This window comes from Helianthus annuus, chromosome 3 (assembly GCF_002127325.2).
Source record: "Helianthus annuus cultivar XRQ/B chromosome 3, HanXRQr2.0-SUNRISE, whole genome shotgun sequence".
NCBI classification, from domain to species: domain Eukaryota; kingdom Viridiplantae; phylum Streptophyta; class Magnoliopsida; order Asterales; family Asteraceae; genus Helianthus; species Helianthus annuus.
The window spans coordinates 77,825,980-77,898,068 of NC_035435.2; the positions used below are offsets into that span (position 1 = coordinate 77,825,980).

General features: G+C 36.8%; 2 protein-coding genes and 1 long non-coding RNA gene across 9 annotated transcripts; 2 read left to right on the plus strand and 1 right to left on the minus strand.

Moving 5' to 3' along the window:
• Nucleotides 1-4,636: 4,636 nt before the first annotated feature.
• Nucleotides 4,637-7,206, plus strand: LOC110928981 (F-box/kelch-repeat protein At1g22040). Of its 2 annotated transcripts, none has more exons than XM_022172058.2 (2): nucleotides 4,637-4,822; nucleotides 5,510-7,206. In XM_022172058.2, exon 2 carries the CDS (start codon nucleotides 5,585-5,587, stop codon nucleotides 6,989-6,991), a length of 1,407 nt encoding a protein of 468 aa, XP_022027750.1. In that variant the 5' UTR covers nucleotides 4,637-4,822; nucleotides 5,510-5,584; the 3' UTR covers nucleotides 6,992-7,206. The 2 variants fall into 2 exon arrangements, with proteins under 2 accessions (XP_022027750.1, XP_035844197.1); XM_035988304.1 differs by having other exon boundaries at nucleotides 4,645-4,822; nucleotides 5,375-7,206.
• Nucleotides 7,207-22,257: 15,051 nt separating this feature from the next.
• Nucleotides 22,258-24,277, minus strand: LOC110927671. Of its 2 annotated transcripts, XR_002585812.2 has the most exons (4): nucleotides 24,090-24,277; nucleotides 23,906-24,005; nucleotides 22,806-22,859; nucleotides 22,258-22,499 (listed from the first exon to the last, which is right to left on the minus strand). It is a non-coding gene; the product is annotated as an uncharacterized LOC110927671 (long non-coding RNA). The 2 variants fall into 2 exon arrangements; XR_002585813.2 differs by lacking the exons at nucleotides 23,906-24,005; nucleotides 24,090-24,277 and adding an exon at nucleotides 23,400-23,733.
• Nucleotides 24,278-33,434: 9,157 nt separating this feature from the next.
• On the plus strand, nucleotides 33,435-37,213 carry LOC110928982 (WD repeat-containing protein 70). 5 transcript variants are annotated; one of them, XM_022172059.2, is made up of 7 exons: nucleotides 33,435-33,575; nucleotides 33,667-34,118; nucleotides 34,204-34,725; nucleotides 34,830-34,967; nucleotides 35,176-35,427; nucleotides 35,502-35,822; nucleotides 36,699-37,213. In XM_022172059.2, exons 2-7 carry the CDS (start codon nucleotides 33,786-33,788, stop codon nucleotides 36,867-36,869), a joined length of 1,737 nt encoding a protein of 578 aa, XP_022027751.1. In that variant the 5' UTR covers nucleotides 33,435-33,575; nucleotides 33,667-33,785; the 3' UTR covers nucleotides 36,870-37,213. The 5 variants fall into 5 exon arrangements, with proteins under 5 accessions (XP_022027751.1, XP_022027752.1, XP_022027753.1 ...); XM_022172060.2 differs by having other exon boundaries at nucleotides 33,437-33,575; nucleotides 33,677-34,118; XM_022172061.2 differs by having other exon boundaries at nucleotides 33,476-33,575; nucleotides 33,701-34,118.
• The last annotated feature ends 34,876 nt before the right edge of the window (nucleotides 37,214-72,089 follow it).

The window sequence follows — 72,089 nt, forward strand, 5'->3', positions numbered from 1 at the left end:
AACTGAATTCAATCCAAACAAAACCTGTTGACTGTTGTTTTGATTTGTTGAACCGATCTCATAACTGATCTGAAGCGAGAGTGAATCGAACCTAGGTGAAACCTGAACCGACTGAACCAATCTTACCTGCACCTGTCCCGGAGCTCCGTCGAGCACCACCACGATGTTATGTCGAGGAAATGTCAAAATGGAACGGCTCCACCGTCGTCGGAGACGGCGTCGGCTCCGCCGGTTCTCTCCTCTCTCCGGTTCCCTCTCTTTATTTCTGATTTCGTCACTGCTGAAAAGATCCCACGCCGTCGTGCACTGTCGTTCTTCGTCTCTGTTCACGTCGTCGCACCGCCGATGCCTCTCTCTTCTCTCGCTCTCTTTTTCTCCACTGTGCACCACCACTAGAGTGGTGGCTGTTCCCACAAATCGTGAAATATAGGGGTGTTGCGTGGTGGTTTAAGACGAGCAGGAGGTTGGGTCGTGGTATGTTTGACGGTGACCGGAGGGGTCGTCGGATTGCTGACCGTCGCCAGTAAGTGAGGGTGAGGGAGAGATGATGAGGGTGTTGGCTGAATTATGTCTGTACATATGAGAATTAGGGTTCTAAAAACAAAAGGGAGTGATAAAGATAGAAGGAGAGTAGATAGGGCACTGTGTATGTGTGCGTGTTTTAGTTCTAGGGTTTTCAAAATGAGATGCAGGACTTTGAGTAGAGTGACTGTGGCGGTGATGGTGGAGGGTGGAGGAGAGTGATGGTGGGTGGAGGTTGAAGATGAAGTGTGGTGGTGGAGCTTTATAAATAAAAATGAAGAACATGCCCAGATGTCCCTATGGTTTGGCCTTTTAAGGAAATGGTATTTTTGTCATTTCACATCATTTTAACATAGAAAAGTAACTGAAGTTAGACCCAGGGACTATCCGGGAACAAAAAATGAAAACTTGGGGACTATTCAGGTAGTTTTAGAAAGTTGGGGACTATAGGTGAAAAAAGGCAAAACCACAGGGACTATCCGGACATTTTTCTCAAAATATAATTAGTTTTTAAAAGACAAAGTTACCCTCATTTTAGAGGTATTTTTATAAATAAAGAGGGTAGAAGTTCTTAATTTTTTATTTTTTATGTATCTTAAAAATATATATGAAATATATGAAATAACACCTATATCATTATGAATGGTGTATCATAATGACAAATATCAAGATGGTACTCTTTCCCATATCAGTGTTAAAATATTATGACCATATACATGTTATGTAGTGGTATTGTTGAAAGAAATAACCCTAACGTCATATTTCACCTTTTACTATCATTATGCAAATGACTAATTTTGATTATAATTAAAAAATAAAATGTATTTTTAGTTTTGTAATTAAGACGTCTTTATCAGATCATCATCCATTACGACCTTTTCAAACCAAACATCACATCTAAAGTCCACGTATAGTGAGTGACTTACAAAGTACGTCAAGAACCTAAGATAAAGAATTGGTCTCCTCTTTAAATGTATATACACACCTTAGAGTATATTTATTTTTTAATAGGAACCATCCTTGTTTTTTTTATTAACCTATAAGTATGCATATTTGTGCCGCCCTGGACACAACGAGGGAAGAACAATGCGTTTAATCTTATTTTGTTTGTTTCTACGATAAATGTTTCAAAAAATGTAACAATAATCAAATAAGATGATTTATTATTTGAGATAGATTTGTCACAAAGTTGGTATTTTGTTTTAGATGCTACCATTTTTATGTTGAAAATTAGTACAAAAATGATTTTAGATTGGGGTGGACGGACTCTGAACACCCTATCATCGAGAAAAGCCAGGGCATCCAACAAAATTGTTCCACGTGGAGAAAGGTGTTAGGAGCTTGAGATGTTGCAAGAGTTGAAGGTCGAGCTGGGAGAAACATGTGTGAGATAGCGAAGAAAAAACGATTCAGCGGTGTGTGCAAATACAGCCCCCACCCAAGTAGTAGATGCAGTTGGTTTTTACCAGAGGAGACTCCCCATGCCCATTCCTTGCACCCTCATAAAGGGTTACAAATAGTGAAAGGATGAGCGATTTAAGTGTCAGTCTTAAATTAAATAGAGGCATTGGTTTTCGAATTTTAACGAATATTGTGTGTTAAAACACGTTATAACAGTGCATCAAATATATATAATGGCGTACACTCTTATTATAAATGTTCGAGACATCATTATAAAATTACGCGTCAAAACTCAAACTCAATACAGTAACACATTAAACTCAAAAAGTCTTATACACACTATTGCAAGGTCTGGATGCACCATTGCATAGATATGTGTTGCAAATTGCAATACATTCATTCATTTTGACTGATTGTAAAAAATTCTAACGCAGTGATTGTGACGAGCGATGCATCAGACACTAGTAAAACATGTTTTGTGTGGTGGTTGAATTTGTGAGGGGGTTGGAGCATCGTAAATCTGGAAGAAGAAAGAGGAATGAGAGGGATGTGTCGTAACGGTAACATGGTGTACCCTGATGAAATAAACGTGTATAGCCTACTCTACTAGTCTACTGTACTAATGTTCACTGTGTTTCTTCTTTAATAGATAACTAGTTTTTGCCCCGCCCGCGTTGCGGGGCACTAAACAGAACATTCTCTCTCATAATATGTACGTCTATGTTTCATTTACTTTTGTACATACTACTCATAACACGATCTTAAAAAAAATTTACATCGAGTAAATAAATTAAAACAAAACACTACCATATTTTTGCTAAAAAAATTAAAACGATGAAAATACTATAATTTTAAACTGTGGGCAAAATTGTAATTTTTCGAGAAAAATGAGTGTGTGCCAAACAGTCACCTGGCACAAATAAAAATTACACTTAGTCAAACAAAACAATATTATAGTTTTGTCATAAAGAAAGATGGCATGACTGCAATTCTACATTGGTGGCAAAATCGTAGTTTGGCTTGGAGAAAAAAAAACCAATGGCAAAACTATAAATTCGAATGAGGCAAAATCGTAATTTGGCTAGAACAATGTGGAAGTGTCAGGCATCTGTCTGGCACTATTCCCCTCCATGTAGTTTAAACACGTATATAAAAAAATTTAACCAACAAAAAGAGTTTTTTTTTCTTTTTCAAAAAACACAGGGGCTAAACACCTATACTAGCAAAGTTAAAGGTTTAAAAGGAGAATACAAAAAGCGACGATCAATTACTAAAAATTATAAAAGTAGAGGGACTAAACATGCACACTGATAAAGTTAAAGTAGAGGGACTAAACACACATACAAACAAAGCTAACCGATAAAAGAAACTTTTTTAAAAACATAGGGGCTAAACACGCATATTAGCAAAGATAAAGGTTTAAAAGTCGAATAGAAAAGTAACAACCAATGAAGGGTGCCAGGCAGCTGTCTGACACCATTCCCCTCATTGTGTTTTGTAGGTATAGGTAATAGATATATAATGATACAAAAGAGTTATTAAAAACTAATGCATATATTTAAGCTATTTAAGATTTTATTGAACTATAAATGAAAAGTAAATCTATGTACCGTATCAAGCATACATAGTTATGTGCGGTTCAACAATTAGAAAATTAGTTAGAAATTTGGACTCCTAATATTTTTAAGAATGTGGGGTATGGGGTTTAGGTTGGAACGTAGGTTGGCTGAAAACGTCCAAGTCACCACTCTGGGTGGGCTCAGGTTGGGGCGTGGCTCAAGGGGCGGGAGTTTAAAGGCGGACGTGGGGCGTGCTAGCGATCCTATGTGGCCGGCTCCTATTCGCTTGTTGGCCATGTCATAGCGAGGCTTTTAAAATTTAAAATGTAACCGTTTGGCCAAGCCAAGCGGTCACCCCAACCCAACAGTCAACATCACTATAAATATAACCCCAACCCACCGGCTACCCCAACCCAAACAATCTTGTTGGCTGTCCACCGCTACCCCAACCAAAACCCACTTGATCGAACCCGCTACCCCAACCCACTTGATCGATGGCCTCTTGGACACACGAAGAAGAGCTAGCTCTCGTCACGAGCGTCGTTGACGCAATGAAGGGGTGACAACCCGGTCAAATGCGATATTGGCCAGAAGCCTTTGCAAGCTACCGACATAACGTCGGACACGACCGACACAACTTAAACGCGTACCAACATAAATGGCGTGAGCTACGGCCGAAGCTTGATCGTTTCAAAGCCTACTACGAAGCCGTTCCGAGCGGTGAGTTAAGCCACGAGAACCGGGTGGCGGTGGCGAACATTGAGTTTCGGGGCAAAGAGCGAAAGCCGTTCGACAAGCTCGCGCTTTTTGAAATACCTAACGCTCTAGTTTTTTTTTTTTTAATCGTTTTTAGGTTTTTTTATAATTTTTATGAATTATGTAATTTTTAAGAATTTAATAAAATTTTAGGCCTTTTTTTTAATGTTGTGTGTATTTTTTTAATTTTTTTTAATAAACTGCAAAGCCACGCGATTCACCCACGCCACGCCATACCCCACAGATACGTCACTCACCAGGGGAGATGGGTCGAACTCCACCCCCAACCCCCGCCCCACCATACCCATGGTCTTAGACGAAGTCTGGCTCTTGGGCAGCGTGGTATGTGGTTTCTATAAATCAAAAGATATTGCCCATAGATATTAAATTCTTATTCTTATTTCTTTTAATAATCAAACACGCACACCACATGTGCCAAAAATGGAAGCATGCGAAAACAGACTGAGCAAGTAACAATTCTGAATCCGGTGCTTCTGATGTTGACGTCCACCTAAAGCTATCCCTATCTATATTCACTCTCTAAACCCTAATTCTCCTCTCACAATCTCCTTTCTTTCTATCAGGTAATTAATTACTTTGTCTTACACCTTCCGATTCAATTCTAGGGTTTCTTTTACGATTCAATTGCTGTTTTTTGTGCGAATTTGACCAGATCTGTGTTTGTTTAACTACGATTCAAATTCTCCCTAGTTTTGTGTTTATGGATTTGAATTCGTGTTTTCTGCCGTGAATTACTGAATTTTGTTGTTTATGATGTGTTGTGAGTTATTTGCTTTTCTGTTTATCATTTGTTAGGTGTTGTTTGCAATTTGTGATTTGTACATCAAGTATAACAATCTGATTATTATATCTGCAGTTCTGCACAGTTGTTAGGTCACTAGATGTAGATTTTGTGGTAATAAGCATGGTTGTAAGGCCGAGGGTACCGACTAGGGACTAATCAGATTGGAACTTTATATGTAATTTTCAAACATATATATGCGCGCCCGCGCGCGCACACACACAATTTTTTTCAAAATCAGATTGGATTAATAAGTATACGTTTTCAAATACTTTTAAAAGATTTTGACTGATTTTGACAAATTTTGACCGTTTTTGACTCTTTGACCGATTAGGCCCGACTAGGTAAAACTTAATTGGTAAACTAGCGATTCCCAGTTAATCGGAGATTAATCCCAGTTTTTACAACAAGCAATGGAATATGACTGAGATTTCAGTATCTGACTCCAATACTGTGCTTGCCATTTCAGGCCAGCTTATATGGTCGAATATCGATTAAATTATCATTTTATATCATCATCTTGATAAACACAAGGAATACTTTGATGGGAGGTTTATTAAGCAAAAACAGCTGTAAACCAACTGAGACTTTACATGTTCCTCATGGTGAGTCTTGCAAGAGACAGAAAACGTTATCGAGCTTATGGGATGATAAGCCTCTATTGATTCCAAACCTTCCTGATGAAATTTCACTCGAAATTCTTGCTAGACTTCCGAGAATCTGCTATTTAAATGTGAAAGGTGTATCGCGAAGCTGGAAAGCTGCGGTAACAAGTTCTGAAATTTACAAGGTTAGGAGAGAATTGGGCACCACAGAAGAATGGCTCTACATTTTGACCAAAAATCATGGCGATAAACTATTTTGGCATGCATTGGACCCCGTTTCTAAAAGATGGCAAAGATTGCCACCTGTTCCTAATGTGCATTTAGAAGACGATTATAAAAGTGGGTTATCTGGTTCTCGTATGTGGAATATGGTAGGCTCAAGTATCAGAATTGCAGATGCTGTGAGGGGATGGCTTGGACGAAAGGACGGTTCAGATCAAATCCGGTTTTGTGGGTGTGCTATTGGAGCCGTGGATGGCTATCTCTACATGTTAGGAGGGTTCAACAGAGCTTCTGCCATGAACTGTGTTTGGAAGTATGATCCGGTTTCAAATTCTTGGAGTGAAGCGAATCCCATGTCTGTTGGTAGAGCTTATTGCAAAACTGGAGTGTTAAACAATAAGTTATATGTCGTTGGCGGTGTTAGCAGGGGTCGTGGCGGTTTAACACCGCTACAATCTGCAGAGGTTTATGATCCCCAAACTGGGTTATGGTCGGAAATACCAAGTATGCCGTTCTCAAAAGCACAAGTATTACCAACTGCGTTTTTAGCAGATTTGCTTAAACCGATTGCAACAGGATTGACGTCTTATAGAGGGAAACTATATGTTCCTCAGAGTTTATATTGCTGGCCTTTTTTCGTTGATGTTGGTGGTGAAGTTTACGATCCGGAAACAAATTCATGGGCGGATATGCCTACGGGTATGGGCGAAGGTTGGCCAGCTAAGCAAGCAGGAACCAAATTGAGTGTGATTGTTGATGGTGATCTATACGCGTTGGACCCTTCTAGTTCTTTAGAAAGTGCTAAAATAAAAGTTTACGATCATCAAGATGATTCTTGGAAAGTGGTTGATGGTGACATACCGATTTGTGATTTTGCTGAGTCGGAATCTCCGTATTTGCTTGCGGGTTTACTAGGGAAGCTTCATGTCATCACTAAAGATGGTAACCATAATATTGCAGTAATGCAGGCTGATAAACAAAATGATTTGATGACATCATCAGGAGAAGAAGGAGAAGGAACTTCTGAATCAGTAACAGCATCTGACCCAAACATCTGGAATGTGATTGCTGTCAGGAACTCGGGTTCCACCGAGCTTGTGAGCTGTCAAAATCTTGATATATAATCGAGTCGCGGATGATAATGCTCGGGTTTTCTGTATGCTGCTGGCTTTGCAGGTATGTTTTACTATGTGAAAAATGTTGTACATAATAAGAAACATTGTTGTACTAGTTTACTGTTATTATTTTGAGACCTTTATAAACTTTTAATTTTCTTATATATAATCTTCATATTTACTGAAAGAAATTTATTGTTCACAGTGATCTGATTTTATAAATATTTTTATTTGTATGTTACAACTATGTTTTGATACGTGTCATAATTTATGCTCATGATTTACCTCGATATTCATGGTATTGATAAGCTTAACTGGTATAAAAAATTTGTAGAATAAGAAAATTCTCGTAATTTGCAAGAATATGCCAATCTGTTTGAAAGATGAGAAATTTAAAATCAAAATGTTTGGATACGACTTATGATTAGGATACTCAGTTTTATAATGTTTAATGAATTTGTTTCTCTTCTTTTTTGATAATTAAAATTAGTAGCGTAATTGTTGACTGAGGTTTTGAGAGACGACAAATCAAAGCGGTTGAGTTGGTTGCGTTGGCTGGACCGACTAGTCCTATCGTTTATCGGTTTGGCTTTGACGGCTTAGTGGTTTAAACTGATGGTTTCTAAATTGTTATTTTCGGAGTTGTCCTAAGAATTCGGGTGTGTGGTGTGACTAGAAAAAATGGGTCCTTAAATCAAACATAAATCATATTACCTAAATATCTAATCATATGATCTACTAATCAAACATAATCAGATGCTCTTCCAACAATTAATTTTTGGCCAAAAGAAAATAAAAAGGAATTTAAGAGAAATTAGACAGGATGTTGAGACTAATTTTATGCATATTCGTTATCAAAAGAGGAAAAAACGTTTCAATAATACAATGCAAAACCAAAACAAACCACGGAAGAGAAACAAATGTTTAAATAATACAATGCAAAACACTACTTCCTAACCATACAGACATATCACGGGTCATCCTCACATCACCCTTCATTTAACCCACTTGACATAACAATAAAACAAGGGACTTTCTATTGGCACACCGAGCCACCTATCTACACATTGACAATTCAATACGGATTGTATAGGCCTATACGATTCGTATTGAATGAAGTAAAAGACATGGCAGACTGGCAGGTACAGGGGTTGTCTGACGGCTGGCCTAATACGCATCGTATAGGCCTATACGATGCGTATTAAGGCCCTGAATTTTGAAGTTTATTTTTTGGTGTGTTGTGTTTGGTTTTTGGTGTTTTGGGTTTGCTATTGATGTTTATTATTGGTCATTTTTGTTTTAATGAGTTATAAAATCTTTATTATTTTTTATCGTTAAGTATCGTATTATAGCGTATTGTGGCGTATCGTATCACATTTCTAATTTAATATCGTATTATAGTGTATCGTTGAACATTCGAGAAGAAATCGCAGGCTGATACATAAAAATACATATAACGAGTTATCATCTTCAGAATCAGACGAAGCTTACAAACACTCAGAAAATCACCAAAATGATATTGAAATTTGTGAGCCTTCACATTATTTTGGAAAACATGAAAGAAGACCACCTCACGAAACAAGGTTTCATAATCATGGGAAACGAAACAATTTAATCTTGGAAGAGATCGAAGATTTGGGTACAACTTCAAGTCATGAAGATCACTCTACAGGAGTTGATCATGACGTCTGTAATAAAACGAAACATAATCCTAGATTGTCTAGAGAAAACGTATTATAGCGTATCGTGGCGTATCGTATCACATTTTTAATTTAATATCGTATTATAGCGTATCGCTGAACCTTCCGGAAGAAATCGCAGGCTGATACATAAAAATACATATAACGAGTTATCGTCTTCAGAATCAGACGAAGGTTACAAACACTCAGAAAATCACCAAAATGATATTGAAATTTATGAGCCTTCAAATTATTTTGGGAAATATGAAAGAAGACCACCTCACGAAACGAGGTTTCGTAATCATGGGAAACGAAGAAGTTTGATATTAGAAGAGATCGAATATTTGGGTACAACTTCAAGTCATGAAGATCACTCTGCAGGAGTTGATCATGACGACTGTAATTAAATTTTGGTTTATTTTTGTGATGAACAGCCACCACCAATACCAGTTTGTTACCAGTGTGGTTGTCGTGAGCCTGAGGAACTTTTAATAAGGTGTCACAGTTGTCAAATTCGTTGTGTGCATTCATATTGTTATTGGTGTTTATTATTGGTTATTTTTGTTTTAATGAGTTTTAAAATCTTTATTATTTTTATATCGTTAAGTATCGTATTATAACGTATCGTATCACATTTTTAACTTAATATCGTATTATAGCTTATCGTGGCGTATTGTATCAACCTGAATTTATACCGACATATACATAAATATACGCACGTAAAAAATGATTATATAGATTTTAGAAAGTTAAAGGACTGTAAGTGTAAATACTAAATGTTGAAGGTTAAAAACTAAAATAAGAAAACACTTACTAAAAACGAAAAACAAAGAAAAATTATAATTGTAAACTATATAGATAGAATATAGAAGGGTAAATTATTTTTTGAGTCCCTGTGTTGTATGTGTTTTAACTAGTTGAGTCCAAAAGCAAAAGGTTTAACAACCTGAGTTCTCATAAGCATTTTCTTTAACCATTTGAGTCCAAATTTCTAACCCAGTTAGAATTTTGTTGTTAAGTTTTGTTAAATGACCAAATTACCCCTATAATTAAAAAATAAAAATAAAAAAACCACATGTTCTTCACAAGATCAGGCACACCCAGTTCATTTCTTCAAACACCCATCAACAACAAACACAAAAAGATCATACATTTAGACCCACATCTAACTTTCTTGAACAAAATCAAACAAAATCTGCAAAAAGGTTCAAACTTTACCACAAAGAACAGCACCACATCCACACATTGATAAACAGCATAATTAGTAACCTCAGGGAGCAGATTCTCACACTTGGGGCAACGAACTAATCGAACTTTTGCTGGACTTTCAGACATTTTTCCTCAAATTTACACAGATTGTTGGTTCTTTTGCAGAAATTATTGTTAACCCAGTTGGGTATGAAACAAGAAGAAAGAGATATATTGTAACTTTATGTTAAAAAGATTCTGATTTGAGAAATTATAGATGAAATGAGAAGAATTCCATGAAATTGCAGAAAAGAGAAATTGGGAGTTTTGTGAAGTAAATAGGATAAATCCAAGGGGAAAGGACGAAGAACATCACCACATCCACCACTGCCGTCGAAACCCTAACCCCACACACCACCGTCTGATCCACACCCCAACCAACCAGATCCATCCGACAACGCCACCCTTGCCGCAGATCCCTTTGACACCGACACCACAAGCCGGAGACGTCGTTGTAGCCGCTGGGACACACCACCCGCAGATACCTCGATGATGAAGAAACCATTCACCCAACAAAAACCCACAAGCAATCTCATGGATACGATAATCTCGATCATGGATTTGGGTTTCTTGATCTTTCGTTGGTCTTCGTTGATCAATCCGACAACAACTGACGGTGACTAGTGGCGTTGATCGATCTTTCGTTACTCAGATTCAAGTTCCCTAACCCACACCGGTGGCTGACGGTAGAGGTGGTGGTGCTTGACGGTGTGGAAGGCAATGGAGGTACAGTTTGCAGGCGGTGACTGGTGGTTGACGGTCAATGGAAGGTGGTGATAGTGGTGGAGGTGCAGTGGGGATGGTGGTGGTGCGGTGGTGTTAGTCGTGGTGGAAGTAGGGGTAGAGAGAGAGAGAGGGAGGAGGGATGGACTGTGAAATGTTTGTGTGTAGGTGTATGTATAACAATATATATAATTTATTTTATATATAATATTAAAATATTTATGCACTAGGTTATAACCCCGTGTATTACACGGGTTGAATAAGGTGCTGTTTGTTTTTGCAGACATAAATTGTCTGCAAGCTGATTTCATCTGTTTTTATGTCTGCAACTGAAGATGTGGTATGAAGATCTGCAAGCTGAAAATATAAGACTGTTTGTTTTTATAAGTTGATACCGGTCTGAAGCGCATCAAACAAAGACGAAACATTCACATTCAGCTTCGATCCAGTGGAGGAGAAGAGGGAGGTCGGAGAAGGAGCTGGTCACCGGAGGAGGAAGGAGGTCGCCGGAGGAGGAGGGAGGTCGGAGAAAAGGTAGGTCACCGGAGGAGGTAGGTCACCGGAGGAGAAGAGGGAGGTCGTCGGAGGAGGAGGTAGGTCGCCAGAGGAGAAGAGGGATGTCGGAGAAGGAGGAGGAGCGGCGGTGGGAGGGGCTGATGTTTGAGGGAGGAGAAGAGGGAGGTGTGAAGATGTTTTAAGAAATGAGTCCATAACTTATTTTTTAAGATGAAAAAAGCTGAGTTCAGATCTGTTTGAAAAAAAAAATCAAACAATCTTCAAGGGTAACATCTGCGCGCCTGCAGACATCAGCCCCCTTGAAGATGTTTGAAGAAAAAACAAACACCCCCTAAATAAATTTTATATACTAAATAATAAAACAATATATCTTTAAAAACCTCCTTTATTGCACGGGTTGAATAAATATCACTTTTAAATATTAAGTAATAAAGAATATATTTATAAGAACCATATTGTACGGGTTGAATAAATGTAATTTAATATACCAAATAATAAAAAAAGTTATATCTTTAAAAGCACGTGTATTGCACAGATTGAATAAATAGAATATTGTTTACCAAATGATAAAGAAAGTTACATCTTTAAAAACCCCTGTGTATTACATGGCTTGAATAAATATAATTTTATATACCAAATAAAGAAAATTATATTTTAAAAAACTAATGAATATACTCGGTACGCGACATACATGGTGATTGCGGAGATGATTATTGAAAAGAAGAAACAATGGTCAAACATGCTATTCAAGAAGCAAATAATCAGCCATTTGAGTGATAAAATATAAATTTTATTTAAAAAAAACCCGTAATTATATTTAAAAAACCCGTAATAAATATAATTTTATATACAAAGTAATATTGAAAGTTATATACAATTTATTAAAAATTATGTAATAAAATCGATATAATAATTTTTTAATAGTGAAAATAAAAATAAATAATATGTTAATAAAAAGTTTGGTTTTGGTGATAAATAATTTGGTTATTTAAAATATCTTAAATTAATAATAGAGTAAACTACTAAAATGGTCACTAATGTTTGGTCACTTTTGCCACTTCTGGACCCCATGTGGTTTCAATTTTGTTGTCTTTCATTCAAAAGCAAAATCTAAAATCTAACCATTTTGTCCTTCATTAAAAGAGAGGAAAAAGACAAAAAAAAACTGAATGTTAACTGAAAAATCTAACCATATTGTGATTTTGGATGAAAATGGCAACAAAATTGAAACCACACGGACCCAGATTCAAAAGGTTTGAGTTTTGGACTAAAGTGGCAAAAGTGACCAAACCTCAGGGACCATTTTGACAGTTTACTTATTAATAATATTTAGTAGGAGAGTTATCTATAATTAATTAGAAGAGATTAAACTAAATAATAATTATCCATAAAATATTAAATTAAATAATATTTAGTATAAGAGTTATCTATAACTAATTAGAAGATATTAAACTAAAACAATAATTATCCATAAGACATGGTCTAATATGATGACAAGTGTCCCTAAAGTGGTTTCTTTTATTATATAGTATTAGCGGTAAGACCTGTGTGCAAACACGGGTCGTTTCTTAGAAAACCATGCATACCAGATTTTATTAGTCGATGAGTGTTGGTTGAAGAACATGAACCATAATATTGGGATCTCTAGTTGTTTAATCAAAATGTAACACAGATTTAATTAATCCAAAGAAGTCGTACAATCCAAACAATAATAAACAAAACCATTATTAATACAAGAGTATACAAATTGAACCCATTTTGGATAAGCCGATTCCATGTAATTTTTGAATTGAACAAATTGTGTAACACTATTCGGATTAGCTGATGTGTCATATTACATAATCAAAGACTAATAATCACTAACTTTAAAACTTACACATAAACTACGAGAACGATTTCATAAATGAAAAGTTAATAAATATACACCACATTTTTTGATTACTAACTTAGGCTTCAGTATATCTTTTTCTAACCTCTAAGGTGCCCTCTCTCCACTCATAACCTCGAAAACCTGTAATGAAGAACGACTATGGCTTAGCAAAATGTCACGAATATTCCAAAAGAAGATGTATACAAATCGAAAAAAATAACAGGACAAGAGAAGAAACTTGAACATCAAAGCGACAACTACTTCAAAAATCATAGTTTTCTAAATATAACATGCATATGGCATTATAAAGATCCCAAATTTTCAACGCAAATAACTTAGGCTACGATTGTGTTACAGGGCACTCCGAGAATGTTGTGCATCAAGAGCACTATTCATCCAGTTACCGTCACGCGCCGCTACTGCCTTACTCTTCTGCCAACTCGCCAAGTTTCTGATTTCTGTTCCAGATGCCGCCGGATTCGTTCTACAGAATCCAACCAGCCCTATTTCGGCTGTTTCTGTTGTTAGACCTATCGTTTTCGAAATCTAGAAACGCTACTGCCTAACCAGTTGTTGTTCCTATTCTGTTTATCACTGTTGTCCAAGGATCAGCCAGCCAGCCGTTAACTAATTGTTCCTGTCTAGACCTGTTGCCAGATTCTGTTACACCTGCCGCCCAGATAGTTCACCATTGCTACCACTGCCAGAAGCTCTAGCCATCTGCTCTAGATTTTTCTATTCCAGCTTTGCCGTTGTTGCTCCTGTTCTATATAACACTCCCAGAACCACTGCTTGTTGTTTGCTCTTCCAGAACTGATGTCGTGGCTCGTTTTCTGTCTAACTACCACGTTACCAGCCACTGCTGTTCTTGTTCCGGTTTCTTGCAAGTTTAAGTTCCAGTCCTTAGTTATTTCCAAGTGTTATAGTCCATGTCCTTCTTTAAGGTCCTAGATTCCAGTATTTTTTTATCACTGGGTGAAATTCCCAAATATCAAAATCCGGTAACATGCAATGCACAAGTTTGAATCTTGCGCCACTATGAGTTCTATTAACAACTATGTGTAGGACAGTAGTAAATGAGACCTGGTTTACCTCATTATTTCAAATAGATCAATATCCTTAAGTTCTAGGCCTACTGACTTCACAGCTGCTGGAATTGCAACAGCGGAACCAACGCCCATAATAGCGGGTTCCACACCAACAGCTTCGAAACTCTTGGATGACGTATCATTGAAAACTTGTACTTGTAAGAAGCATATATATCCTATGAAAATGAAACATCTGATCTGAAAGTTATTTAGGGTCAAAATTATGAACAACGTTAAATTTGTCTATTAACAACTGTAAGTTGCCGGTAGAAAGTCAACCAACTAATTTTTAGAGTCCAAAGGTCAAACATACCTGAATACACCAAGAATTGGAAGACCTTTCATTAGAGCCACACTTCTTTTCATGAAACTCCTGGATGATGTATCATTGTAAACTGGTACTCAGTAAGAAGCATATATATCCTATGAAAATGAAACATCTGATCTGAAAGTTATTTAGGGTCAAAATTATGAGCAACGTTAAATTTGTCTATTAGCAACTGTAAGTTGCCGGTAGAAAGTCAACCAACTAATTTTTAGAGTCCAAAGGTCAAACATACCTGAATACACCAAGAATTGGAAGACCTTTCATTAGAGCCACACTTCTTTTCATGAAGAGAACTGTAGCAACACCGTCGCTAATCTAACTTGCGGTCCCTGTTCGGGAAAAAAATTATTCAAGGGTTTTAATGAGTCAAAATTCCTTAATCCTCATATCATGATTTAAATCACTTAGTTTTTCTTGTATATATATATATATATATATATATATATATATATATATATATATAGAGGCCGGTTATCATACAATATGCCTAATCGTACATTACGTACGTTATAACAACAACCGTCAGATCATCTCAATTAACCCTGTGCTTAACTATTAAATTAATCATATATATATATATATATATATATATATATATATATATATGAAACCGCCAAGGTTAAAATCTTCCATTACGAAATCAACAAACCCTGATAATCAGCAAACAAAACCTCAAAATCATACCGTAATATTCTTAATCAAAACCGTATTCGAAAATGGAATAAGTAATCAAAAATCGATCGATTCTTATTCACCAAATCCTCCTGCGAATTAAACTTCTGCTGAATTTGGAAGTTCAGAACTGAAACAAAATCTAGGGGTGTGAATTTCTGACACGACCCGAAAACCCGACACGAACCTAACACGAAATTCGCGGGTTTAGGTTTAGTCAAACGGGTTCGGGTCAGTTTCAGGTTGAACCCGCGAACCCGTTTAGGTTAACGGGTCGGGTTCGGGTTAACCTGGTCGGGTTGGCGGGTTGACCCGTTTAACACATTTATACTATATTATATATTTTTTACAATATATTTTATATCATAAATTAAATGGGGTGTATATTTTATGCCATGATTATAACTTAAAAGGAGAAATTAACATAGATTTTATAATTTAAATATGATATTATTATATACATTTGTGTTTTTTAAGTAAATATTAATTTTAATATATTAATTTCGGAAAAAAAATTAAAAAAAATCGGGTTAAACGGGTCGTGTTCGGGTCAACCCACGAAACTTCGGGTCGTGTTCGGGTTTATATGTATGATATGATTTTCGGGTTCGGGTTGGGTTCGGGTCGGGTTGAACCCGCCAACCCCCGAACACGACCCGTTTAACACCCCTAACAAAATCCTCAGACTATAGAAGAAGATGATGCAGGGTGAAAATAAAAAAAAAATATGGGAAATACATTTCAAATGTGCGAAAAACACTTCAGACAAAAAGAAAGGTTGTGGTTTTTGAAAAGTTTGCGAATTCATATAACATTATATGCGAAAAAACAATTAAGATGTCATATGATGTGCGAATTATTGACTATACACATGCAATTTCAATAAAAAGTTAATAATCTTTAAAATTTCTTATGGTTTGCGAATTCATGCTTTTGCACTTGCGAATTCAGAAAAAAGTTAATTATTTTTTAGATTTCTTAAAGTTTGCGATATTGTTTTCGATTCAAATGCGATTTTGAGTAAAACATTACTAATACTTCCAAATTACTTTGTCCTAAAAAATGCAAAAAAAAAAAAGAATTATGAATTAATAACTAAAATAGAACTATTTTATATAAAAAAAAACCCAATTTATTACCGATGTGACTGTAAGTTGACATGTAATAATAATTTTACAATAAATACTACTCAACTTACCACCCTACCTACATAATAAATTTACTATTTTAATATAAAAAACACAGATATAACCACCTTCCATATTAAGACATAGAACACGAAAAAAACACACACAACAGACCAACAAAAATGGCATCTGAAGATTCAGAAAAAAATAAAAAACATTGCAATAAAAGAGCTATTGTCAACTCGCACGTTGACAGAAATAAGCACAGATGTCAACTCTTCTCATCTGGTTCTTGATGTGCAGGGGAAAATTCTTGAAGAAATAAAGAAAAATCAAGAGATGTGGGAGAGACTACTTGAAGAACCACCATCAAGCTTCAGAGACAAAGCTTTGAAACACATAAAGGAGCAATCTCGAGCTGATGACTTAGCCTTCTCTTTCCTGAAAGATGCTCTAAACACTGTGAAGGAGAAGATGTAGTTCAGCTCTGCTGAACGTGACAAAATCTTTGCTTCAAGTAACTAAATTTCTGTTTAATCGTTTTATGGTTGTAGCTGTGTTAGACAATAACAACTATTTTGTATTTTGGGTATATTTTTTAAACAAATCTTATGCTTTATTATAATATAAAATCGCATGAATGATTTAGAAATCTTGGCCACAAAAAAAAACAAGATAACTCAAAATCGCATGTATTAAAAGTAAAATCGCATGTGAAAAATGATATACACAGATGAATATAAAATCGCATGTGTTTCGTAATTCGCATTTACATTTAAAAAAAATTACTCATCCTCATCGTCTTCTGAAAGCTCCTCCCACGTATCTTCTTCTTTAGATCCATCATCACTACTACCACTGTAATCTTCAAACTCATCTTCCTCTTCGTCGTCTTCGACCTCGTTATCTTTGTCTCTGGGAACATTTTCAATCTGGACTCCCTTCATCTTCTTTTTTTGTTGTTTACCTTTTTGTTTGGCTTTAAGAATCTCGCAAGTCCGAATATCATGCCCTTTTTCATTGCATACACTACATGTCCTTGACCTTTTTCCTTTGCGGCTGATCATTTGTTCCTTCTTGGATTTAATCCTTTTATGCGAGCCACGACCTTTGTTTCTTATACCAGCCGGCACACGGACAGTAGGAGGAGCATTAGTAACTGGTTGTTGATAACCAATCAACTTTGAAAATCGGTCAAGTTTTGAATCAAGTTGCTTGGTTATACGACTCTGATCAACTCTCTCTTTAAGCTGCATCATTTGATCCCTCACTAAAACAAGTTGATCAAGGTCGGAAATCAAATTGCTAACCAAATACTCCCCTGTATGGATGATTTCGCGAGCAATATGTTTAACCTTGTATTGCACATCCTTACCACCCACATTCAGATTGTACTTCACATTTAACTCATTCGGCACCACATCCTTCGTCCATCTCTTCATAAAATATTTGTTTGGTATTTCTTTAACACCAAACATCTTGAAAAGAAAATAGATGTGTTTGCATAGTAGCCCATACTGATCAAAACGCAAGCAACTACATTGTGCAGTTACATCATTTTCAAGATTCTTAAACCACACCTAGGAAAGCCAATATATATATATATATATATTAAAAATTAAAATCACATGTGTAACATAACAATTTCGCATGTCTAAAAATCATTTAAATGAATAAAATTTAAAATCGCATGAGTATATCAAAATCGCATATTACAAAATCATGATCTGAAAAACTGAAATTCGCATATAAGTTATCAAAAATTGCATGTTTGAAATATATATGCTATAATACCTCCAATAAACCATCTCCATGGGCTTTAAAGTCCTTCAACAATATCCTGATCTGTGGACCCTCTACTTTGGTGTCCATCGGCAGACATTCAGAAATTGTTCCATAAATCTCTATGCTGATCAATGAATATAGACCTGGTGTATATCTTAGCATCATCTTTTTCCAATCTAGTTTCACTCCAATCATCAGGCTCAGTATATCTTGAAATATGATCATTCTTTCTATGATTGAACCTTTGGACATCTATTGCACCATCAAAATAATTCATAAACTCTACGAGAGAGAGTTGTGAATTTGACACCTGGCAAAAAAATGGTTCTCACTCTCTGATCTTGAAGTTGTTCTCATAAGTCCAGACATTGGGTTGTGCCGGTAAAAAGCCGGAATCCACATGTTTCTCATCGAAAACATATCATCAACCCATTTGTTTTCAGTGAGACCGAACTCAATCATTACCAACTTTCACTGTCTCTCGAATTCTTCGGGCTCAATGGAATCAGTCCATACGATGTCGCACATCCTCCTTTTAAACTCATCGTTATTGCACAACTCTTGTCCAACCTATAACAATAGATGCTTTTTATATCACCCTATAAAAAGAAACGCTAACGAAAGACAATATAGACTCCTATACCTTATCTGCCACTTTTTTCATTATGTGCCACATGCACAATCTGTGTCTGCTGTTAGGGAAAACCTCCTCAATAGCCTGTGCAGGGTCTTGGTCCGTCACTACAACCTTTAGCTGCCGACCAAATGACTTTAAGAATGAATTCAAAAGCCATTTATATGATTCAATGCTCTCCGATGCCAACAACCCAGCTCCAAGTGTAACATTTCGACAGTGGTTGTCAATGCCAGTGAACGGAACAAATACCATCTTGTACCTGAACAAACACATGCGAAAACACAATGAAAACATGCGAAATTGACCAAAAAAAACATGCGAAAACAACAGTATAACATGCGATATATTCAACACCACCTCTTCAATGTCTACACATGCGATATTACAAGTTCAGGAAGTCATATAACATGCGAAAATTAGTAAAAAACATGTTTGTCTCGAAACACTTACCTGTTTGTCTTGAAAGTTGCATCAAACGATATCACATCCCCAAACTCCATATAGTTAAGCTTGCATAAACCATCAGCCCAGAACAACCCAGTTAACCGTTTGTCATCATCAACAGAGTATTCAAACAAATAATCAGCTAAATACTGTTTTTTGTCAGTCATCCTATTAATCACCATGTCAGCGTCATATTCTCCTATATAGTTGTTAATTCGCTTCCTAAAATTTTTGCAATCATCAACCGTGGCACCAACGTTCTCGAAACCACCATAACGTTTCCTCATTATATGGAAAGCTTTGACAGGACCAAGGTTTAAAGTGCCTAATTCCCATACCATCTCCTCCTGGACATCTGACAATTGTCTGTAAGCTGGCAGCATGTGAATATCATCTTGACAAACAAACTTATGATTATGCCCATAAACAAATCTCTTTACTGTATATAATCTACCATCCACAGTGCAAATCATAAGTTGAGCTTTGCATCCAATTCTAATAGTCCCCTGTTCCTTGTTTTGAATTGCTTTCTTGACTTCGAATAACGATCGTCAATACACAGTGGCTTATGTCCCTCTTTAGAACAAACAAAATACTTAGTTTTGATTATACCACCACTGTGTACTTCACCACCTTTCCGAATAGAAAAACCAGCTAACTTAGCATATGATTGGTAAAACGCATATGCTTGTTCAATAGAGATAAATTGCATTCCAACCACAGGTGTAGCTGATGCTTGAACCTCCGGAGTGTAAACCCTTTCATCTAAATGAATCAAATCAGAAAAACAAAAAAACATGCGAATTATCGGACTAGTTACATGCGATATATTAATAACAGCATAATTTCATCGTAAAGAACACCAACACATGCGAAATGTATGAACAAAAACATGCGAAGTTGATGATTTTGATTAATCTGTTTTATATATGCGATTTATTATACCATAACATGCGAAATGCTTAAAGAAAATAAACATCAAATGCAAATTGAAAGACTCATAACATGCGAATTTGTACATGTTGCTTTCATGTCAAAAATATAATCAACATTCAAACTTCAAAAACAGTTACAACAATGTAAAATCAGTGGTACGATTAAACAAAAAAAAATATACGAACAATTTATAGATCTGAATTAACATAATTACCATTAGAACAATCGTTTACATCACTTGAACTTGCAATTGGATTTGGATTTGCAGGTCGCGGATTTAAGACATCCTCAATGGAAACTCTCTGATATGCAGATAATTGAGCATGATCACCGATCGGTCGACTTTCTTCAACATCAACATTTGCTCGTCCAGTGCTGCTCTGTTGATCCATCGAAAAAAAAACAATTGAATGAAACCCTAACACAGAAGAACGAAAACTGCAGTTTGAGAATTATGAAAAATTTGAAACTGATTCGAATGATAATTACCAGGATATTAGTGTAATGAACTTCTCGCTCGCTGATTGAATGAAGAGACGATTTGCCCTCAGATGATTGAATTAATTGCCTGATTTAACCTTATTTAAGAAAAAACAAATCAGGACACGTGTATGGCTAATATTGTCGTGTATGTAATGTACGATTAGGTTATTTTTACCATACTCTTTACCTATATATATATATATATATATATATATATATGTACCGTTGGACACAAGGATATTAAATACAGAACCAATTTAAGTAGAGAATTGCGAGAACCATATAACAGTTATACCTATTACTGTAACTATGATATCTAAAGCGGTTATGTAACCGCATTACAACTCCACTATATCTTACGCGCACAACAATGTATAAGTGCTTATGTAGTTCTCGAAGCTATCTACTTTCAAATTGATTTTATATTAAACACGCCTCTGTATGTACAAATATTAAATGTATGTATACCTGCTGTTGTTGTACCGTCTTTTTTGAATGATGGTTTCAGTTTCGCTAGATCAGCCATATTCATGTTTGGCCTAATACCATCATCTACTAATATTATTACCGGCTTCTCCTCTCTTGTTTTTGGGTCAACAATCCACAAAGAGATCCATTTGACTTTCTTAGGTCAAGTTTGACTAATATCATTCGTAACATCGATGTGAATTAAGATTACATTAAACTTAGTGGTAAATACTCTAACCAGAAAATGTTAATGTTCAATTTGCAACAAAATTTATATCAATTTCATCATAATATGGCTTGAATTTTAAAAGTCAATGCACCTTGGTATAAACAGGGACAATCTGGTCTTTGAATAAAACTACTGATGCTGATGCCGGGTTTATTGATGCTGATGTCGGCAGTGTATTTAGTTATTTTACCAGAAGAGGTCTCGTAAGCATCCTCTACACCAATAACAAAAGTCGGAGCACCTATTGTAGCTGATACGTCAATTGTCATGGTTTCACTTAAAGCAATTGCTGATGTCAAAGAAGCATGGTAATGAAAGTATTGAACCTCAACCTACACAATATTATTAACACACATTATTGCACCCAAAAGAAAATGAATAAACAAATTCAAAATATAACACTATCAAGTACCAACAAACCTAACAAAAACTAACAAAACTCTGTTTAAACTAACAAAACTATGTTTAAAAGAGTAAACCACTCTTTTAGTAGTTTAAAAGTGGTTTCAAAACTCTGCTTTAACCCAACAGTGGTTTCAAACACTGTTTTATTTTCTAACATATGTTTTAACCCAAAACACTGTTTCTAACATCTGTTTTAAACCAAAACAGTGGTTTCACTTTATATAGGTCCACAAAACACTGTTTAACCCAACGGTGGTTTGAAACATCTATTTTCATCCATCTGTTGACTTAAAGTAAACAGATGTATCAACCACTGTTTTATTTTCTAACATCTGTTCACAACAAACAGATGTTTCAAAACATAAAACAGTCTTTTTATAAATGAGTATTTCTAGTGTGGCTTTGGTTTGAAACCATCAACAGCAAAATTTCTAGTGGCGGCAGGGAGGCTAACCGCAGTCCATCAAGTTCAGGTTCTGCAATTACTTGACAGCCCAAACGTGTAACGTCCAAAATTTTCTTTTTAAATTTATTAAATAACAACGTATTTTTCTAACGGAATTTGGGCATGACCCGTTCGTAAAACGAATCGTCCCCTGTTTTTCATAATCAAATATTATTTAAAACTAAACAACCATTCGAAAGACACAATTTATACGTCAAAACATACCATGTTTTTACTTACAAAACCATTAAGTTTATGAACATACTTACGACAAGTTTACCAAAAGACAAACATATTAGAAACTAGGTTTAACTACTAAGCATAGACATAAGTGACCAAATGGTAAACATTAACTTTTACAAAATGCGGAACGCTTGACGGGCTTGAGGTGTGTTCGATCCGGGCAAGGCTTGAAAGCTAGACATGAGATTTACCTACATGACCACAACATCGAAAAGAAACTCATTAGAACAAATTTTCTTTCTTTAACTCAAGATCCTAACTTACGTACTTGAAGCAAATGTGACATTCACGACTTGCGCTTTACTACGTTCTTTCATTCTTGCACGGTAATGGGTTCCAACGGAACTCCATGCCGTTCCTTCTAGTTTTGGAAATTACATCATTCGACCCATTCATAAAAGGGTCCAAACATATACCTCTTTCATACTCGATCAACATTACACGTTTAGATAAACATATTGTTATAATAGAAATCATAAATTGTACAAGAAGCGTACCTCGGTCTTGATTCCCTTGTTGCTTCACTTGACTCGAACTTTCTTCCTTAACGCCTACATATAACCATTCATTCTTTTAATTTACGTTTCATACTCGTTTACACATATCGATTGATAAAACATCATACAATTTACTCATGCTTCATACACATATTCAATTCACATAAGTTTTATGGCTTATAAGACTAACATATTCATTGAGGCATTTTGTCAAACACTTGATGTGCACATTATCAACAAAGCACAAGGTACAAGTATTTATAGCATAACTCTACTTATTCACCTTTTAAACCAACAAGTATCAATCAAGTTCATAACTTTCTTTCATTCTACACCAATTTAATAATTTTTCTATCTCTATCCAAGATCATGTATAAGTTTTCATCTAAAAGCATACATGCAAAACATTAGGTTTATGATTTCTTCACAACAATTGGGTAATACACTTATATCATTCAATCAATCAGAAATCAAGCAGAATTTTCGAACCATTATGAAACCCTAACTCTCAATTTCACATAATTTCCACATAACTTCATGATTGGGTTAAAACCCACTTCCTACAATTCATCCAAAACAGAAAATTCAACTTACTGCTTGTTGTACTAGCTTAGATAGTTAAGGTTTCGAGTTCATGCATGTGATTTGGCCTTGATTCCCCTTTCAATTTTGCCAATTTGCAGAATTTAGGGTTTTGGCCTTCCTGGTCCTTGCTCTGGTCGATCCCCACAAAACTCCAGTGGGTGTTTGTATGTTTTTCTTTTTTATTTACTAACACTTATAATACTTCCATCTTTTAACAAGTTTAGTCCCCCTATTTACTTAAATTGTTATTTGTCATTTAACCTTTCCTTTACACAAGTTACTAACATACATATACTTAACTTGGTTAAATATATCATGACTAGACATTTTAATTAATATAAATAAATTGCATATTTTGGGGTGTTACAAAACGTGACCTGCATAAAACAGACGTTTATGAGATCCTGATTAGATAATAATAAGATATTGATAACATTAATTATATTCAACAAATTATATTCAGTTTATGTCACAAATCGCGAACTTGTGACAACAAAACAATATCATTTTCTTACCAGTTGTGGAGACGGTGATGAATCTGGAACAGAACTGATCTCGGGCTGTGAATCATCCTCCACATGATCCTCTTTCAAAATCAAATCAATTCAACCCAATCTTTGAACACAAAACATTCAAACAGTAAAATTAGAGTTTCGAAAATCAAAAAACTCAACAAATTATGACATATGTATTACTTACCAGGATTCACCTGAAAAATCAGAAAAAAGATGAATTCTTGATTTTCTTGAACCAAGATTCTTGTTTTAGTAAGTAAATACGTTGCTTTTCGAACTCACATTCTTTAGACCGTTCTTCTGGCATAGAGCGACAAACATTGCACCATGGATATCGAATGTTCAGGTTTTGCAATTACTTGACAGCCCAAACATGACCTGCATAAAACCAATGTTTTAAAAACCGGTTTTTAAATCAAACCGGATTAGGCTAAAAAATGGTTCAACCGGTTGAACCGGGTTGTACCGAGCGGTTCAATCGGGTTGACTAGCTAACTCTATAATTTCATAAATTACAACATCAACTCAAAAATTAATCAAAAAATGCATGATTACATATTAAAAGATGATCCAAAAGTAAATTCATAATAAAAAATAATCCAAAAGATAATCGAAAACCATTCAATTTCCAACAACCTCTTTTAAATGAAAGTGTACGATATGTCTAAGTCATTTGAGTGTTGAATACATCAAGTATTTTCGTTTCATACAATATTAAGTAAGAACTTTTAGTTACGAATAATCATAATATATAAAAATTACATAAGATAAGTAACATATATAATAAAAATAAGCAACAACCCAAACTAAAATAACCCTGAGACGGTACCGGTATTACGTTTTAAACCAGTATACCGGATTTTACCGCCGGTACAAACCTTATGCCGTTTCACTAATTTACCGGGGTGTTTCGTACCGGATTTACATCTGGAAACGGTAATACCGGTATAACCGGCCGGTATTTACCGGTTTTTAAAACATTGCATAAAACAGACGTTTATGAGATCCTGATTAGATAATAATAAGATATTGGTGACATTAATTATATAAAGATGCTTTACTTCAATTGCAAGTTGAAGCAATTTGTTTATCGCATCCCAACACCATTGAACACCTCTAATCGATAACGATTCAAGTGCCGGAAGCTTACCGAAGTCAAGCCATGTAAACTCTCCCTGCAAAGTAAAAAAACACAACATGAAATTACATTCAAGTGCAGGAAATTGTCAGTGGATTCGGAAAGTGGGCGTTATACAATACGTTTTGTTTACATGACCTGTATACATCTTCAAGAATTTCGCAGTTGAGTAGTTCCAAAGCTTCTGCATTCACAGTAATATAAAACGAAATGTTAACAACCAGCCATTCAAGACTCCAAGTTCTTACAGATTTCTGACCATTCATTACAACTGCAGGATATGCTAAACCACTTGTTGATAGAATAGATGCTGAAAACAGAATCAGTCGAAGGCTTTATCGGCCTTCGACAATTTCCAAAACTTTGGTCTATCTCAAAAGATTTTTTGTAGAATTGTCATTGTTGACAACAACCATTCAGCTTCTTATTGCAACCAGTAAACGACATCCCGTGCATACCGTTTTCTGCTGGACAACCACATGATGATCAGGTATATACTTTTTTTAATAGTTCATTTCTTTTTTGCTTGTTTACTCACAAGGAAACTTGTTCATGCATATAATACAATAACAACCATACAGCTTCTCGAGGTTCTCCTTCCCCCTTTGAAGCACCTTTCTGAGCAGAGCCACACACATAATTCTACTTCTCTTGGATCGGAACTGCCTTATGTCACGGAGTTACTTATTCAACTCGCGTGCGGCCTTAGATCACGGTCTAAGTAAGCCTTGTCGACTTAATGTCGCTGGGTTTTGGTTGTGAAAGTTGCTAAAGGGAACGTTGGATCGCAAGTGGGTTGCTTATAATACTTGAACACAAGTATACAAGATAAATGCTTTGTATTAACAAAGAGAGATTACAAGTGTGCTAGATGTTTACAAGTATTTGGGGATGCTTCAAATGAGCTCCCATGACCCCTATTTATAGTGCATTGTTGCCTATTTAGAGTGTTCTTAATCTAGAACACTCTTTACATAATATCTATATTTGATATTTAGAGAATTCCTACATAAATATCATGATATTGATTGAGATTCTAGAATGTTCCTTGGCAGATTTTATGGCTGATATATCCAGCCATTTCCAGCAGATTCTAGGCCCTTCTTGGCTGATATTTTGTGCTTCTTAGTGTATCCATGTTGCTGGAACAATACGGGCTGTTCCGGAGTCTTCCAGGCGGCTCTTGAAGGTGTAGATGGCCCCGGAAGGTTCTGGAATGTTGAATGTTTGGGCTGAATTTTAGCGGGGCGTGACATCCTCCCCCACCTAAATTCGCAACGTCCTTGTTGCGATGCCCGTATGCCTCACGAGTCTTCATGAGTTGTATTGCGGATAATATTTTGCCTCGATTCTTGGACTTCAAGGGTGCAGTGTGTACTTTATCGCCTTTGATGATGTAGAGTGTGTTCATGAATGGTGCTGGCATGGCCTTTTGTTCTGGAAAGAAATCCAACCCGAGCACAATATTGTAGTCTTCGATTGGAACAATCGAGAAGTGTAACTTGCCTGCCCATGTCGCGATTTTGGTTTTTACGCCCCAAGCGACACCTTCGATCGTTATGGGATCTCCGTTAGCGGGTTTAATCCAACTTTCTTGAGTTGTCATTCTTAAGCCGAGTCTTCTCGCCTCGTTTGTTGACATAAAGTTGTGACTAGCACCGTTATCGACTAATGCTTCTAAGGTTTCTCCTTTAATTTCTAGATTGACAAAGCGAAGACCTTTTCCCTTCGAATTGCCCACGACTGTTGTCGGGTTAGCTTGATTTGCCATTGCCAATGGTTTTCCTTCCATTTCGGTCATAGCATTTAAAACTTTAAGTTGCATTGCACCTAGGCGAACCTCTTCGGTTTCCTCAGGTTCATCATCGCCGGTCCTTATAAGGGTCGTTAGTCTGGCTTTCTTTGGGCAGTCTCGTGCATCATGAGGCCCATCGCAAAGGAAGCATCCTTTGTTTACGAATTTTCCTTTGTTATATAATGTTAATGCCTGGTCATCATTCTTCCGATATTGATTTTGGTTGGTGGGTTTTGCTCCCCCACCTTTTGCATCGCCGATCTCTGTAGTTGCTGATCTTGTCGAACGATTTTCATTACGGTCGTGCAAGTTTTCAGCAACAGAGATTGCCGATGATAAGTCTTGAACATTTCATCGTTCAAGTTCGGTTTTGGCTCATTGTTGTAAGCCATCGACAAAGTAAATGAGGGCATCCTTGGGCGACAAGTCTGGAATCTCAAGCACAAGGGTAGTGAATTCATTGATATAATCTTTGATGCTACCCTTTTGCCTAAGGTTTCGTAGCCAAATCTTTGCATCGTGTTCGACGTTTTTCGGATAAAATTGCTTCTTAATTTCTTTTACAAAATCAGCCCAAGTGTTGATGGTGTGTTTTCGCCGCCACCATAGAGCCGCGGTTTCCTTTAAGTATAAGGTCACCATCTTGATTTTCTTGCCATCGTCAATGATGTCTATAGCTTCAAAGTACTGCTCAATCTCCCAGATGAAGTCGTCAACGGCTCGCGCCTCCCGTTTTCCAACAAACGGAGATGGCTTTGGGACTTCAGGCTTTGAAGAAATGATGGTGTCGCCTCGGTTTGCTAGTGCTTGTTTGCAAATGTTTAGCTCCATTTGCAACTCATTGAATTTTTCAGCAAACTTGCTCTCTATATTACTTTGTACTTGCCCCAGCTCCTTCATAAACATCTTTTTTAATTCAGCTTGCATGACCTGCATAGCAAGTTTGATGTCTTCTCTTAACTCGCCGAGATCGCCACCTACTTATTCCAACGACTCATTAGTGTTTGTTTGGAAGATGTCGACTTCAGCCTTGAATTCTTCAACCTGTGACTTTAATTCAGCTATCGATGTCTCCACGTCTTCCACACGTTTATCTAAGCTTGCGACCAAGTCCTTGGACATGTCTCGATTCTTCCTTCCTTCTTTGCGAGTGTCATCGCGCCCACGGGTCTCTTCTCCAGTAGCCGTGGTTGTAAGTTGGGTCTTATCATCAGCCATCTTGGATGGATCGAAACATCGCTCTGATACCACTTGTCACAGAGTTACTTATTCAACTCGCGTGCGGCCTTAGATCACGGTCTAAGTAAGCCTTGCCGACTTAATGTCGTTGGGTTTTGGTTGTGAAAGTTGCTAAAGGGAACGTTGGATGGCAAGTGGGTTGCTTGTAATACTTGAACACAAGTATACAAGATAAATGCTTTGTATTAACAAAGAGAGATTACAAGTGTGCTAGATGTTTACAAGTATTTGGGGATGCTTCAAATGAGCTCCCATGACCCCTATTTATAGTGCATTGTTGCCTATCTAGAGTGTTCTTAATCTAGAACACTCTTTACATAATATCTATATTTGATATCTAGAGAATTCCTACTTAAATATCATGATATTGATTGAGATTCTAGAATGTTCCTTGGCAGATTTTATGGCTGATATATCCAGCCATTTCCAGCAGATTCTAGGCCCTTTCTTGGCTGATATTTTGTGCTTCTTAGTGTATCCATGTTGCTGGAGCAATACGGGCTGTTCCGGAGTCTTCCAGGCGGCTCTTGAAGCGTGTGGATGGCCCCGGAAGGTTCTAGAATGTTGAATGTTTGGGCTGAATTTTAGCGGGGCGTGACACTTATCCACTATTTAAGAAATATATACATAATTCTAATTAAACCATCTAGCAATGATATATGAAGGTGATGAATGGATGTGAGTTTTCAAATAATAATCGTAATCTAGTAATCACATACTTTGCTAAACCCTAGTCAGATTAACTCAGAAATAGCCCTAATTATTATATTAATGAAACCAAATAAAATCATTTCAAATATTAGCAATGCAAGAACCACACACAATAGAATAATCAAAATCAAACAAATTTCATGACATCTACCTGTGATTAATCTGTTCAGAAAAAGGATCTGAGGACCACGGAAACTCCGGTTCAAGCGACAGAAGTTCACCTTCGAGGACCAAAAACTATTCGATCAAACTAAAATCAAAGAAACAATTGGAATCAAATAAATTTCATGATAAAATTAAACCAAATCAAATAAAAAAAATCTCCCTGTGATTAATTGTTTAGAAAAAGGATCTGACGACCACGGAAACTCCGGTTCAAGCGACGGAATTATCACTCTCCACTGGTGCAGCCATTGCTGGAAATTCAAGATTCCGGAAAGAAACTACGGAAGAAAGTAGTACCAGATGAGAACTTGTTGATGGGGTTAAAGGGTATTATAAATTATAGATTTTTATTCGATGGGTGTTGAAAAGCAAAGCACATGAATGAGAATTTGCATCATCGTTGACTGTTATTGAAGCAAAACTACATAAATTTGTTCAAGTCAAAGATTATTGATGTGCGTGAAGTGTGTTATATTTTTGATGTATATTTAAGCCCCTTTTACACTTTTAGCCAAGTTTTAAATTTATAAAACACGATATTTACTAACACTAAACACACATATGGGCAAGTGCACCCATCGTGGACGTAGTATAGTGTTGGTAAGATACCGAGGTCGTCCAAGGACACAAGAGCTTTTAATACCGGTTTATCCTCAACGTCTAATCAAATCAAAAAGTGAGAAAAATGTTTTTAACTAAGAAAATAAAAACTAACTAAATGCTGAAAAATAAAATAAAATAAAAACAGATAGACAAGATGAATCACTTGGATCCGACACGTGTATTAGTATAACCTTTGATTATTTTCGCACTTTTGCACTTGTTTAAGAGATTATCTTAGTTATTGTAGTAGGCCCCTCTTTTGAAGGCGACGTTACCCTCAACCCAGTAGTTTGAGTCAGCAAGGATACAATCCTAAAGGGTCGGATTATTGAAAGATAATGAATTAAGTTATTAATGCAAATTGTGGTAGGCCCCGCTTTCGGCGGTGACGTTACCCTCGGCTAAGTAGTCTGAGTCAGCAAGGATACAGTCCTAAATAGCCGGGTTATAGTATTAATAGTAGTTAACTTATGAGGGGGTCAAGGAGTTTGGATCCCCGCCATCCAATACCTATGGGCATTGAAGGAGATCCTACTAAATTTGACCCAGGTCCCAAGCAGGACCTCTAAACGCTGAACAAGGGCAAGACCCTTACCAAACCGTTCCCTTAACCCCCGACCAGGTAGCCAACATACCTCCATATAGACCGTGGAGATATGAATGGTGAAAATCTTTTATTTTATATAGACAGTAAAATAATGCCAAGACACCACGGACAAACGATAAGGAAATATCACCTTCAACATAAGCAACTAGTTATTAAAGTCATTAATACAAAACCAAATAAAAAGTGCAAAAGATTAAAAATAAAAAGTATTATACTAAACACTTGTCTTCACCAAGTGATGTAAGAGACTTAGGCAAACATGGCCTTGATTGTCAAGAACTCTTACGATCAATCTTGGATCCCGAGACGACTCACACACTCTACGATGGACAATGGATGATGGTGGTGGATGATGGTGTTATGGTGGTGGTGGGTGGTGGATGGAGTGTGAGAGAGGTGGTGTGCCAAGGGATGAGATGGAATGAGACCAAGCACTCCTATTTATAGGCTGAACAGAAGGCTGGGCACGGCCCCGTGTCCGTTGGACACGCCCCCGTGCCCGTCTGACACTCTCTCTCCTCATTAATTGTAATTCGCAATTACAATTAATGCGCCTGTTGTACTTTCACCACGCCCCCGTGCCCGCTGGACACGGCCCCGTGGTGGGCAATGGAAGCTTCTATAAGTTTGTCTTTTATGCTGCTTCTTGGGCACGGCCCCGTGCTGGCTGAGCACGGGGCGTGTTCAGACTTCTGCTTTCTCTTCTTTGCCTTGGAGGATGCCGTTGAGGGTCCGGGCAGTCTACTTTTATTCCTTTTCTTGTATTTATGCTAGAATTAGTTGTCTTTTTGCTTTTTTTGTGAATTTGAGCTCATTTCATCCTGAAAATACAAAAGAAAGACAAAAACACTCTTTTTCCAACATTAGTACTTAAAATGGGTTAGTTTTATGCCTTAATTGATGTGATTTATATGTTGTATTTTACACACATCAATTATATATAAACATATACAATTATACCTCTCCTCTGTCATCATCATCAGCTTCATCATCATGAACTTCTGACTTTGACTTGTCAGATTCATCTTCTTCAGACTGCGCGTAGATATTCAGAGTTTCTGTTAGCAAAGGAAGATTATAGAAAGTATAGATTGAAATTAACCGATAATAAACCCTAAAAACGAAAATTACCTGATGATTAAGTTATCAAACACACTCCGATCAGCGAAAAACGACTCTTTTGAAACCCTAGAGAGAGAAAGAAAGAGGATAGAGAAGACTGGAGCTTCAAATGCATGTATGATACAAAATCGATTGAAGAAGATACAATTGGGGATGAATTTTAGAGAGAGAAAGCGAGTTTTAGAGAGAGAGAGAGAGTTGAGAGTTGATAAAAGCTCTGAGAAATTAAAAAGAACTTATATGGATATGGTTTGAATTTTAAATCTGGAGCCAAGATTTTGAATTTTGAATCTGATCAGAGGTTTGAATTTTGAATAAACATCAGAGGTTTCAATTACCCTCCCATTTTAATGAAACATCAGTGGTTTGAGACTCTTAAATGAACATCAGTGGTTTCATAATTGAAAGTGGGGCAGTGGTTTAATGCCATAAGTGGGGCAGATCTTTGAATTATGATGTCACATTAGCTTTTCTATGGTTGCCACCTCATCGTTGATGACATAAGAAAAACCTTGTTGGACATGCTCTCTAGCTGACACATCAGCTTTTCTTATGTCACTTGGATTTCTCCTTTTATAGAAAGTATAGATAGATTAAAGACTTGTTTCTTATACTCTTGTGCATATAAGACTTGTACTTTGTGTGTAAATGATCAAATTACCCTTGTAGTTAACAAACTTGGTGGATGAAGTTAGAAATTTGGACTCAAAAAGTAATTTACCCATTATAGAATTAGGGGGTGTTTTGCCTACCTTTTTTAATAAAGCTTATAGCTTTTTTAGCTTTTTTTTTTTTTTTTTTTTTTTTTTTTTTTTTTACAAAATAAGCTTAACTTGGTGTTTAGTTTAGGTTTTTAAGCTTATGCTTATTAGCTTTTATAAGCTAATTTAAAGAAGCTTATTTGAAGATGGTTTTTTTAGTTTATTTGAATAAGCTTATTTGTGTAAGGGCAAATGATAGAAAATAAGCTATAAGCTAATCCTAACCCTTAAAAATAGCTTATCAAATGATAGAAAATAAGTTATAAACTACTTTAAAATATAATCATAAGCAAAAAATAAAAGTTAGGCCAAACTAAATTCTTACTCTTATTTTTTCTTTTAATAATCAAACACGCACACCCACATGTGCCAAAAACGGAAGCATGTGAAAACAAGCATAAGGTCACCCACAAACTAAGCAAGTAACAATTCTGAGGGCATGTTTAGCTAAGCTTTTTGAAACAATTTATTGACTTTTTGGAAAAGTTCAGTATGGAGTGATTTATTGACTTTTTGGTTTTTTTTTTTTTGAAAAGAGAACTTCATTAAAAACACACCTCCGACCAAAAAGGACAAAAGGCCAAACAACACAAGCATCCCCGACCCAAACGGGCAAAGGGCAACAAATTACAACATATACATATGGTATTTAGACCAATCACCCCAAGTAATATAATTACAAGATGTTCTATTTTTATACCAAGAAAACCCTCTCGATTTGATCTCCCTAACAATCTCCTGCGTACTTCGCCTGATATCTTTGAACACTAACTCGTTCCTCCCTTTCCATAGACACCAACATGCAATTATAATCAAACCTTGAATGATTTTTTTAGCCTTTTTTCCAACTTGCGAATGACTGTGCAATTTCAAAATGTCTTTGAAGTCGAAAAAAAATATCGGGGGAATTTTACACCACTCACTTATCTCCGACCAAACCCGACTCGCCACCTTGCAAGCGGTAAAAAGGTGTTCCACCGTTTCCTCAAATTCGTTGCAAAAAGGGCACATAGCATAACCAATGTCCACATTCCTTCTTCTTAAATTCACTCTCGTAGCAAGTCTATCCAAGTTTCCTCTCCAAGCCACAATGTTGCATTTGATAGGGACCCACTTACACCAATCAAAATTAGGAAGCTGACTATTTCCCCTTTCGTCGACTAAAGCCTTTTTAACCACCTTAACAGAGAAGCCGTCTTGGTTGTCTTAAATCCAAACCCATCTATCCTTAGAGTTGCTAAGAGACACATTATCAAGGGTCTCTCTATAATCCTGCCATTCCTTTAACTCCACCTCCGTCTCTGGCAGTCTAGACCAATTCCATGTGAATCCATCGTTTCTTTTGGGTTTTTTCTTCTCACATACACCTTCATTGTCAAATATCATTTTGAAGCTTATGACTTTTTAAAAACCAAATAAGTTAATAAGTTGTTTCAAAAAGCTAGCCAGAGAAGCTGACGTCCCCCTAAAGCTATCCCTATTTTCACTCTCTAAACCCTAATTCTCCTCTCACAATCTCCTTCTATCAGGTAATTACTTTGTGTTACACCTTCCGATTCAATTCTAGGGTTTGTTTTACGATTCAATTGCTGTTTTTTAAGCAATTTTGTGCGAATTTAGTGTAATACAGATAACACGAGACAAGGGGTTTCAGGTTGAAATAAAATAAAGAGATTATAGGAAGGAAGGAAGGAAGGAGCGGAGCGGAGTTGGTTGGGAAAGAAGAGAAGAGCAGAGCAATGGAGGATGATGAAGGAATGAGGGGTTTTTTTCCGGCATCCTTCGGCAAGAAATCGAAATCCCAAACCCCAGTCGAATCAATTCACAAGGCCACTCGCCGCCCCCCCGAGCCCTCTGATTCGCATCGGCAAAACCCTAAACCTAGTACTCCTGATGATGATGATACGTTAATTGGGCCTCCTAGACCTCCTCCTCCTCCTGCTGAGGATGAGGATGAGGACGATGAGCCTATCATTGGCCCACCACGCCCTTCGGCGGCTTCTGATAGCGACGGGGACGAGCTACACCGTATACCTCTCAGCAACGAGATTGTTTTAAAAGGCCACACCAAGGTAGGTATTTTACAACTGAACTCATCTATTATTGATATTATCAATCAAGTTGTAACAACAACAACAACCATTTTATTTTGTTCAGGTTGTTTCTGCTCTTGCAATTGACCATTCTGGATCTAGGCTTCTTTCTGGAAGCTATGATTACACAGTTCGTATGTATGATTTTCAAGGAATGAATGCCCGCCTGGAATCATTTAGACAACTTGAACCCTCTGAAGGACACCAAGTTCGCAGTATAAGCTGGAGTCCCAGTGCTGACAGATTTTTGTGTGTTACTGGCTCTGCACAAGCTAAGATATATGACCGTGATGGACTCACACTCGGAGAGTTTATAAAAGGCGATATGTATATCCGTGACCTTAAGAATACCAAAGGCCACATAACTGGATTGACATGTGGAGAATGGCATCCAAAAACTAAAGAGACCATCTTAACCTCTTCGGAGGATGGTTCGTTACGCATATGGGATGTCAATGACTTCACTTCTCAAAAGCAGGTCATCAAACCCAAACTTGCAAGGCCCGGGAGGGTTCCTGTTACCACCTGCGCTTGGGATCCTCAAGGGAACTCACTTGCAGGCGCCATTGGTGATGGCTCTATACAGGTCATTCATTATTCTTATTTCCTTCTTTCTTTCTTTCTTTATCATCTATCTATATCTATATATATATATAAATAAATAATAATATTATTACTAACTTATTATAGATATGGAGTATAAAGCCTGGATGGGGAAGTCGACCAGACATTTATCTACCCAATGCTCACTCAGATGAAATATCTGGTCTTAAATTTTCTAGCGATGGCCAGATATTACTCTCCAGAAGTTTTGATGCTTCATTAAAGGTATAACAATTTTAAGTTTGGAATTGCTTTTGGGAGACAAAAACATCCCTTACTCATATGTTATGACAATCCATCCATCTAGAGCTGCTGATTCTTTTGAGTAGTTTTATGGGCATTTTTACAACTCTGGCTGTGGTTGAAGCTTGTTATGTGTTATAAATACCCTGCAGGTCGTATTTTATCCTTTTTACTTATGTGTTATAAATAGGTGTGGGATTTACGTCAGATGAAAACGTCACTAAAGTCATTTGAGGAACTTCCCAATCACTATGCACAAACTAATGTGGCGTTTAGTCCAGATGAACAGCTGATATTAACAGGAACGTCTGTTGAAAGGGATAGTACAACTGGGGGGTTGCTATGCTTTTTTGATAGACAAAAACTTGAGGTTGTTTCAAAAGTAGGGATATCACCCACTTGCAGTGTTGTGCAGTGTGCTTGGCACCCGAAACTCAATCAGGTTTGCACAAAATCTCGTTTATTGTTACTGGTGTCGGAGGTTTTGTACTAAAACAGCTCTATGTATGTTTGTAGATTTTCGCAACTGCAGGTGATAAACACCAAGGTGGGACCCACATATTATACGACCCTACGCTGAGTACAAGGGGTGCTCTGGTGTGTGTTGCTCGTGCGCCTAGGAAAAAGTCTATTGATGATTTCCAGGCTGAGCCTGTGATTCACAACCCACATGCACTTCCGTTATTTAGAGACCAACCGAGCCGCAAGCGTCAACGTGAGAAAATTTTGAAAGATCCACTCAAGTCTCATAAGCCCGAAGCTCCAATGAATGGCCCCGGGTTTGGTGGTAGGGTAGGTGTAACTAAGGGAAGCTTGTTGACACAGTATCTTCTCAAGGTATTCACTTTTTTTTTTTTTTTTAGTTTTACATGTTTTTTATGAAAGGGTCTTGGTTAAAAATTGCACTCGTAATGTGTGATGCGCTTAAAGCTGTGAATCATAGTTGTGAATAGCGGCTGTAGCGCAATACGACCATATATAGGGTGTTTAGCAACAAACAACGGTGTTTCTATAATTTTTTTTGTTTTGATAAATATAAATAGCGATGCTCCTTAGGGTTTTTTTTTGTTTCACGAAAGCGTATTAGATGATTAGTGACAGCTTTTTAGCTATTTTTGATAAAACATACATGTAAAATATTTCTTAAATTTCTACTACTTTATCGCGTAGTTATCAAATGCGCTAGGGGCACTCAAGGCGCATAGGCCTTGCTTGTGGCCTAGGCGAGAAGCGCAAAAAAAGCACAATCATTTTAAATCTCCAAAATATCCTGTAGAATAAGAATCAAAATTAAAATGATAAATATATATGATTTAAATCAAAAATAATTTATATGAAACAATGGGAAGCAATTGACATACTGCAGAATTCTTTATCGCAATCAGAATATGTTTTGCCGGCCAAAAAAAAAAAAAAAAGAATCAGAATAGCATGTAAAATAGTTTATCACAGCAGAATTATTGAAAAAAAGATTTGGATAATATCTCTTAACTTTTTTAAAATTCAAATATAATTTTTGGGATCAGAACGCATCGGAGTGTCACGCCTTTTAAAACCGAGGATTTACGTATGAAAGTGATTATATAAATCTATTTGGTGTTTGGTTATCTGATTATTTAGGGGTGTAAATAGCCTGCGCGTTTTGATATAGTTGATGGATCATCTGATTATGATACATAATACTAACATCCCAGTTGCTTGCTATAATTACAGCAAGGTGGCATGATTAAAGAAACATGGATGGATGAAGATCCAAGAGAGGCTATATTGAAGTATGCTGACGTGGCAGAAAAAGATCCAAAATTCATTGCTCCAGCTTATGCTGATACTCAACCTAAACCTGTTTTTGCAAAGTCTGATTCTGAGGACGAAGAAGACAAGTGATCGATCATCTATCTATCTAGGTAAGTGTCTATTTATGGTTAGATATTATTTTGAAATAAATCAAAATGTGCCAGCAGATACAAAGTTTAGATAACACCATCTATAGGTCTCTAGTCTCCTTATATAGGCGCTGGCTGGCAGTGATTGATTATATAACACTTGTATAAGGAAGGAAGGATGGCAATCAGCCTGCTGGGGTTTGTATTTTCGTCTAATTGTAAAACCAGTGATATCGAGAATTCAGCTAATCTTGATATTATATTCATCACTAGAGATCCTAAAAGTTGAATATTTCGCTATCATTTTAACAGTTTCAAATTTAAATTCATGTGGTTTTTAATTTCTACGTATTTTTTGATCCTCATCACTAACCACATGTGTCTATGTTAAATGACCAAAGTACCCTTAATTATTAAAAAAAAAATTTAACTAAAACTATATTTAATCTTTGTGAGTCCTAGGGGTGAAGTATAGAAGGGGCGGGGAGGGGCGCCCGACCCCTCGAACTTTTCGCTCAGTAGTGTTATATATGTAGCCCCCGGTTCTATAGAAATTTTTGGGTATATACGTTTTCGACCCCCCGTCCTTCGGGTCAAGCTTCGTCATTGATGAGTCCCATCTCACTTCTTCTTTTCTAAACCACGCTTATGGCCACAACCACACACGCAAGAACAACACAACTCCCTACTGTCATTGCCATTGCAATAGAAAATGGCACAGCCATTGCCATTAGAATTAACACAAAATAGGTAGTGGTGGTGCCCTTGCAGCAGCCAATTTGCAAAAACCCAAGAGTCATGTTTCAAGCTTTTGTTACAGTGCTAATCAAACAAACCATGCCAATTCCACAAGCTGAAATAATAATACTTTAACCTTCAGTTCCTCGTTCAAACAACCAGAAAAGATGTCTTCGACGACAGCAGGCGGATGGTGGTGAATCTTGAATTGTGAATCGTCATGGTAGTGGTGTTTCTCGTCGGAGGTGAACATTGAAGATGAAGCTGACGGTGGTGGTGGCGGTTTGTAGAGGCGGTGGGGTGTAGATGGTGGATCGTGAATGTGGTGGGGTTGGGTGGTAGTGATGGTGGTGGTTTGGGTAGAAGAAGAAGTGAGGTGGACCCACAAAGATTTAAATATCGTTTTAAAAAATCTTATTTTGGGCTAATATAGTAAAACTGATATAACCACAGGGGCCAAAAATGTAATTTACTCTAAACTAATTTTTAATAACCAAAGATACTTTGGTCATTTAACATAGGAGTAAATTGCCATTTTAGTCCCTGAGTTTTGTCCAAATTTGCCATTTTGATCCAAATAGTTTTTTTTTTGCATCTGGGTCCCTGACTTTTACATTTTGTTGCCATTTTGATCATTTTGTTTAACTCCATCCAAAAACTCAGTTTGTAACAGGGGTATTTTGGGGATTTCCTTAAAAAATGTTTTCAGTTGCCATTTTGATCCAATTCCAAAAAATCAAAAAAAATTCAAAAAATTCTAAAAAATCATAAAAATTATAAAAAATTCTAAAAAATATAAAAATAAAAAAAAATCTAAAAAATCATAAAAATTCTAAAAAATCAAAAAAATTCTAAAAAATCCAAAAATCATTAAATGTTTCGGCACGAACCGTTTCGACCCGTACCGTTTCGAACCGAACCGTTTCGACCCGTACCGTATCGAACCGAACCGTTTCGACGCGAACCTTTTCGAACCCGTACCGTATCAAACCGTACCGTTTCGATGCGAACCGTTTAGAACCGTACCGTTTCGACCCGTACCGTATTGAACCGAACCGTTTCGACGCGAACCGTTTCGAACCGTACCGTTTCGACCCGTACCGTTTCGACGCGAACCGTTTCGAGCCGAACCGTTTCGAGCCGAACCGTTTCGACACGAACCGTTTCGACCCGTACTGTTTCGAACCCGAACCGTTTCGAGCCGAACCGTTTCGACGCGAACCGTTTCGACGCGAAGTGTTTCGACCCGTACCGTTTCGAACCGTACCGTTTCGACGCGAACCGTTTCGAACCGAACCGTTTCGACGCGAACCGTTTCGAACCGAACCGTTTCGACCCGTACCGTATCGAACCGAATCATTTCGACGCGAACTGTTTCGAACCGTACCGTTTAGCTCGAAACGGTTCGATACGGCACGGTTCGGTTCGAAACGGTACGGGTCGAAACGGTTCGGCTTGAAACGGTTCGGCTTCGAAACGGTACGGGTCGAAACGGTTCGCGTCGAAACGGTTCAGCTCGAAACGGATCGTGTTCGAAACGGTTCGCGCCAAAACGGTTCGTGTTCGAAACGGTTCGCGTCGAAACGGATTTTTTGGATTTTTTAGAATTATTTGGATTTTTTAGAATTTTTATGTTTTTTTTAAGAATTGGATCAAAATGGCAACTGAAAAGGTTTAAATTGAAAAGAGTAACTGGGTTTTTGGATGGAGTTAGGCAAAGTGATCAAAATGGCAACAAAATGTAAAAGTCAGGGACTCAGATGCAAAAAAAAAAACCTATTTGGATCAAAATGACAAATTTGGACAAAACTCAGGGACTAAAATGGCAATTTACTCTTTAACATAGACTTAACTATAAAACTTAACATAGGTTAATGATAAGGATCACCCGAGTTTAAAAGTTACAACCGCTGAGATCATTTATGTAATTATTGAAGTCTGGGGACTAACACTGCAAAAATTGCAAATCAGAGGGACCAACCAGGCATTTAACTCTATAGTGTATTGGAAAACTTTAACAATATTGACCTAAGTTTAACCTTTTGTTACGCTGGAGTTATTTAAAGGAAAAAAGTTTCTGTTGAAGACCCGAACCAAATTGACCCGACCGGGTCAGGACGGTGTGAGTCAAGTCGGCAGCAGCCTGGGTTGGTTGGAACGGTGTGGGTTTTTGGTGGTCTCGGTCAGGTCGGGGCCAACTATGCATGTTTTCAAGCAATGTTACCGGGACTTGGTGTTAGCAAAGAGATAACCATGTTCCAAGTTCAAAATTAAGAAACCTGTTTGTTAAATAGACCAGAGATTCCATTCAAACATAGATGGTATGGTTTAGATCGGTCTTTGGTAAAAAAAGGTTGAACTTGAAGAAAGCAAGGGCCACATGATAATTAATAGGAACAAATGTTCTAGATTATTTTTAAGAGCTAGTGTTGGTTTTCAAAAACCGCTTGAACCAATATCCTCCCTATGGTTTGTGCAAAATTATGATTATCGTCCATTCATCCTTGTGTTTTGTTTTTGTTCTTTTTTTTTTCTATTGCATTGGCACTTGGCAGTCCTTAATGTCTTATCTTTCTTGTTAGGAGTGTTCAGAAAAAACCGTAAACCGGACTGTAACCGAATAAACCGATCCCACATTTTTTTAAATTTGGTTTATTCGGTTTATTTGGATAACCGAATAACCCGCTAATTTAATTAATTATTAAATAAAAATAATAATGTTGAATAAACTATATACAACTTATTAGCCCAAAATACTATTTGGTAGCCTCTTAATGACCATTCAGATGCTACCTCTTAATGGTTTAAAACCTCTGAATGAATAAGAGGTAACCTCAAGTCTGAATGGTTAAGAGGTAACCTCTGAATGGTAAATCATCACATGTCACATTTTTCTACCTTCTCATTGGTAAAATTCTTAATGGTTCCATTAAGAGGTAGCCTCTTAATGATTATTCAGAGGCTACCAAACAGCCCCTAAGTCTAATATCTAAGGATACTAGGTTATAACCTCGTGTGTTACACGAGTTGAATAAATGAATTTTATATACTAAATAATAAAACAATATATCTTAAAAACCTCATTTATTTCACAAGTTGAATAAATGTAATTTTATATATTAAATTATAAAAAGTTATATCTATAAGAACCATATATATTGTACGAGTTGAATAAATGTAATTTTATATATCAAATAATAAAGAAATTATATATCTTTAAAACCATATGTATTACACAAGTTGAAAAAATGTAATATTGTTTACCAAATAATAACAAAAAATATATCTTAAAATACCATCACGTATCCCACGGGTTGAATAAATATGATTTTATATACCAAATAAAAAGAAAATTATATTTAAAAAAACTTAATGGATATACTCGGTACGCGATAGATATGGTGATTGCAGAGATGATTATTGAAAAGAAGATACAGTGGTCAAACATGTTATTCAAGAAGCAAATAAGCAGCCATTTGAGTGATAAAATATAAATTATATTTAAAAAACCTGTGATAAATCTAAGTTTATATATAAAGTAATATTGAAAGTTATATACAATTTGTTTTAAAATTATGTAATAAAATTGATATAATATTTTTTTAAATAATGAAAATAAAAATAAATAATATATTAATACAAAATTTGGTTTTGGTGATAAATAATTTGGTTATTTAAAAATATCTTAAATTAAAAATTTAAATTTAAGGAAAATATTTTATTAGAAAAATTGAAGTATTCTATTCGACATCTAAAGCAAGATAAGATTTAATATTAATTTTTATTTATATAGTTAATATAAGATCGAAAAAATATAATTGAATAGTTGGGAGGTTGTATGATGATAAATCGGTTAACTTTATTATAATGTCATATGTTTTTAGTTATATATTTTTTGAATTATTTTTAAAAAAATTAAGACATTGTTATTGTTAGTAAAATCAATGATTTTATATTTGTAATTTTGTTTGGTATTATTTTATTAAAAAGTGTGCATTATACATATAATTATATTGTGTCTTAAGTTAATAAGTTATTAATGCCATCCAAAATGTTTTTCGATTTTATGTCTAACATTATATATACTAATGTAAAAATTTAAAGTTTATTAGAGATAATTACATAATTGAAAAGAATAAGAGTAAATTTGTGTGACAATCCGAGATTTCAAGGTCTTTTCCATACACATCACTGATTTCATAATCCTGTTTTACAATTTGATTCATGTGGTGTCGAGTGTAGTTATGTGAATGATTTACATTTTATGTGTAATATTTGGTTGTTATATGTGTGGTGTTTAATATAAGTAAACATAGTTTGATTAAGATGTAATATAAGGTTTTTTGCCATTAGTCAACCCGACGAAGAATTGGGTTTTTCGCCACCACCAACCCGACGAAGAATGGGGTTCTTCGTCGAGGAAGGTGTTCGGTCGGAAACGGGCTTCGGCCCAATCTGTTTTGCGGCCCAACTGTTTAGATTATGTATAACCCTTGTAACTGCTTAGACGTAAAATAGAAACCCTAAAACTCTCTCTTGTTCCTTCCTCCCTGTGCGGCGATAATTGTTTAACCTCGAAGCTTTCCATCTTGGTTTATCAAGATACCCAATATCACGGTTAGTAAGTCACTGTCTGATTGATTTGTGTTCTTTTGTGATGATTAGTTAGGAGTTAAGATGATACGGAAACTGAGATTGTAAATCGGATTAACGTGATTATATGTGAATTCTTGTTGTGATGAGTTTGTTTGAATGAGTAAAATCTTGTGTATATAATGTCATATTGATGATCGGCCACTTGAATGTTAATCATGCCATTAGGGTTGGTACGATAGATGTGTTGATGATCCTTATGTATTTCAATAATTAGGGTTTGATTAGAATTGCATGATTTAAGGAAACTGTTATGTTTTGTGTAGTCAATGATTGATCAGTAGTTAGGGTTTGTAGAACTTGAAAAGAAACTGATGTTGATCCGTTAACCCTGCTGGAAACGTGCTAACAGTCATTATGTGATCTTGACGAATCTCTATGATATTTCGTCACCCCCAGTCACGACGAAAGATTGGTATTTCGTCACGTGTAGTCTCGACGAAAGATGGATATAAATTGGACTAAGACAAAGAAACCTGACTTGTGTGGTTAAAACACCCATCTGTTGTACGTTGTTATGTAATAATCACATGAGATGTGAACATGTGTAGAACTGGGTATGTGATTTGTGATATACGTGACTTACTGTGTACAAGATACGTGACTTGTTTGATTATGTAACTAATGTTGATTGGTAACCACGGTAGGGTTTGGGTTGACCAACTTGGACGGGTAATTTAACATACCGAGCAAATCAAAGGTGAGTTCATTCCTCTTGAGCATGCGTCCCTATGGTTGGGACAATCATTGGGTATCCCTGAGAGGGATAGGTTTTTAGGTAAATCAAATGGGTATTCCTGAGAGGAATACGTCTTGTGGGTAAAATCTGGAATGTTGGATAATACACTCGTCCTATCACCTTTAAGTCCCATCTTGTTTGTTACCTGAGAGGTAACGGAGTATTAGTTGGTAGCGCTATCTAGGTTTGGCACCCTCACCCCGTACCTAAGAGGACGGTTGTGAACTAATGACTCAGTCATGCCCAATGCTTTGATAGGAGCATTGGGGAACATGCAAAATAAATCTGGAGCCGCATTGTATCCGGGGTATTATTAACATTAAAATCAATGAACTAAACTAAGCATTTGGTAACTAACGTTTTCGTAAAACTATGAACTCACTAGCGTTGTCTGATACACTTGTTGCATGCTCGCAGGTCGTTAGGTACTTTGGATGGGGAACTTGCTATCTGGATGGCTGGAGTAGTCATGGGTCGTGTAGCTTGGATTTACAAGACTTGTTTACTGATTTCGCATACATTGGTTTTTGAAAACATTTGAACAGTGTTTTATAATTTGCTTCCTCTGATACTATTTAACATGGAATATGTTTTATGAATGTTTTACTTAATGAATGGGAATTTTGTTAAACATCTTATGGTTAGTTCAATGTGATTGGTGGCTAGATCCTGGTACGTCACACGCCTAGCGGGGTTACCGCATGTGGTATTTTGGGGGTGTGACAGTTTGGTATCAGAGCCACTGTTTATAGTGATCTAGGTCTTAAAACGTTTTTATAAAACCAGACTATAACCGAACAGTTCAAAAAGCGACCATGACACTCAGCTCCGGAATGCAAGGTCCGTCTCTCGTTTACTTATTGCACATCATATTTAGTGAACACTTGTGAATGACATTGCATGTGAACGCCCACTTAACACTACAATATGAGTTTTTGTGTTGTAGCCTACGTCATGTGATTGATAGTGTGATACTCCTTTGAATCTTCATGATCTGTGTTGTGATATTTTGTCTTATTACTCGAATTCGAGGAACCTTTTAACATAAGTTGGGAGAAGGTGAGATAAACATGCAAATCGCGTTACTATTATGGGTGCACACATAATAATAATGTGGGGTGCATGTGAGTCCCAGTGAGGCCTAACGAGTGTGAAAGGGGTTCCGCTCTGTTGTTTGGTGTAAACTAGTAGTCCGTAGAAGTCATTGTGGGGGTTGACACCTACCTTATGACTCTTAACCCTTCTCCTCTTCTTATATAGAATCATGAGCGGAAGAGGTCATGCACGTGGTCATATTGCTATGACTCAGGCCGAGTTGACTGACCTGATCAACACCCGTGTGGCTGAGGCTTTGGCAGCCTATCAAGCTGGTACGATATGTGCCAAATACACCTTATTCTTGTGTCGCGTACACAACTCTTACCCGTGTGCGTATTTTCTTTCGTCCTTAGGTCAGCAAGAGAACCAGAATCAAAACAATCCGCCTGCTTGTACGTTCAAGACGTTCATGGATTGTAAGCCACAGACATTCAGTGAGACTGAAGAGGCTGTGGGACTACTGCGTTGGTTTGAGAAAGCAGAATCGGTGTTTGCGATGTGTAACTGTCCTACTGGGGACATAGTTAAGTATGCTTCGGGCACCCTCGAGGATGGTGCCTTGACATGGTGGAATGCCCAGGTCCAGATGTTGGGTGTTGAAATGGCAAATGCGACCACTTGGGACGATTTTAAGGAGTTGATGAGGGAGGAGTACTGCCCTCGCGATGAGGTGCAGAAACTGGAGAACGAGTATTATGATCTGAAGATGGTGGGGTCTGAGATCGAGGCATACATGAAACGGTCGCATGAATTAGCTAATATGTGCCCGAATTTGTCACGACATCCACGCCGAAGAATCGAGCTTTACATCAAAGGATTAGCCCCACAGGTTAAGGGCTTGGTTACTGCAGCGAACCTCAACAACTTAGCTCAGATCATTCGCTTAGCTCACAAAATCACAGACCAGGAGGTGGAGCGTGGCTCGCTACCACCGCGTGTTTCTACTACTGCCACTACTGCTACACCTGTTACTGACAGCAAACGTAAGTTGTTGATACACAATGTCTATCGCCTACGTCATCAGTCTAGGTCGTGTCAGTAGCTTGTAATAGGGTTTAAAGTGTTAAAGTTAACATTATTTGTGTATGTAAGCCATTTCGCACGAAATGGATATTATAAGGCCATTTCGCACGAAATGGAGTTTGCCATTTCGTACTAAATGGACTGTCCATTCCATGCGAAATGGAATCCCTATAAATAGGGGTGTTGGGTTTTCCTCTGATACCACTTGTAGGATCGATATTCGACCTAAATGAGTCGGTCTGAGTCAAATCTAAGTCACTAGAGAGGCGGAAACAATCTAGCAACCTTTAATCGGTGTTAGAATGTGAGTAGAAGCAGAGAAATATCGATTCAAGCTCTGATACCACTTGTAGGATCGAGATACGACCTAAATGAGTCGGTCTGAGTCAAATCTAGGTCACTAGAAAGGCGGAAACAATCTAGTAAACTTGAATCGGTGTTAGAATGTGAGTAGAATAAGAGAAATACACTTTAAACTGGTTTTCCATTGATATTAGACGTTAATACATGCAGAGAATTTGACAGCACTCCGTGAGAGATTTCACCGAACCGTTACAAATGGAAAACCCAACACCCCTATTTATAGACAGTCCATTTCGTATGGAATGGACAGTCCATTTCGTACGAAATGGCAAACTCCATTTCGTGCGAAATGGCCTTACAATATCCATTTCGTGTGAAATGGCTTACATACACAAACAATGTTAACTTTTACACTTTAAACCCTATTACAAGCTACTGACACGACCTAGACTGATAACGTAGGCGATAGACATTGTGTACCAACAAACTCCCCCTTGGATGTTGACGAAGTCTTCAGTGTCGTGTCTTCTGTATGACAAGTCTTCAGTCTTGATCAGTCTTCGTGCTTCTTCCAAAGTATCTGACATTGTAAGCTTCCTTCAATCTTTTCTCTTCTTCTATCAGCAGCTAACCTCCCCCTTGGATGTTGATCTAATAATCTTCAATCTCCTTTTTCTCTCACTCATCAGCAACATCAGCTTCTGTCTTGAACAAAGATCCAGGATCAGAAACTGGCTCTTACATTTTCATACTCCCCTTTGCTAGCAGACTCCCCCTTAAGTTGTTCTGGGATCGCAATCTGACATAGCACTTTCACAGGTTCAGAACGTCTCCTTGCTTTCCGTAGCAACATGATCTGGAACCTGGCTCAAATCTGCACATCTATCGGAATCGAAACCTGGCTAACCTGCACATCCTCTACCCAAAACATAAGTTTCATATTATGACAATTTTAATTTTGGCTTACCACTTGTAAGTGGAACATTCAGATTTGGTTTCATTTAAACATTTCAAAATTTATTCTCATTTCAAATACACTCTCCCAACCATGTTGTTCATCATGTTCAGCACTCGAAACTTTGAAAATCAGCTTTCCAACATCAGTTGTCGAAAATAAGATGAAATGAAATCTTTTTGATTTTTCAAAATTTTATGCTAAAACACTATCTTTTTGGATTTTGTTTTTAATGAAAAGCAGTAAAGAAATATTTACAGACAATATTTTTGTGAATTTGTGTAAGAGGATCATATCAGTTTATGAGACAAATCACCAACACCGTTAAGCTTTAAACATTTTAAGTTCTAAACGATTCACATAGATTGTCAATATACTGATCCACTTAAATTTTAACACAAAGTTCAACTGTTTTGAGATACGAGATTAGTGTTTTAAGCACTTAAACTTATTCGCGTGTACCACCTCAGAATATACTCCCGTATCCAGACTCCTATATTCAGTCTTACAGGTGAATGTACACTAATGATATCTGTAAACGGGTAATGCGAGACCATGAGAGCTCAGGTTAGAACTTCCGTTCAGACAAAGAGATGATGGCTCGTCTTTAAGTGTGTCCCGTTTGGGGATCTTTTCTTTAACAGCACATGATTAGCATTTTTCAATGTTTCATCATTTTTTATGCTGAGGGTGAGCTTTAAGATTAAAGCAGTGCAGCGTATTATACGAGGACTAGGCTATTGCTCCCGCAAAATCAGAAGTCCTGGTATAATACCCATATATCATCATGCATAAATACCTAGTATGTCAGAAATAGAAAGTCTTTCAAACAAGATTTCGGGGGTTACCCATATATCCGAGAGATGTTCCCCACGAAATAAGTAAGTATTTGATATTTAGGTTTATATCTCGAAAACAATCTACTGAATGAGTAAAAACCTACTGGCATATCATCAATGAGACCGTTTGTCACATTTGACTATCCATCTCTTTAGCATGTTGTGATTGTCCACTGATGTACTATCATTTCCTCGTTTTCACAACAAAACTCATTTTGAATTTTTCAATGTTTTTGACTTTTTAGATATTATCATGTTTTGGATTTTTCAAATTTTCGAAATTTCTAAAATTTTTACTCCCCCTAAAATCAAAAATATGTTTCAATTTTTGATTTTCAAGGAAAATTTGAAAACAAACTGTACAAATAAACTGACAAACTGATTTGAATTTCTTTAATTCGCCATCCACTTGGCATAAACAATCAGAACTCCCCCTGACAACAAACTATTTTCCCATTATGATTTCAAAACACTTAAGTTTGTTTTAATCAAATGGTTTTTCCGGAAAACTAGTTTTGTTGTTTTCACTTGTAAGATCGGGGATTAATTCATCACATTGTTTTTCAACCATTTGTAGGTTCCGCAAAATCAGAAGTCCTGGTATAATACCCCAGATATCATCACGTACAAAGACCTAGTATGTCAGAAATAGAGTCTTTCAAACAGGATTTCAGGGGTTACCTATATATCAGAGAGATGTTCCCCACGTAAAAAGCAAGAAATGATTTAAGTTTATATCCCAAACAAACTTACTAAATGTGTAAAAACCTATCAGTATATCATCAGCGAGACTACTTAATACAATTAAACTATACATTTCATCAGCGTATCATCAGGAATGAATTTTGAATATAACGTGTAAAACACCATTTTAATCAATCCTTCAAAGTTACAGACCTTAATTCGGACTAAAATCGATCAAAAAGTCTCAAAAACATCATTTCGTGTGAAAATGTATCATTTCTTGTGAAAATTGTGTCCAATCCGCACGAATTGAACCATTTCGTGTGAAATTTTATCAAATCGCTTGAAAATTTTGTCCAATTTGCACGAATTGGACCATTTCGCTTGAAAGTCCAAATTGTTTGATCATTTCACATGAATTGGAAAGTTTTACTCATTTCGCACGAATTGACATTCCAATTCGTTTGTAACTGTCATTTCGTTTGAAACTTCAAATCGTTTGAAGTCCATTTCGTTTGAGATTCAATCTGTTTGAAAATCCAAATCGTGTAGAAGTCATTCCGCTTAAAAGTAATTTTTCAAAAACTTAGAAAATTTTTCAAAACTGTTTTCATCGTTTAAAATGGAGAACAAAGAATTTTATAACATGTTTTTCGGAGGAGGAATGACAGCATCTCAAACTCCAGCGAGTATTGTGCAGAACGTAAACATGGAAAACGAGCTTGGTATAATGCAAAAGCCACCAAAATTAATGAACATTGACGAATATTCAGGGTGGTCAGAGAGGTTTAAAACCTGGGTACAAGCAAATCATTTTGAGTGTTGGATGAAAATTGAGTTAAAGTATGTACCTTCAACGAATGGAGCGGGTATTGAGAAAACAATTGGCAGCTTAACTCCGCTTGAACAGGAAAGCTTTAAAGCTGAAAAGAAAATGATGAGTATCTTGCAGCAAGCAATCAAAGAAGATATTTTGGTTCTGTTACAACATCAGGATAACTCGCAGTCTGTCTGGAATGCACTAAAAGTGAAGTTTCTTGGAAGTGTTTCGATGATAAAGAGCAAAACGGCATTGCTGAAAAAGGAATTTGATATTTTTACGGGTATCAAGGGTGAGTCAACAAAAGAGTTAATCGAGAGGTATTGTCATTTGGTTGTAGAAATGAAGCGTTTGAACATTACCAAAACCGATGAAGAATGGGTTGACAAGTTAGCAGATGCTTTACCGTATGATGAGTGGGGCACATATTTGCTGGTTTTGAAAAATAACTTGGAATATGTTGGTTTCAATCTAAGCACGTTCATCGAGAAAATTAAATCGCATGAGCTTGAACTTAAAAAGATTAGAAAAATGAAATCTTCTAATGTATAACAAGATGTTCAATTGTACTACAAAGGAAGCTCATCAGCAACATCTACCCCAAGTCCAAAAATTCAGACAACATTTAGTGCTGATTCTACACCTGGAGTTTCGCAAAGCACATCAAGCAACAACCATTCACCGTTTACAAGCTACGAACCAAATCCTAAGGTTCAGAGTTCACAAGAACAAGCTTATACTCAAAGTTCTTCAGGGTCAAATAATCAAAGTCAAGGTCAAGGGATTCTGTGCAATATAGCTGTGAACATCAAGAATGGTCAAGATTTTACAGAATCAGTAGCAAAACAACATATAGCACTACTTGCTTTAGTACTTGAGTCCTATGAAAGTCTTGTTGCCGGAAGAATTGGAAATCCTGACATGTCGAAAGAAGACTACAGGCTTTTGTCCACAATATGACGTCGAAAAAGCTCCGGTTGAAGAAATCATAGATGTTTCTAAAGAGATGAATGAAGAAACCCTGAAGAAGATAGCTGACAAGGCGCTGATGGTCAAGCTGAAAGAGGTAGACAAAGCTCAAGAGTCAGTGTCTGTCGAAACGGAGTCTGTTAAAACGGAGTTTGACGAAAAGGAGTCTGTCAAAACGGAGTCTGTCGAAACAGAGTCAATCGAAAAGGAGTCAGTTGAAAAGGAGTCCGAGTTCAAATCAGAAAATCTGGATATCAAATCAGGAGAAAAATCAGAGTCTGAGTCTGATGGGTTTGTGTTGGATCGTCGTTGACCCTGAATGAGTCGATCAGAAGAGTAGTTTCTCTAATTCAAAGGCGGAATCAGTGAATTAGATGCTCAAACTAAATATAATGCTTCACTTTATTGATTCTGATAATGCTTACAACCTGGAAGCAATTCGGCAGCACTTTGTTACAAGTTCCAAGCCGTTACAAATGAAACAACCATGCACCTATTTATAGAGTTCTTGAACCGCTTATACGAACATGCCATAAAAGCGGTCCAGGTGAGTTAATCTGGTTCGCTTATATGGACAATGTCCATATAAGCGATCCACAATGCTAATTCACCAGTTCTCGTTACTCGAACCTCGTGCATTGGTTATTCTAACCTATCCTATCCTATTACATGATACAAGACGAAGTCAATAGACGTAGTGCACCAACAGACTCCCCCTCGGATATTGACGAAGTCTTCAGTGAACATTCTCTGTTATGCCACCTCTTCAGTCTTGATCATCTTTGCCAACTTCATCATCAGTAGGCTCCCCCTCTCATCAAGCTTCCGTGCTTTTAGAGATCATCACCTTGCTTTTCAGCTACAAGCTCTTCCTCACTTACAACTTATCTTCAGACTCCCCCTTAGACTCGGCTCTTCGGGATTGTAATCTGAATCTTTCCTGTAATCACTCATACAAATGATAAGTAACAACATTTTAAAATCATCAACCAGTAACCATAAACTGGCACTATACAACTTTCTAAAACACTCCCCCTATCAACAATATTTCTGAAATTCGACAGTGTTAAAGAAACCAACTCCCCCACAGATTATCATTCAAGTTCAAATTAATGACCTTGAAGACATTCGCAAACTGTTTTTGAAGTTTTTCGAGAAATTTCAAGTTTCAAATTAATGAACTCGTTTTGTTTTCAGAAACACAATCAGCATACTTAGATTTTGAAACTCAGCAACTCAGACATCGGTTTATCGAAAATAACGCAGAAATCAAAATCTTTTTGTATTTTCTGAAAATATAAAGCAGTAAAGAAATATATACAAACATATTTACAAACAATATTTTTGTTTGAATATACGTCAGAGGATCATATCAGTTTTTGACAAGTCACAAGTACCGTTAAGCTTTAAATCATATTCAGAATTAAACAATTCACTTAGATTGTCGATATACTGATCCATTTAAATTTTCATACAAATTTCAACTGATTCAGGATACGATTTAGATGTTTTAAGACTTAAACTCATTCATGTGTCCCACCTCTTGAATATACTCCTGTATCCAGAATCTCAATATTCAGTCTTACAGGTAAGAATACTACAATGATGTCTGTACATAAATTAGGGGTTAAATGCGAAAACTGAGGGATCTCGGGTCCGAACTTCCGTTCAGCAGAGAGATATCAGCTTCGACTTTGCAGTGTGTTCCCTTTAGAGAATCTTTTCAGCTACAACAGATGATTATCAATTTTATTGTCTAATCATTCTGCGGGCTATAATGCTATGTTTCAAGCATTTTGGATAAAGTATTAGCCAGGGACTAGGTCAGAACTACCGTTCAACAGAAGTCCCGGAATAATACCCCAGACATCATAGAGTATAAACACCTAGTATATCAGAACACGAGACCTTTCAAACGAGATTTCAGGGGTTACCTATATATCCAAGTAGTGTTCCCCACAAAATAAGTAAGTTTGAATTTAGGTTTATATCCCGAAAAAGCTTACTAAATGTACGAAAACCTATCGACACATCGTTAGTGAGACTGTTTAACTCATTTTGTCTTTTCAAATCTTTAGCATACTGTAATTGTCTACTGATGTACAATCATTTCCTCTTTTTATGCAAAACTCAAATTTTCGATTTTATCATGTTTTTGGCTTTTTCAAATTTTCTAATGTTTTTGTATTTTCTAACAATATTTTTCTCCCCCTAAAATGCAAAACCATTAAAGAAATTTGACAAACCGATACTGATAGCTTTGTCTCGCCATCCATTTTCTGCTTCTCATGCTCTGTTTTGCAGAAAATATAACATCAAGTACCCCCATGATTTACAACCCATTGATTATGATAGTTAGAAAAACCGTGCTTCAACCTGTGATAGTAATCATGCTTGTTCAGCCGTGAGGGTTTCGGCATAGTCCATCACCACTTATTCAAAGTAAACTAACATCAAACATCACAAACATCAACCAAACAAACAAACAACCAACAATCAATCAGCAATCATCAAACACAATTCAAACTTATACAAAACAACAAACAAACTCCCTGTCTGACCAAAACCAGGGATCTTCAACCTCTTCCTGTGCAATACTCTCACAATCTTCATCAACAATTATCACCTGCACATTTAAACCTTATCAAATACGCAAACAATTTGTCATAAAAATTTCAATCAATAAAGATAAATGCCGATTCATGCTTCGCAATCCAGGAAGCTCCGGCAATTCCAACCACTTAATCAAACATGGTGTCCACCCAGGCCTCAGGAGCCTTAGGTGTAACCTTGATTCTAGCAACCTGAATTTTAAAGTTTGCAGCCTTGAGCGGTGGAACATTTGCATCATAAGCAACCACATCTGAAACATCAGACGTTTTCACCTCAGAAGCTGAACTTATTGTGTCAGTTTTTGGTTTCCAACTTTGTTTCTGTTTCTCATCTTTTATCAAATCAACACTTTTCTTAACGGACCACACTTGACCTTCCGGAGTACCTCTTTTGTAAAAAATTGTTTCTTTCTGAACCTTTTGAGTTTGAACAACATTTTTAGGTTTCCAAATCTTTTGAGGTTTTGTCACACCAACCGATGTTTTCCGACTCCATGATGTTCTCATTCTGGGTGTGTGAGAATTCCAGGTCTGTCTAGAATTAAAACTGTTTGGATTTGATTTCCAATTTTGATTTGAGGCAAACTTGTTTGTTGTATACCGCCAAGTTTGTCTTGAATCAAATCTGGTTGACCGCGGTTTCACACTCTCAGATTTCTGTGTCTCAACATCAACAGACTTTGGATTTGGACACTTTCGTGCAACATGTCCAATTTGATCACATTTAAAACATACTTTCTTTGAAACATCCTTTGCCTGTTGTTGTTTCTTTTTCATATCCTCAAACTCTGCATTAGATTGTTTTCCAATTTTGAATTTTTCTTCTTCGGTGAAACTTTTTCCTTGAACAAAATTCATTTTTGTCTGAAAATTGGACCTTTCAGTTCTGTTTTGATTATGTTTCTTCTTATACCCCAAACCAGACTTCATATTTTTCTTCTTAGAACCAGATTTGTTAGAAGACCCTTTGAAACATTTACCAGCAAACTTCGACATTTCAGACTTCTCAATTTCAACCATCTTGAAAACTTTGTCAATTTTCTCTGAAATCACATTCTGAATCGGGAAAACCACATCCAAGAATAGTTTGTCCGATCCAATCATGGTATAAACCAATCCTTTTGAATCATCATTCAAATTCTTCTCAAATTTCGTATCTTTCAGATATCATCATAAAGATTTCCTTCACCTTCATCCTGTGATTCAGACTTACCTTTCAAAACACTATCACCCACCTTACATACCACCTCTGAATCATCAGCATCATCAGATTTGGTGTAAGTCACATCGATACTTTCAGGTAATTGGTCAGCTATGTTCAAACCCTTTGCCACCTTTTCCTCATCATAAAAAGTATAATTGTCTCTCAATGGTGGTGGTACCTGATGAAACTCTGAACCAATGCCCTTTTTACAATTATTAGTATCTTTGTCATCTGGTGTGATATTCAAAATACGTTCGAGAATGTACGAAGAGTTATGATAACTTTGAAGTTTTGTAACAATCTTTTCTTTTTCAGCCAAGACTTGTTTAAGATTAGCAATTTCATCAACACGCTTGTTTAATTCAATTTGTTTTTCTTTAAACTGTCTTTCATACAATTCTTTGGTTGTTAAAGTTTCAGACAATCTCTGATCAAAACTTTTGACTTGGCTCTTCAAAGTATCATAAGCTTCTTGTACTTTCTGACTTGACCATTTTAAAGAATCATACTGTTTTTGTAACTCTAGAAACTTAGATTCTTTCTCAATACAATCAACACATTTTGTATCACATTTTTCTTTCAAAACCTTATTTTCTTTTCCAAAATCATGACATTTCTGTGTCACTTTCAATTTTAAGCTTTGCTCTGTGTCAATCCTTTCTTTACATTTCATTTTTAACGCATTTTCAAGTTTGTCCATTTCATTATCTTTTGTTTTGATTATTTCTTCTTTTTCAATACAGGCTTTGCACTTTTCAATGCAATTCCTGCACTTGTTTTCCTTTTCTACAACCAATTCAACATTTGATAATCCAGAAGATTTCATTACCTCAGTGATTGAAACTTCAGCGTGCTCAGCTTCCTTTGTCTCCTGTATCTTCTCAACTTTTTCTTCCATTTCTTTCGGCTTTTGTTCTTCCTCAGCTTTTTGATTTTCTTCACCAGCAAGCTTTGCAACAGTCTTTACTTCTTCAATCATCTTCTTCAACTCTTCTTCTTTTCTCTTCTTCATCTCTACCACCTTCGGTAGACTCGTTTCAAAGACTTCTCTCAACTTGTTCATCAACTCTGGCAGATAGCTGCTATCAGAAAGTCTTTTTGTGTTGAAAACACGCTCACTTGGAAACACATTTGTTACAGCATCAAAATCAACTTTTGACGGATCTACCACTGGATTCCCCTGTGGATCCAAGTAGCACTCCAACTCTTCATTCCATCTCTTGGCTCTCTGTGCTTCTTGAAATGGTTCATACAGTTTGCCAATCTCCCATCTTGCACTGTCTCTTCTCCACCATGTATCATGTTCATCTTTTGCCACGAATGCATAACCAACAGCATCCTGTTCTGGAAGAACTTCTTTGCTCCAGTCATAGCCTTCATCATCATAAATGACTGCTAGAGCCCTTGATTTTTCTTCCTGCTGTTTCAACCTTGGTGGTTCAGACTTATTTTGATGATAAATCGCTTTCTTGTAATAGTCTTCGTTGAACGGATTTTCAGAATCTTCAGCAACATACGAATTTCTGCACTCGCGCTTGAAGTGACCTTTTTGTTTGCATTTAAAACATGTCACTTTGGATTTGTCAAAACCCAGTTTAGTAGATGGCCCTCCAATTGACTTCCTCCCCGTAATTTCCATGAACCGTTGTGCTCGACGAACTGCACTGGCCATGCACCATCTGATATCCATCAGTTCCATTTCTTCAGGATCTATTTGATCATACTCTTCTTTTGTCAAATTGGTATTTCCAATCTTCCCTGCGACGAGGCCTTCATACGATTCCAATACAGATGCTAAGAAAACCATCTGTTGTTTTGCTGATTCTTCACTGAAGTTCTGCCCATTCTTTAAATCGATTGCGATATTACACTGAAATACATTCTTTGAAGCAGTTTGATCTGAAGTGTTTGAAGAAGAACCACTGTGAAAACCACTGTGAAGACTTTCATTGTTGACTGATTTCGAACTTTCAGCAGAAAATGCTGTTTTTGGAGAACCAGCATTTGGTACATTTCCTCTGTAATAAATCTCTACATTCTGCTGATACGCTGGACTGTCGACTTTAGATCTCTTTAACTCCAATTCATGGCTTTCAAGCCTTTCAATCAGCAAGTCAACCTTTAGATCATCTGGTTTGATTGTATTCTTCAGCATAAGAGCAAAATATTGCCAATCTTGATCATTTGGCAATGCATCAAACAATTTATCCACCATCAATTCTTCAGAATATTTTTATATCTAACCAATTCCATTTTCAGATGTCCAAATCTCTCTAACATCTTTCAAACAGATTCATTTTTCATGCAATTGAACACTTCAAAATCTTTACGCAACAATTTCTTCTTGTTTTTTACAATCTCGTTACTCCCAACACACTTTCTCTCCAATGCTTCCCACAATTTCTTTGATGTTTTTTCTTGTTCAAGTAATGAAATAATATCCTCTCTAACTGACTGTTTAATCAAAGTTATCATTCTGTATTCAGCAACAACATTCTTTACATCTTTTTCTGTAAAATCTTTCTCCTCTATTAACTCTCCCTCTGCTTTCTCTGGTGCTTGATATTCAGTTACTAACTTTAACCAGCTTTCAGGAGCGAAAGCTTTCACCCATCCTTCAAACCTGTTTTTCCACCAATTATAATCTTCAACTTTCATCAATTTTGGTGGCTTCTGTTGACTTCCGTACATGTTTTCGAATTTCAGATTATCCGAAATTTCTTTTGAATATTCTTTCAACTCAGCTCTTCTATCTGACGATTCAGAAGTGAACGCATTGTAGAATGTATTGTAGAATTCTTCACCTTTGTTCGACATTTTTGATCTCCTGAAAATCAATAACCTGGAAGCAAACAAACAAACTTAATCAGTTCAAACAATATCAAGTAAATTGAAATACACTAACACTCGATTGTCGTGAAATAATCTTGACACTTGGACTAAATCAGATTGATCGTATAAGCGAAAACCAATTTGGACAAATAAGCGGAACTGGTTGAACCGATAAGCAAACCAGCAACTTTGACCAAAAGAGCGAACTGGATTGGACCAAATAAGCGGATCAAGTCGGATGAGTGGACCAAAACAGTTGACCGAATAAGCGAACCAATCAATGTATCTATAAGCGGTCCAAACAAATTCAATCGAGCGGACCAGAAAATGTCATACGAGCGATTCAGAAATTATCACTCGAGCGGTTCACGATTGTCTTATGAGCGGTCCAGATATCGTTCGTTCGAGCGATCCAAGGCAGTTTTTGGAGCGGTCCAGACTAATTTTGGAGCGGTCCAGACTCAATACTGTATGAATGAGCGATTCAAACAATTTCTTTTCGAGCGATCCTGGAAGTTCGAAAAAGCGATTCTAAGTTTTTAGCCTGTTTTATCTATTTTTAGTCCGAATTTCACTCTAAAACTTTCTAGGGTTTGTAATTGTCCAATAATACACGTCCTGTGAAAAATTCGTCCGATTTTAACCGTGGAAACTTGTCTAAATCGAAAAAGAAGGTGTAGAAGACAGAAAACGGATCAAATTTGAGCTGAACTCTTCTTCCTGAGCTCTGATACCACTTGTTGGATCGTCGTTGACCCTGAATGAGTCGATCAGAAGAGTAGTTTCTCTAATTCAAAGGCGGAATCAGTGAATTAGATGCTCAAACTAAATATAATGCTTCACTTTATTGATTCTGATAATGTTTACAACCTGGAAGCAATTCGGCAGCACTTTGTTACAAGTTCCAAGCCGTTACAAAAGAAACAACCATGCACCTATTTATAGAGTTCTTGAACCGCTTATACGAACATGCCATAAAAGCGGTCCAAGTGAGTTAATCTGGTTCGCTTATATGGACAATGTCCATATAAGCGATCCACAATGCTAATTCACCAGTTCTCGTTACTCGAACCTCGTGCATTGGTTATTCTAACCTATCCTATCCTATTACATGATACAAGACGAAGTCAATAGACGTAGTGCACCAACAGTTTGGTAAACCAGAAATTAAAACTGATAAAGAAGAAAAGGCTTTTGAAAAGATTGATCAAATTCATGAAACACCATGCGAAATCTGTTTAAAACCCTGCATGGATTGTCTTGAAAAAGACAAACAGTTTCAAGAATTAAAGAAATATACTGACAACCTAAAATTTGATCTTAATGATATGAAAGAAGCTTATGACACTTTATCACGTTCAATCAAAATGATTCAAAAGGAAAGTATAGAAAATGATAAAGCTACTAAGTTGTTCAAAGAAACTGTCATGGAAAAGCAGATGGAGATTTGTGACACCTGTGCCACTTCCACTATCAAACAAATTCCAAACCAATGAAATATTGTATTTCGTAGTTGGGATTTGTAAAAATATGTGTATCGTTTGCACATATAAATTCTTGTTCGATTTAAAGCTTTAAATCACTTTCTGGAAGGTTATACGCGCACTGATGCGTAAATATAACCAGTTTAATGCAAAGAACACTCCGGAGCAATGACATAGGCTTAACATACCTTAAATAACCTTTACATAACTTAGAAATAAGTTTTGGATGGTTTGGTGTGTTGAAATCAAGTTTGTTCGATCGTAGGGACTAATTGCGTCAAACTGCGAAACTATACCGATTTTATAGTAACGAACATTCCAGAACTTGATCATAAGTTAAACATACCCTAAATATCCTTTACATAGCTTAGAAATAGGCTTTGAGAGGTTCGGTATGCTAAAATAAACTTTATTGATCAATAGGGACTAAAAGCGTCAAAAAGTGCACAAGTCTGCATTTTTGCGCATATCTTACGTTCTGAATACATACGGACATCCAAAAATTTATGTAAGCATTAAAATATTTGATTTTAGTGGTTAGCATGATAAAATTCCATTCGTCGCTTAATTTGGATCGTTTTTGCGTTCGTTACGACTTCCGTCGTAATTAACCGAACAACGCAACCGTACGACCAAACGAGCCGACATCCGGGATATTTTTGAGCACATTTTAAATTCCCTATACTTTAACATCATTTTAGAGCCTTGAAATGGGGTTAACGGGGCTTAAAAGTGCCAAAAATCAAGTTTTACAAGTGCAGGGACCATTTTTGAAATTTCTGACCAGATTCAATGAACCTAGTATAATTTTAAAGTTTTGATGGTTTTAGCCCATGGTTTTGCAAACGATGGGCTGATGTTTAATGGTTTTTATAATACCATGGACTCATATTAGGGGCTCCCATGGTTTTAGAAAACCATGGGCACATGTGTACGGTCCAGATTTAAGCTCAGTTTTCAAGAAACGATCCTAACGGTTCTTGTTTTCCTATAAATACCCACCATAGTTTCACTTCTTCCTCATTCAAATCTGATCTAAGATGCTCTAAGTTGAAGCCTTTGCTTCATACCTGAGCTACTTGGATCAATATTTGCTTGCGAGGACCCTTTGTAAGTATTCCTTCGTTCTTTTATCGCTTTTCGAGTCCGAAAGTCAAACTGTGTTTGACTTTCTGCATTAACCAGTTTATGGTCAATGCAAAGTTCGTTTGAACTTCATAACGTGAGCGTAATCACGATGGTTATAGTCCCTAGTGACTATACCTACTGATTACCATGTTATCTAGGCTTAGTGACGAGTCGTAGTTTCGGCCAAAATGCGTATTCTCGCGTATTTTGTAATCAAACTACTTTTAGGTACCAAAACCGTTTGTTTTGATACCAAATCTGTTTTCTAACTTAACTAAACATGTTTTAACATGTTTAGCTCGTCACTTTTTAGTTTAGTGCTTGTGTAGAGTCGTAAGTCAAGCGGACTAAACACCCGCTTAGACTTTCGAACTAGACCCGTTTGGTCGATCATTAGGATCCGACCAAACATGTTTAGTGACCATAGTTGTATAGGGAATAACCTTCTGAGGTTATACCTTATGGTCATGATATTCACCAATTTATACATATTATAGTCCCCCAATTTTATCCCCATTTTATGCGTTTTCGGCTGTAAAACCGTCATTCGGATACTTAATCATGTACACTTTTGTTTACAGGCCTAAAATAGCATGCCAGACAAGATGATAGTGAAAACGAGGACTTTCCGGGCGAAACGGCTGAACTGCGAACATTCTGTGGAAAATTCTGACCTGGGCAAGTTGCACCCCCGTGCGACTGGTGGCACCCCCGTGCGGATGCGACAACAAGGCTCAGCTCGACGTTGCACACCCGGTGCAATCAGGATTGCAACGAAATCCCGGGAACGCACCTCCGTGCGACCGGTGGCACCCCCGTGCAGATGCGACAACAAGGCTCTGCTCAGTGTTGCACACCCGGTGCGATCAGGAGTGCAACGAAATCCCGGGAACACACCCCCGGTCAAGATCTGATGACGTCATGCGGTATGGTGAACAGTAACTCCAATAATGCATAAAGTGAACGGTCATGCCATAAAGTGCACGACCGTGCGAGATCGAAAAAATATAAAAAACTTGCAGAAACATTATGCTCGTAACTCTGGACATTTTGGAAGCGATTCTGGCGATTTTCAAGCTCCGGAGGCTTCTGCTTTCACCCGGATTCAAGCCACATTGTGCCGATTAGCTTCGTTATCTTCCAGATTCTTAATCTAGTGCTTGTTTATGGTTTGGTTTTCTAATCTTTCCAGAATTTTGTTAATCTTTCAAGCATTTAGATTAATATTTATGTATTATTTAGCCTTTGGGCAAAAACACAACAATCCCTTGCTTGATTATAACCATTAGTACGTTGATTATGTTTGTAATGACACTTGGAAGTATTTTCTATGTTAATCTTTGATGATTAGTTTGCAACCTTGTTATTGTTGTTGATTTCTTGATTATAAGTAATTGTGTTGGATGATTGGTATATGGTTAGTTAAGATAGTTGAAAAATGAAGCTTAATTAATCATGTATCAGTAAACTTTAAACTTGGTTAACTAGTTTAGCTTGGTTAAAATGTGTGCACCATGATACTAGAAATGGTTAGTGGTTTAATAAATGTAATTATTGTTAATCAAGAAAGCTTTCCGTCACGTAAGGACCTTAACGGGTTAAATGGTGTCGTTATAAATTCTTGCCATGATTTGTTAGCTTAGTTAGTAGTTTAGGCCAAAATTGCTATCTTGGTGAATTTATGTGCAAGATTTGTAAAATGAACTCGGTTGTTATTTAATCAAGTTTATGCTTGTCTCGGTGGTTGCATTGTGTTTATCGGTGTCGCTTTCCTTGATTAAGTGCGGTTAGAAAACTCCTAACAGATGACTAACTTATTTTTAAGAGATTTTCATAGACATTTATCAATTGCACGTTAAAGAACAATTTTAGGTGGTTAAAGTGTGTTTATCGTTTTAGCTTTCCGAATGATTGTCATGTTAGGATTCCCGAAAGGGATACTTATTGTCTTAAAATGGAAAATTGACCGAATGTTTCTAGTGTCAAAACCGACTTAGTTGACATACTTTGCTTGTGTATTAAGCAAGGCTATTTATCTATTTTCTACTATGTTTTATAAGTATTTGCTTATGTTTACTTTAGTTTATTAAAAATCAAACAACTTATGTTTTTACCGGTGGTTTAGTGACAAAGGTCTAGTATTATTTCTCCGCCCATTTCCTAGGATCAATACTTGGTTCTTACCGATACTTTACTACATATATGACGGAGTACACTTGCCTCTTTCGTGTGTGTTTTGATGTAAAAGTAATAATCACTTTTATAAATTTAAAACCGAATCGTGTGTTAGGTTCATTGCAAAAACATGTATATATGTGCATACGCCAGGTCACTTCGTTTAAGTAGTTGTATGATATGTAGTTTATGTGCCTTAGGAAAATTACCAAAATACATTTTTTACGCATAAATTCATTTTAAGCATATGTAACCTAAATTTTTACATCTAAACTGATTAGGTAACATTATTAGACATGTTAAGGCATATATTACTTGTCATAGGACTAGTTAGGCGGTCCGAATGCGTTTTACGCAAACGACGCGTTAAAGTAGCATAAGCTACCTAAACGGGTCGTGATGGGTCGTAAGCACTTAGGTTAGGTTTCCTTTTAGTATGTAGGCCTTGTTAAACCATATCATATGAGTTCCCACACTCATTTGGTTTACGAGACCTCATCCTACCTGATCTTCCGATTTAGGTCCGATTTATTTATGTAGTTACCTATATTAGGTGCCGTTTGATTCCGTGCTCCCTCTAGCTTGCTTGGTAGTTGTTCAAGACTCCTAAGCACTCTCAAGTGAGTACATAGTCCCCTCTTTTACTGTTTTCAACTGTTTTGGGGTGAAACATGTGTACCTATTTGTTATGTTCTTATTTTCAAAAGTATAATTGATTATACATACTAGTACTTATCTTTTTACAAACTGAATGATTATTTATGGTTTAAAACTCTATTTTTTCTTAAAGATTATAAAATTAATGTTTGGAATAGTACTTATTTTGTTCACCAGACCGGTTGGTAGTATCATATAGCGCTATAGGATTTGACACCCCATTCCTGTTGTCATGGAATGTCTGAAACCAATTTATTTTTCTCCATCCAAATAGGGATTGCCTTTGTGGTATTCCTATAGTCTCAAAGGTGTATTTTGATGCACTAGGTCTGAATGAATTCTTAAATCACATTATTTTTGTATATTTAGTTATACTCCCAAAAGTATATTTTGATATACTCTCATATGTGATATTGTACAAAATCAACATATATTTTGTTAATCATTAAAACATAGTTTAATATGTTATTTTCAAAACCAAAGCATAGTTAATATGTTATTTTCAATCCAAAACATAGTTTAATATGTTATTTATAAATCCAAAGTATACATTTAATGTACTAATGAAAATTATTATTTTTAACAACTAAAGTATATTTAATATACTATTTGTTTAACAATTGGGTTTTGGTTAGTGTTTAGATAACGGGACGGGTGTAATGTGATGAAAACATGGTAGATACGTCGCTGGTACTTCTTATATATAAGTGTTTTCATCACATTACATACCGTGGCGTTATTAAGTACACTTCGGTTAACGATTTTGGAACTGAAATATATTTTAATATATCACTTATTCGACTTTCTTAAAACCAAAGTATATTTTTATATATACTATAAATCTTTTTATCAAAATATTGTTTTTCAAACAATATATTTTATACAAACTCATTTTACTTAATTATTTAATTACCTATGTATTATTATTTTATATCATTTGATTTCTTATAAATTTTAGTATGATTTATAAAAGAAAACCTTTTTCAAGGATCATGACTATTTTATTAAAACCTTTTCTTTAAACTTATAAGTCATGAATCCTAAATCAATAAAACCTATGTATCTCACATGCATTTTTATACTGACGTACCTATTTTTACACATGTTTCAGGTGCTGCTTTGTGATGATTGTTGATACATGCTATACATAGGATGGACTCGTGCCTTAGCGACTTTAAAACTTGAAAGATAATAGTTGTATTTATCTGATTTGTGATAAAACAATAAGTTCAATAATTCAATAAAACGAAATTATTTATTCCATGGTTGTGAAACAATGATTCTGTTACAACGTTTCGCCACGTTTTGTTGTTTTACGTTGTCGGGGTGTGACAGAAAAGTTGGTATCAGAGCAAATGGTTATGGGGAATTAGGTTATTAGTAATGCTTTGACCTAGACTATAACCTTCCTAGGACCCTAACATAAGTTATCTTGTGTTTAGTTTTAAAACAATGCCGTCGCCTATCTTTAGGTGACAACCACAATAAGAACACAAATTTCCATCCAGCCTTGAAAACTAATTATCTGTTCTAGGATGATTGATTACTAGGTTTTGAACCTTCTAAGTTTTCAAAAACCCGTCAAAGTTGGTCTAAATAATGTGAAGACGTGCAAACTGGAAGGGTGGGTGCCTGTACCCTGAGCTTCTGTCTAAGGCTAGAGTGTTCGTACAAATCCGCAATGTCAGACCAGACACTCTTACCTGGGAACTCTTGGGGTGAGTGTCCACTTATAGGCGAGCATGTCTTCGCAATACATTATTTTGACCCATATACTTTGATAAATCACCGTGTGCCATTTGTTGCTTTATAGTAACAAACTAATAACCACCATCTTTGCTTTCATCAAATTTGTTTCATCTCATTCTTTTCGTCTAATCCTCTCACTTGTTTTCCTTGCTATTTCCCCCTTTTAGAATGCCTCCTCGGCGCGAAAATCCGCTCGTAAATGCCAAAATCGCACATATTATGGCACAGCATATGGCTGCTGTACTCCCAGATATCATTTCTCAAGTGAACCAAGCCAACAATAACCAGAATGCTCCATGCAACTTCAAAAGCTTCAATTCAGCTAACCCACTCAAGTTTAGTGGTTCTGAAGGAGCAACTGGGCTCCTACAGTGGTTCAAGAGCATTGAGAGTACGTTTCGTCACGTTCAGTGTCCTGAAAATCGGAAAGTCGAGTTTGCTTCCAATGTATTTCAGAAGAGGGCACTTACGTGGTGGAATGGATTTATGAGGGACCGTGGTGCTGAGGTGGCGTTAGCACAAACTTGGGCTGAGCTTAGGGCTCTTATGATGAAGGAGTTTTGTCCTCGTCATGAATTGAGAGCTTTAGAAAGGGAATTTGATGACCAGAAGCAAGACAGTGGTGAACATCGAGCCTATACTGACCGTTATGAGGAATTGAGCTTGTTATGTCCTGCTATGGTTACGCCTATGGATAAGGCGATTGAGAAGTACATTGATGGTCTTCCTGACTTAGTTCAAGATATCGTTACTGGCAGCAACCCTACCACTGTCACACAAGCCATTGAATTGTCTGCCACCCTGGCTGAATCCCATATCAGGAAGGGTAAGCTTTTTCGAAAAGGCAACCCAAGACCATCTGACAAGACTGCTCAAGTTGAGCCGAAGGAAAAAATAGGCTGAGGTATCCAAGAAGAAGAAGCGTAAAGCCTCTCAAAAGTGCGCCATAACTGCTCAAGACAAACAGGTTGCACCAAACCAGCCAGCACAACCTCGCAAAAGGCAAAACTATGTTGGTACCGCACCTTTATGCAATAAATGCAACCTTCATCATCTAGAGCAAGAGTAGTGTCACAAATGTACCCACTGTGGGCGGTTGGGACATTTGATCAATGTTTGCTGTTATGCAAATCAAGCTGCTGCAAACCCTGCTGTTGTTCAAGCACGGTTCCCACCTGGGTCATGTTATAACTGTGGTGACCTTACTCACTACAGAAACAATTTCCCAAGACTTGTTAACATACCTCCAGCACGTGGACGGGCGTTTAACATCAATGAGGCAAACGTGAACAATGACGCAGCAGTGAACAATTAGTGTTTTGTAATTCCTCTGGTTGTTATCTTTTAACATTTAAAGATAATGCGGTTGTTATATAAATAAAAATTTGTGGTTTTTATTTTTGAACTAATGCAATTGTATGAATGTTTGATGCAACCTTATGATGTCAACACAAAGACAAACTACTCGTGTGGTTCTGTCATTTTTATAATCACTTGTGATCTCCCCAAGAACCTTAAACGCTCGTTTCTTTTAAGAAACAAAGCCAAACTCCTATTGAAGATCTTTCTATCTCCATAGATAGATTCTTGAAAATGATTAAAGTGCCAAATGAAATCCACGGATTGGATTCCTGGTGTGCTTTAAATATCTGTGCCCAAAGATAACAAATTAAAGACCAAGTTAACTAATTATGTGATTATGTGCTTATGTGTTTTCTTATATGTTTGGTGTTTTTATGTGATCCATCCAAATCCTCGTAAAATCTTCCATATCTTTATATGAAGGATTCATAGTAGGATATCCAAAGGAACCATCTTAAAATCCTTAATAGACTTTTACGTTGTAGTTAAGTCCCTTGGGTTATGAAGTACTATTCTATAATTGGGCCCCTTGAGTGGTCTAGTTAAACAGATTGATTTAAAAATCTGGTTAGGAATATCATGTGATGATATAATTGAAAAGATCCCTTAAGTGGTCTATTTAAGGAGATCGTACGACGGTCTAGTTAAGAAGATCATATGTTGATCTAGTTAAAAAGATCGTCCGTTGATCTAGTTAAAAAGATCCTTTGGTGGTCTAGTCAAATCGCTTCATGTTTATTCATTTGATTTTCCCCTACGCATTATGAAATGAACTGTGCGGACTGTGCAAGGAATTACGTAATTATGGATGCATACATAATTATGGAATTCAGTGCACAGAAACCACAGCAAGTTTTGTCATGTGTTAAGACCTATAGTGACAAGAATAATGATACGGGAGAAGTCCTGGACTTTGACCAATGTCATTATTTCTTACACTCCCCAATTCTGATTTCAAGCACACACAAGTTTCCTATGATAAGTCTTCATGAGAAACGTTCTTCTGTCCATAGTCTGAAACTCCATGTTTTGCTACTACAAGGACTTCACTTTGAGGGTTGACAATTTCGCTAAGAATCCTATCATGGCCCAGAGTTTTACTTAGGGTTCAATGGATTTAATTGAAGGCGAAACCATCACAGCTGTCTTCACGAGTTTCCTCTAAAATTAAATTTCGGGACGAAATTTCCTAAAGTAGGGGAGACTGTGACACCTGTGCCACTTCCAATCAAATAAATGCCAAACCAATGAAATATTGTATTTCATACTTGGGATTTGTAAAAATATGTGTATCGTTTGCACATATAAATTCTTGTTCGATTTAGAGCTTTAAATCACTTTCTAGAAGGTTATACGCGCACTGATGCGTAAATATAACCAGTTTAATGCAACGAACACTCCGGAGTAGTGACATAGGCTTAACATACCTTAAGTAACTTTTACATAACTTAGAAATAAGTTTTGGATGGTTTGGTGTGTTGAAATCAAGTTTGTTCGATCGTAGGGACTAATTGTGTCAAACTGTGAAACTATGCCGATTTGTATAGTAAAGAACATTCCAGAACTTGATCATAAGTTAAACATACCCTAAATATCCTTTACATAGCTTAGAAATAGGCTTTGAGAGGTTCGGTATGCTAAAATAAACTTTATTGATCAATAGGGACTAAAAGCGTCAAAAAGTGCACAAGTTTGCATTTTCGCGCATATCTTACGTTCTGAATACATCCGGAGATCCAAAAATTTATGTAAGCATTGAAATATTTTATTTTAGTGTTTAGCATGATAAAATTTCATTCGTCGCTTAATTTGGATCGTTTTTGCGTTCGTTACGACTTCCATCGTAATTAACCGAACAACGCAACCGTACGACCAAACGAGCCGACATCCAAGATATTTTTGAGCACATTTTAAGTTCCCTATACTTTAAGATCATATTAGAGCCTTGAAATGGGGTTAACGGGGCTTAAAAGTTCCAAAAACAAGTTTTACAAGTGCAGGGACCATTTTTGAAATTTATGACCAGATTCAATGAACCTAGTCCAATTTTAAAGTTTTGATGGTTTTAGCCCATGGTTTTGCAAACTATGGGCTGATGTTTAATGGTTTTTATAATACCATGGACTCATATTAGGGGCTCCCATGGTTTTAGAAAACCATGGGCACATGTGTACGATCCAGATTTAAGCTCAGTTTTCAAGAAACGATCCTAACGGTTCTTGTTTTCCTATAAATACCCACCATAGTTTCACTTCTTCCTCATTCAAATCTAATCTAAGATGCTCTAATTTGAAGCCTTTGCTTCATACCTGAGCTACTTGGATCAAGATTTGCTTGCGGGGACCCTTTGTAAGTATTCCTTCTTCTTTTATCGCTTTTCGAATCCGAAAGTCAAACTGTGTTTGACTTTCTGCATTGACCAATTTATGGTCAACGCAAAGTTTGTTTGAACTTCATAACGTGAGCGTAATCACGATGGTTATAGTCTCTAGTGACTATACCTACTGATTACCACGTTATCTAGGCTCAGTGACGAGTCGTAGTTTCGGCCAAAATGCATATTCTCGCGTATTTTGTAACCAAACTATTTCTAGGAATCAAAACCATTTGTTTTGATACCAAACCTGTTTTCTAACTTAACTAAACATGTATTAACATGTTTAGCTCGTCACTTTTTAGTTTAGTGCTTGTGTAGAGTCGTAAGTCAAGCGGACTAAACACCCGCTTAGACTTTCGAACTAGACCCGTTTGGTCGATCATTAGGATCCGACCAAACATGTTTAGTGACCATAGTTGTATAGGGAATAACCTTCCGAGGTTATACCTTATGGTCACTTCGTTTAAGTAGTTGTATGATATGTAGTTTATATGCCTTAGGAAAATTACCAAAATACCTTTTTTACGCATAAATTCATTTTAAGCATATGTAACCTAAATTTTTATATCTAAACTGATTAGGTAACATTATTATACATGTTAAGGCATATATTACTTGTCATAGGACTAGTTAGGCGGTCCAAACGCGTTTTACGCAAACGGCGCGTTAAAGTAGCATAAGCTACCTAAACGGGTCGTAGGCACTTAGGTTAGGTTTCCTTTTAGTATGTAGGTGATGCGTGTGTAGTGCGATATATTTTAGATGTATATTTAAGCCCTTTTTACACTTTTAGCCAAGTTTTAAATTTATAAAAACATGATATTTACTAACACTAAACACACATATGGGCAAGTGCACCCATCGTGGACGTAATATAGTGTTGGTAAGATACCGAGGTCGTCCAAGGACACAAGAGCTTTTAATACCGGTTTATCCTCAACGTCTAATCAAATCAAAAAGTGAGAAAAAATGTTTTAATCTAAGAAAATAAAAACTAACTAAATGCTGAAAAATAAAATAAAATAAAAACAGATAGACAAGATGAATCACTTGGATCCGACACGTGTATTAGTATAACCTTTGATTATTTTCGCACTTTTGCACTTGTTTAAGAGATTATCTTAGTTATTGTAGTAGGCCCCTCTTTTGAAGGCGACGTTACCCTCAACCCAGTAGTTTGAGTCAGCAAGGATACAATCCTAAAGGGTCGGATTATTGAAAGATAATGAATTAAGTTATTAATGCAAATTGTGGTAGGCCCCGCTTTCGGCGGTGACGTTACCCTCGGCTAAGTAGTCTAAGTCAGCAGGGATACAGTCCTAAATAGTCGGGTTATAGTATTAATAGTAGTTAACTTATGAGGGGGTCAAAGAGTTTGGAACCCGCCATCCAATACCTATGGGCATTGAAGGAGATCCTACTAAATTTGACCCAGGTCCCAAGCAGGACCTCTAAACGCTGAACAAGAGCAAGACCCTTACCAAACCGTTCCCTTAACCCCCGACCAGGTAGCCAACATACCTCCATATAGACCGTGGAGATATGAATGGTGAAAATCTTTTATTTTATATAGACAGTAAAATAACGCCAAGACACCACGGACAAACGATAAGGAAAGATCACCTTCAACATAAGTAACTAGTTATTAAAGTCATTAATACAAAACCAAATAAAAAGTGCAAAAGATTAAAAATAATAAGTATTATACTAAACACTTGTCTTCACCAAGTGATGTAAGAGACTTAGGCAAACATGACCTTGATTGTCAAGAACTCTTACGATCAATCTTGGATCCCGAGACGACTCACACACTCTATGATGGACAATGGATGATGGTGGTGGATGATGGTGTTATGGTGGTGGTTGGTGGTGGATGAAGTGTGAGAGAGGTGGTGTGCCAAGGGATGAGATGGAATGAAACCAAGCACTCCTATTTATAGGCTGAACAGAAGGCTGGGCACGGCCCCGTGTCCGCTGGACACGCCCCCGTGCCCGTCTGACACTCTCTCTCCTCATTAATTGTAATTCGCAATTACAATTAATGCGCCTGCTGTACTTTCACCACGCCCCCGTGCCCGCTGGGCACGGGCCCGTGGTGGGCAATGGAAGCTTCTATAAGTTTGTCTTTTATGCTGCTTCTTGGGCACGGCCCCGTGTCCGCTGGACACGGGGCGTGTTCAGTCTTCTGCTTTCTCTTCTTTGCCTTGGAGGATGCCGTTGAGGGTCCGGGCAGTCTACTTTTATTCCTTTTCTTGTATTTATGCTAGAATTAGTTGTCTTTTTGCTTCTTTTGTGAATTTGAGCTCATTTCATCCTGAAAATACAAAAGAAAGACAAAAACACTCTTTTTCCAAAATTAGTACTTAAAAAGGGTTAGTTTTATGCCTTAATTGATGTGATTTATATGTTGCATTTTACACACATCAAATACCCCCACACTTGAACTTTTGCTTGTCCTCAAGCAAAACTCTTTAAATGTGGCTTACACTCCCAAATGGAATAGGTAGAAGAGAAGGTTTTTGGCTTGTCCTAGAGTGTCGGGAATCCAAGATCTTTGTAAGTTTTATTTTTATTTATTTACAATCCTATTCGTTATGATTTATTTAGAACGTTTCATAAGATAAATTACTTATTCGGGCATAGCATGCCTTATTAAAATTCCATTTATATACAAGTTCACATACCTCACGGGAGATCACTCAACACTCGGCCGAAGGTGTAATTTTTAGTGAATCACTCGAGAGCGGCATGGAACTTACGCCTTCCATAGGCTTGCCAAGCAATCGATCCTCCTCCTTTTTAACTTTTTACCTTTGTAAATATCAAGAGGACTTTTTGGGTGAAGGGTTAGGCTTGGGTTAAAGGTGGGTGGTTGGGTTAGTGGTTAGTAAAAGGGCGAAAATCGTAAAAAGCGTCGGTTTTCGTGACACACCTTGTTTTTAGTGACTTTTTATTTTGAAGTATTTCTACAAACAAGCTTTTATATGGCTTTTGTTTGTTTTTGACTTCATCATTTTTTTTAGAGTCACATAAAATAGCGAGCTTACGAAAAACTGAGCTTGTTACTAAAATAAAGGGTGAAAAAAAAAAGTTTTGGTGGGTGAAAAGGTTTTGGGGTAATGAAATGAAAGGTTTAGGCTCAAAGGGGCTAACTAGGGGGATTTTGGGTAGGTGGTAAAAAAAATGAAAAATAATGGTGTAGAAAGAAAAATATGGTTAGTCCTAATGCCTCCATCACTTACTTACTTGGGTTTAAGTTGGTAAGGACCGGGAATGTATCGTCGTGGCAAGTTCTAGAGTTGTAAGAACCAAGCGGCTATTCACACAAGAAACGAAAAATGAGCATTTAGTCTAAAGATGTATATTTGTATGCTCAATAAAGGCTCAAAACTCACTTTTGTGGGAATGGGTTTTTAATGTGATCAAGTATATATAATCGAATTTTTTAACTAGACTTGTTATGCCGTTTCGTAATTTTCTTATGTTGGTTCTTTGTTATCACGACGCTATCGGTTGTAAATTTGTAAAAATATAACCTTTTTAGAACTTGTTATTCCCAAATTAAACCAAGACAAGCAAATAGTAAAAAAAACGAAAAGTTTTTGAAAAAATTTGGGGTGTTTAGCGGTTCCAATAGAGTTTTGTGTAAGGCTTGTAATTAGGATTTGCAAAATTCAAGGTTTTAGCATCCCCCCCCCACACTTAAATTACACATTGTCCTCAATGTGTCCCAAAAATAATATTTTCGGTTGATTAGAATGTGTAAAAGTGGGTCAAAAAGCAAAGATTTATGTTACTGGCATCCTGGACACGGCCCCGTGGTGACCGGGCACGGCCCTGTGGTGACCGGGCACGGCCCCGTGGTCAGGTGCCAGTAACAGAAATTAAAGAGTTAAGACAGAAGCCTGGACACGGGGGCGTGTCCGCTGAACACAGCCCGTGTCCAGTTACCTGAACTGGGTGTTTTTCTGCAGGTGGCTCAGCACGGGGCCGTGTTGGTTGAGCACGGCCCGTGTTGAGCCTTCTGTGATGGAGATTTGTGTCGGGTTGCTCTGTTCTTCGTGCATGGGTCCATTTTTCTCGTTCCCTCTTTCATCCATTACCACTATGAGGGTGTTTTATTCATTAATAACCACCAATCTTAGAAACCATCATATCATTGCAAACATAGAGAAACATTACATAAAGACTAAAAATAAAAATTACATAAATATTAAGTCGTGGAGTTCTAGCCCTATGTTTTATTTTAATTAGCAAAATTTCCAAGAAGCTATTGATCTTGGTTAGATAAGGCTTTTAGAACTCCTTCTTCCGGGTGTGGTCCTCCTCATATGTCGGCGAGCCACTCCTCCACCTCCCTTGGAAGGAGAAAAGAGGGCTCATTTGCATTAGTTTGAGGAGTCTCGACTTCCGCTGGAATTTCTTGTGGGTGTTCCATGGGAGGTTCCGCGGGAAAGTCTTCCCACCCGGTAGGGTTGTTATCCCCGAGTGCCAAGTTCCAGTCCTGTTGTGGAAGGACTGGTTCCATTGGAGGTGCTACAAGAATGTTTAACCTTTGGTGCAAAAGGTTAATTTCTTGAAAGCTACTTTCGAGTCCCATCGTAAGATCGTTAATACGGTCAATTAGGACCTCCTCTACTGACGTCATTTCGTCGAGAGCTTCCCTCAATGCTATTACATAGTGCACAAGCGTAGCTTCAACGGAGGGCCTTCTTCCCCTTCGGCTGTTTGAGGAATGAACGGATGATGTTTCGTTGTTTTCACTCGCCATTCTACGAAAAAAATAAACCAAAAAGCAGTTTATGTGATGAAACAGTTTC

Coding starts and splice junctions, on each gene's coding strand:
- LOC110928981 (XM_022172058.2), top strand. CDS start 5,585: ATGGGAGGTTTATTAAGCAAAAACAGCTGTAAACCAACTGAGACTTTA.
- LOC110928982 (XM_022172059.2), top strand. CDS start 33,786: ATGGAGGATGATGAAGGAATGAGGGGTTTTTTTCCGGCATCCTTCGGC. Junction 34,119..34,203: donor TTTTAAAAGGCCACACCAAG/GTAGGTATTTTA, acceptor TATTTTGTTCAG/GTTGTTTCTGCTCTTGCAAT. Junction 35,823..36,698: donor TGACACAGTATCTTCTCAAG/GTATTCACTTTT, acceptor CTATAATTACAG/CAAGGTGGCATGATTAAAGA.